Raw genomic sequence first — 71,873 nt, forward strand, 5'->3', positions numbered from 1 at the left:
ACATCGCACAGTGCACGGGCCTCTAGAATTTCTCCTCCTAAGAAATTCCAGCCACCGCGGCTGGGATCGAACCCGCGTCTTTTGGGTCAGCAGCCGAGCGCCATAACCACTGAGCCACCTCGGCGGCAATTATCCGAAATCGTGATGGTGGAAAGTGTGCATATGTGTAAGGTGTCGCGATGAGTTACCTTCTTTCCCCAATCATTCATTGGTTTTATTATCCTTTCCAAATTGCTGATTTGTGATGTTTTCCTTTCCCCAATAAGTTATTGGATGGATGGTTGTACAGTACCTGATTGGTTATTCTCCCCGCCGAGGGCGGGGACATAGGGTTTAAAACCAGCTGTTTCGGCAGGACCGAGGGCTGGTTTCGTCGCATCGAGTCAGTCAAGTGTAAAAACGTTTTCTCCTTGCTTGTTTCTTCCTTTGTGCTTTTAATTGTTATAAAAAGTTAACCTCTCCAGAAGTGTCCTCTTGCAATGTGATCGAGCAATTCGAATCTGCAAGACGTCAAGAATCCTACAACATTATCATCAACCCAATTTCCCTCTACGAGATCAAGAGGGAATCTTAACTAACACATTCATTGAATTTACAAATTACCGAAGGACATAAAGCAGCTACGCTGAAAAATGTCTTCGTGTAGAAGGCATTGCTTCTTGAAAAAGAGCAGGCCAAATCACGGCCGGACTCGAGGGGGGCGCGCGCTCTTTCCTACGGCCTTCGCATTCGCCGCGGAAGCAATGCGAGTTTTTCTCCGGGGGTTACGCCGTCCGCCGCCGCCAGGGGCGCGACGACCCCACCGCTCGCGACCGCTCTCTCCTCGCCTGCTTCTGCGGCGGCGGACGGTGATCGCCTGGTTTCGTGCTGTTTCCCGCTGCTTCTCGCTGAACGACTCACCGAAACGAAAGGAAACAGAAAGCAAATGCTCTGCATGTCAGCCAAGAAGTTCACACGTAGAGCTTTTATAGCAAAATTCTGACGTTAGTATCAAAACGCGTACTCCGCGGCCCGGAATAGAACCCGCGTCGTCTGGCTCAGAGCTGAGCACTTTAACCACTGAGCCGTCGCGGCGGATTCATACAGGCGGCATTAGGTCCAGACAACAGCATCAGCGACGTCCTGCCAGAAACCTACGCGCGTCTGGTGCGCCTGGAGCACAGCATCATCCATCATTCCTGGGCCCATAAACCTCGCGTTACGAAAGCAATTGCGGCCAGTTTTATCCGCACGCCCTCAATCATTTTCACGGAGGCGAACAGAGAGATCCGAACCAGTACATCGGCGCCTGGTCGGTCAGTTGGAGTCAACATGCGGTAGATGACGCGCCGCCGATAGGCGAGATTCAAAGTGTGAATGATGTCCATGTACGCTGCCGCTACATCTTCCACGCAAAGCCGATTGGGCAAGCGATGCCATGCCGCGTGACTGGCTGGACCAGCGAGGCCCACCACATGACTCTAATTGAAACTGCAGATCGCTGCCATTTGTTAATCACAGCCCTGTCACAACGCTGCCCCTGCCTCAGGCCCATCACGCTTTTGCTTCTACTTTAGATTACGCTGGCACGAACTATTGGCATTGTTGTCTTGGCCCGATTTTCCTGCGGTTGTCTGCAGTTTCAATGCCGCCATATCTATTGCTTTCTTTTTGCTGTCAGGTTGTCAGGAATACGGGGTAGCATGCGGCTGGCCGTTAAGCAGGCTCGACTATTTCTTTAAAACTCAACGAGCCACGCCGTCGCATGAAAGGTTTTACTCCCGAACATTGTGTGCATTCCGCGAAGCCGTTAACGCACTGCTAAAGCACGAACACATGCAAGAAAACAGCGCAAGGACAAACACGCAACCAGGACCGCTGTCCGTCTTCGGGACATATCTGATCCTCGTTATGCGGTTGTCCAGAAGGAATCGACAGCAGCCGTGCCATAAGGTCTGCTTCTTTAATATCTGAGAAATTTCTCAGAATACTTCTTGTTAACTACACCAAGACAGTCACCGACAGGAACGAGTAGCCAGCTAATCATATGTGCATAAACAGTCAAGGAAGTTTTTGAGACTGTGAACTTTCCTACCACCGGTCGTACTCATGTGGATATATTGCGGCTACAGTTTCAAAAGAATGTGCAGTGTTTGAGGAGAATAATTTTTCTTTTTTTTTTTGCCGCTCTTCTCACTTCTACAGCGTTATTCATGCCTGCTTCTTTGATGAGAAGTTGTTGATCAATCTACCAACTAAACCTATAATAGATGTGCGCAATTCGCGAGACTAGATATGTACAGTATTTCAGCCAACTGATATGTTTTGAATGTAAAACATATTCAATTTATGGATGAACGGTCTGCATTGGACAACTTGAATTTAGCTGTGAATAAAATTGTTTTGTTTTCTCTGAACCCGTGCAGCATCGTGATTTCTTGCTAAAGCCGCTTTCCTGCGAAACGAAAACAGCAACGCTTGAGATTTCATGACCTATTTCATGAACGCTTCGGAATCCTTAAGAACCGGTGACGCAAACGCTTCAGGTCACTTATTATAAACCTGCACACTGGTTAATACCTGTTAGTAGACGAACTGATGAGGCTGATAGATTTGTTTTTGTGCAAACTTTAGGGGTGAGAAGTGTTGATGTCAATTTAACCCAAAAGGTTCATCATGCGACCGTGCAGTCATGCTGAAGCAGACCGCGCGCTGCCGCGCGGTATTCAGTTGTTTTATAAATCTCAGATGTCAAATCGCAAAGGCTGATTGCACGGTCTCTGAGTAATGCATAGGGTGAAATATCAGGACCTGACGGTTACCGCCATGGTTACCGCTCACGCGGGACAGACTTGGAGCGGGCGCGCGTTCTCCTTTCGCGTGAACGGCGGAAACAGCGGTGGAGCGGTGGGGCAGTGGCGACCCCACCGCGGTGCGGTGGGAGGCGGAAACAGACCCCATTGCGAAGGCCGTAAGAAAAAGAGCGAGCGCGCCCCCCTCCGGCCGTGGCCAAATATCGCTCTAGCTATACGCTCCGAAGGATGGCGCTGCGATGGCGTTGACGGAGCCGCATCCTCGAATATAATGTGAAATGGCGAGATATGAATTCTCCGTTCTGTGAAAACTGTAGGTTTAAACTCGGGGCAATAACGTACTGCTTGGACAGTGCATCCACCGTACACATAATCGCCATGAATTAATTAGATATACCCAGCGTCTCATCCACAGCCAGAGCAGCCGTGACGATCATCCCTATGAAATGATTGGTTCATTTTGCAAAGTTATAAACATTTTAACCAATGAATTTGTGTTTTTTTTTGTTGCGAAAGCAACACTACGCCAGTCGCCGAGCCATTTCGCGGAGCGGACGAAAGGCCACACTGCGCATGCGTGAGGAGTGACGTCACACGGCGCACATCTGGTGCGCCGCCGCCATCGCTGCGCGGGTGACTCAGAGGTGGCGCCGCCGCGCTCATCAGTTACGCATGCGCAGTAGCGGCGCATAACTAGCGTGCCGGGGCTGCCGCCGCTGCCTTTACCCTAGCCCATGTAAAGGCCTCAAGAAGGCGGATGAGTGGCTCCTTCTCCGCCTCTTCACCAATACATTGCTGTGCCCGGCAGCCCTAAAACATTTCGACCCCTCCTTTAGCGGCAACTGCCCGCACTGTAGTGCGGTGTCTTCGGACACCTATCACATGGTGTGGGCTAAAGTCATTGGAACTCTGAAAGTACCGCAACCAGCGGGCGGCGCGCGGGCAACATTGGAGTGTGGTTGCCAGAGGTGGTCCAGCGCGGCGAGCGCGTCGTCTGCTAGGCGAAGAAGGTCTCCCTTGCGGCCGCCTTGCTCATCGGTTTTGCGCAAAAATTAATCAATGAAAGTATATATGATTGAGACCTTAGATGAGGTGAGGGTTTCGAAAACCTTGAAAGCGTCGCACGACAGCTGCGCAGCCTCTCGTATTCTTTAGCCCACGGGTGTGAGCTAACAACGTAAGAAGCAGGCTTGTCCTATTTTGCTTCCGTGAGAGGCTCGCAAATGCATGTTTTCGAGGCCCGGAAAACTTTATAGCCGGCAGGCTGCGTACATACGAGCGGGATATAGCAAAACGTTTAGTAAATCGGTTCACTTGGAAGTCTGATGCGTATAAAACGTTCCCTGTGCGCTTGCTGTTTCCTGCCTCCTGTTCTTCCCTCCGTGTGGTCAGTCGCTGGTCGGAGGCTTGTGGGAGGTAGTTGGGCGACCCCAAGGTCGACGACGGCTCCAACGCTCTAACTGTGCGGCCAGATAGCCAGATAGCATGCGGACGCGCTGTGGCTGTATTTCGATGGAGGCGAAATACAAAAACTCCCGTGCGCAGTGCGATGTAGTAGGCGTTAAATAACTCCAGGTGGCATAAATTCTCCCACTGCGCTCCACTTCGGCACCCTTCATAGCTATCGTGTCTCTTCGGGACGTTAAACTCTGCAATTTATTATTTTTATTTAATCCTCATTAGCCAATATCGATGACCAGCAGGGAAAAAAATCTCGTAAAGCAACGTCTTCGAAGACATTTATTGCTGTCACACTCACACAAACACACCACGCACACAGACACACGCGGTCCACAAAGACACACGCGCACACAGATACGCACGCAGACACGCACCGACAGAGACACGCATACATAGACACACGCGGTGCACAAAGCACGCGCGCACACAGATACGCACGGAGACACACGCAAACACAGACACACGCGGTGCACAGACACGCGCGCACACAGATACGCGCGCATACACACGCACTGACAGAGAGACGCGGTGCACAGACACGCGCGCACACAGATACGCACGCAGACACACGCATACACAGACACACGCGGTGCACAGACACGCGCGCACACAGATACGCACGCAGACACACGCATACACAGACACACGCGGTGCACAGACACGCGCGCACACAGATACGCACGCAGACACACGCATACACAGACACACGCGGTGCACAGACACGCGCGCACACAGATACGCACGCAGACACACGCATACACAGACACACGCGGTGCACAGACACGCGCGCACACAGATACGCACGCAGACACACGCATACACAGACACACGAGCGCACACAGATACGCACGCCCTGACAGACACGCATGCACAGACACACGTACGCACACAGACACGCGCGGGCGCGCAGCACACATGCGCGCACACAGAGACACGCACACAGACATACGCTCAGATAGAGGCACAGGCACGCGCGCACACGCACACAGACACACACACACGCACACAGACGCTATACTGAACGTGCTACTTCATAAAACACGCCGTCCAACCACCTCGGAAGCACTGCGCCCCGTCGGCTCCTAGAGCGAGTGGACCATCTATGGAAGTGCCTAATCACGTGGTCAAAACTGGCCAATAGGCGGCGCGGCGGCGAAGAGAAAACAGCTGCGGTACTTTCAGAGTTCCAGTGACTTTAGTGTGGGCCTGCCCCTTCAACCCGGCCATTCCCCCCATCCCCAACCCAACCCGGGAGGACTGGGAGACGACCCTGCTCGGCTGCCACGACCTACAGGCCCAACAAGCCTTAGTCGGACGCGCCCGGGCGGCGGCCACCACCTCTGGGGTCCCATACCAGGGACCTCCACCTAGTGTTTGTAAGGATCGGTCCCTTACGGGCTGATCCAAACACCTTCTGTCCCTTCTGAATAAACGTTTTCACCACCACCACCGCGCGCTTTCCATCGCCTCTCTCTGTCTCCTCGTTGCTTTCGCAATTCTTCAGGTTTAACCAGAGCTAAACCACTGCCAATTTTTATGCTGCTGACGCTCACTTGATAATCATATCAGTCTCTGACGCGATGCAGATTTCCGGGCTCATATGTCTCATTGGTCTCAAAGGTTGTTCGTTTTCTTTGTATGTGCTATCGGATGTCAAATGCAATGCGAACAGCGGAGGGTGTGGCCAAAGGTCCAGTTTACGCCGTATGCTTGTCGTCATCAGAGATAGACGCGCTCATCCGGTTTGCGATAGTTTAGCGTCTGTTTCTTTTTCTGACCTTCGCTGTGTTGATAGACAGCGCATGACTTCGGCAAAGCTCTTACAGATGATGCGCGACGTCAACAAGACCTTTATCGACAGACTGGCATATTGAACGCATGCTATTAGAACTACCGAAATAGAACAGGTGGTCTTGATGTATTCTGTTAACAGTGCTTAAGCCTTTAAGTCGCATTTTTTTTTATGTTGAAGGCTATACGTACTCACTCATGTTCATGGCGTCGTTGTAGTGTCGAGCTTCGCGTAGACGAGTGAGAACACAACGTTTGAAAACCGGACTGAAAATATCCGCAATAACATGTCATAAATCTGATAACGTCCTCGGCAAACGCTCTGCTTCACGCTCGGTTACGATGCAGGATCCTTCAAAATCGCCTTATTTAGTTCCTGTAATTTGTTGTCTATAGTTTAAGCATTGAATTCCGCCGTTGTTGCATATTCTGTAGCCTAATAACGTTCTGTTCCGTCCCTTCAGTCTGGAATCATTTTTATAGTTCTCACTTCAGTTTATGTGTCAATTCAAATGCCGTGCGCGTCACCAGAGACGCCGGTGTGGATATCACAAGTTTAATTTCGGCTACTTAAATAATTTTTGTTTCACTTTGAACATGTACGTAGTTGCTGCTAATGATGACAAGTTCGAACTGGTGGGCACAAGGATAACTTGACCAAAGAGCGCCATGGTTAACGTCTTTTCAGCGCGCACGAGGTGGGGTCAACCTTTACAAAAAAAAATATGCAAGCTATAGACTGTCTAGAAGAACTTCTGTTTGGGCTAGATGGTTCATTGTACTCCTGAAAGGAAAACAGTAGAGCCGAAAAAACACACAGCTGAAGAACGACATAGGACAAGCGCACTCCTACGCGCTTGCCCTACGTCGTTCTTCAGCTGTGTGTTTTTTCGGCGTTACTGTTTTCCTTTCACGAATACTATAGACTTTCTACAGACTTCTGCATATAAAGTCTAAACACTCTCTCTAGACAAATCCTAGAGAACAGTCTCAAGGCAATACAAATGCTTTAGACAGTCTAGAGACAATCTATAGATTAATGGCCATACACTTTTAGTAGACTTTTTGTCTTTAGACTGTCCATGATAAACAAAAAGAAATATCTATAGGAAGGCAATAAAGTCTATAAAAAGTCTATAGACTGTCTGTAGATTATTTTTATAAGGGAAAGACACAATTTCACAAGCGTTTCACCCTTTGTGTCCAACTTCCATGGTTAAAGTCACAAACAAAATAAAGCTGGGAGAAAGCCCGCGCCTAACACAGGGTTATAGCAGGCATGAGCCAACTGAAGGAAAGAAAGAATCAGGACTACCGTCCAAATAAAACTTCCAAGCAAAAGCCAATTAGAAAGAAAAAATGGAGCGGGGGGTGGGCGGGGGGGCGGGGAGGGTCCACTAAATCAAAATGTATCGAAGGGCGAGCAAAGCAGGGCAAAGCATTTCACCACTGAGAAGCCTAGCACCAAGTGAGGACAAACTTCACCCAATGCAAAACCGATGTGTACCCGGCAGCTTCAGCATACGGGGCGGAGACTTAAACCACGGCCACCGCGCTGCGCTGCAGTATGTATGGAAATCTGGCTCCCCATGCCACGTCCAACTTCCCTTCCACAAAAATTCGGCACCCCAAGACCTAGAAAAGTATCCATGACCAGTAGCAGAACACCTACACCTTTTGACTAAGGGGGCGGGTGCATGTAAGAAAAAAAACAATCTCATCGTTTCCATTCTTTAAGGCTTCATCGTATGATATTATGCACCAGTGACGTTGTTGTGCAAAGCAGACGGTAATGTTAACATTCATTAAACGCCCACCTATTGTTGTGAAATGACGTTCCTTCATTCATTGTTCTTCGCGGGCTTATCTCTGGGCGGGTCACGGATAAGGAAGGTCGCAACGAATCTTCGGTCGCGGTTGCATCTAGGCAAGTGATTATTACCGGAGCCTGCCACAACTACGATTGGGTATAAAAACTCAAGTGCTGCTGTCGAGTTGCTGTGAAGCACCGGCGGTGATGCGGAAACCGATGACACGCGAATAGCGGTTGTATATTCCTGCTTCGTGTCTTTAGTCGCGCGTTTATACACCGAGTGTCGCGGCTGCCTGTGTTACCGACCTCGCACCTGACACCATCTGAGGCATCCATTTGGAAGAGGTAATTTGCGTTTTCCTTCTTTAATTCCTTCTTTCTTTTTACTTATTTCGTAGTTTTTTTACTGCTTTATTCCCTCCCTTCGTTATTTCCTTCTCCTTTAATAATTCCCTAATTTCCGTTTTCATTGCTTCGTTCGTTCGTTCCTTTCATTCATTCTTTCTTATTGTTTTCTTTCTTCTCTGCTCAACTCAAGAACGTCTACTTTTCTATCCAAGACGTGCAGCTCATAACAAAACTTTGCTTCCTTCGTTATTTCCTTCTTGGATTATTCCATTATTTCCGTTTTCATTCATTCATTCATTCATGCATATTGTTTTCTTTGTTCTCTGCTCAACTTAAAAACGTCTACTTTTCTCTCCAAAACGTGCAGCTCATTACCATACAACTAGAGTTAAAACCTGCGACAGCCGCAGGCGAAAATGCGCTTACCACATTCCTCGGATGTACAGGCACTTACTGCTCATTCCCTCATTGAGTGGAAGGTTGACGTTCTTCAACAAAAAAACTAGCGCAGCGAGAACGATCGGGACATGAAGAAGACACAGGCGACACCGTGTGTGTCGTCTACATGTCTATCGTTTTCCGCTGCTCTGTACTTTTCTTTGTAGGATGTCTGACCAACTCCCTCAACTGTTTACGAATGACTTGTGTTGGTGAACCGCACCTGCCTTCCCTCTGCCTCTGTCCAGAAGCTGCAAGAACGCTTGTGGCGATGAAGTCTGTCAGCTTGACCTCTGTGGCGCTGCAGCTACTTGTCCTGTTCTGGATGCGCGGAGCGGCCGCGCAGTCCGTCACCCCTACGGCAGAGGGTACGCCTGCAGAGCTAAAATACTACGACCACGAGGAGATGACTGCCTTCGTGAAGAAGATCAGCACCAATTACCCCAACTTCACTCATCTCTACAGCATCGGGAAGTCCGTGGAAGGTGGGTTTGCAGGCCAGCATCGCTAGCACTGAGAGCTTATCATTTGGCACCTAAATAGAGCTTGACATTTTGACACTGAGAAGAAGAAGAATCACACGCCATACCAACAGGCCCACCATTCTGCCCTGCTCCAGTGCTTTGACACTGAGAGCCAGAAATAGGTTTGAAAACTTTATTTTTTGGCACCGTATATGCAAAATTAGGCGAAATGCAATCGATTTCGTATAAAAACTATAGCTTGAGCTATGTCTGCGGCGAAAAAACTAATGAAGAGGGTTGTTTTTAATGCAAGAAACATTCAACCCTTTAAGGCAGGGTCAAATCCTGCTCGGGACTGAATAATTTTTTATGCTGAATGTCATTCGAACGGAAACTTTCGGTATAATTTGGATAAGGTCGCTCTTAAGTTCGGTGTCAGGTTCGGACGATGTTCGGCATGGTTCGCCGAGAACTGGAGCTAAAAGCAATTCCTAGTTAAAACGTTGCTAGGCGTCTATTCACCCATAATGTTTACACATATGGGTCTACATCTAAACTCCACCACCTAAATTACGTCATTGATGATGCCTTCACCCCCCTTTTGCCCCTTTACGTTGAATCTTCGCTTTACCCAGTGTGGAATAGCCAACCAAAACCTTCTTCAGATTAACGTACCCGCCTTTCTTCTCCATCTCTCCCTGAAAAGGAAATGGACAGGGAGAGAAATATATAAGTTTTTGTGTCTCGAATGCGGCATAATTACCAGAAAGTGTTTGAGCACGCGGGATTATACAGAGTCTAAAAAAGATTAGCTTTTCATCGAGTATGATGGGAATGGCACACTTGAGGAGACAAACAGCGTGAATTCCTTTCATCGCCATTTAAACTGTTCACGCTATGTGCTGCAGGACGTGACCTGTGAGTACTACTCGTCACCAAGGACCCGCACGAGGAGCCGCTTCTTAAGCCCAACATTAAATACGTCGCCAACATACACGGCGACGAGGTAAGTCCACTAGCACATTCAAGTTCCGTTGCTGCGTTGTACGCAGGATCCAATTTGTGGCGTCTCTAATGCGGACCTATGAACCCGGGGAAAGTGCACACAGCTGTCGCTAAGCAATCAAACTGCTGAAGAGTTTCTTCCAGCTGTCGGCCTGCCCATCTAAGCACAAACACGCCTATATGGGAGTAAAAAGGGTTTAGGCTGTAATCTATCGCACGCTCTTTGTTTAGAGTGTTCGGTAGACACGACGCTCTTCAATTGACCGAAAAGCTTGGAGCAAACTCCAACTAAAAGGAGAAATAATCGTTCCTGGTGGCGATTTTGAACCGATGCGTTTCGTTTTTATTGCATTTAGTTCTTTGTCATTGGTCGCTTCTTCCGGTGGTGTTGGCCACGTGGGCTGACGTCACACTGCACGTGGAAGAAGCATGTCTATGATGTCAATGTCTTGAATAAACGCGGCCTATATGCCCGTGCAGCACTGTCTGACCGTGGCGCCGACACTGGTGAGGGACGGAGCGTGACATCGCTTCCGACACGCCTGACGAGCTCTATCGGCACTGTGCTGTCGTTTTGCAGTGAACTACCGGGGCGTGGTCCTTGCGATTCGGCCGGACTGCATGCTGCGGCAGTTTATAGGGTATATAGCTAGCGGCGGAGCAGCGCCCAGATCGGTCCTGACAGTGATGAGCCGTTCGCAATTTGCAGCACATTAAAATCAAATTGAAATGGCATCGAAACGAAGTGAACCGGCATAAAATACCTCCCTAGCTCCTCGAGGTTATTTTATGCGAAGCGTACTACTTTAGCTACCACTTCAGCCCTTCACCGTGGTTATGCGCCTCCAAATCACGTGATACATGACGTCACACCACGTGACACGATGACGTCACGACAGTAGAGAAACGGGGGCCCACCTCGCGCCGTCACTGTGGTTGTGCGCCTCCAAATCACGTGATACATGACGTCACACCACGTGACACGATGACGTCACGACAGTGGAAAAACGGGGCCCACCTCGCGCTTCGCTGTGGTTGTGCGCCTCCATATCACGTGATACATGACGTCACACCACGTGACACGATGACGTCACGACAGTGGAGAAACGGGGGCCCACCTCGCGCCGTCGCTGTGGTTGTGCGCCTCCAAATCACGTGATACATGACGTCACACCACGTGGCTTGATGACGTCACGACAGTGGAGAAACGGGGGCCCACCTCGCGCCGTCGCTGTGGTTGTGCGCCTCCAAATTACGCGACACGATGATGCTTCGCATTCTCCAGGCTTAACCAAGTTAAGCCTCAGCCATTTTTTTTATCACTCGGCTGCCAACTACCGAGAATTATGAGACAGGTTCGTTTATCCAGCTATAATAGGAGGAAACTTTTCTTCCATGTAGTAGCAGGTTGTTTCATCCTGTGTGCATTAAAAATACCTGTGCTTCAGCTATAATTTTTTAGCGTTCTGAAACAACGGGTACCTATCAATCTTATCACGAATAGATACAAAATGTAGCGCACTTATTTACGCAACCACGCATGTGTCTAGCACTTAAACAAAGAGACTATCAGTGCTTTGCTAGTTTTTCTTGCTTTCCTTTTCCTTCATCACAGCAGTTAAACTTTACCACGAATCTTACCTGAACGCTGTGACAATCTTGTGTATGTATGTGTGTGTGTGCTGGAGCTTTCTGTGGGTGTGTTTCGCTTCATTATCGCGTCTGCAGCAGCAGCATTCTGTACTGTTTATTAAAAAATTGCGCCTCTCCCGTAAGCGAGAGTAGAGTAAGCATGAAATGTTTACGGGCCTAACACAGGCTCCATTGCTCGGCTTAAGCAGCTGTGACGGTGGCGGCATTGAAATCCAGGACGATGCAGAAGCGTACGCGGACACGACAAGACGCGTGTATAGGCAACCTGCAGTGTAGTTTGCAGGTACATGTGGCGCCGACTCGTGGCCGAAGAGACAAGCACTGAGTAGGCAGCTCGGCGCGGCCCGACCGGCTCCGCTTCCCGAGGAAGGCGCAAACAGCGAGGTTGTGCAGCTTTGCGGATTTTCTGGAAGCTTTATCTCGGCCATCCTACGCCATGGCTGTCGGTCGCACTCGGAAAAAAAACCACCCGGAGATACTGTTGCGGGAAGGACTGTCATACCCGAGAAGGGAACGGAGACGTGAAGCTGTTTCGTTTTCCTGCAAGGCCGCACGGGTCAACCCGGCGACTGAAGTGGATGGTCGCAGTGTGTCATGTCAAGGAAGTTGCACTGGTGTTGTAATTCACGTGAAGCTAAGAGGAGAAAAAAAGTATAAATGCGGAGCGGCTGAATTAAGCTATAATATTGAGCGTTCATTAAATTCGCCGCTAGTAGTTCTCTTGCTTGGTATCGTCGAATTACGGTCGTGCTCCCGCGTTAAGAAGCCGTTTTTCTGGTTCTGTCAGAACAACGGTCTTCAAATCAGGATTCGTCGCGTTCGAAAGCAGGGCTCTTGGTCGCGGTTTTGTCCTATACTGGTACTCAAGTACGTGCGCTCAACGTTAGCGTGTACGTGTCGAGGTACCATGAATTAAAGGCAACACGCCTCGCGGGGTGAGTCGCAGGTGATTAATTCAGGTCCCACTCCCGTATGTCGTTCCCTTATGTGTTTGGCCGTCTCGCGCAGATTTGCATGCTTTGTCTAAGGGGTGAATTGATTTTGCAGTGCTGTGTGTCATACAAATTTTGTTGCATTATATTTGAGTGGTGAAGACTTCTCCAACTGCAGCCCAAATGACAACACAAAAATATGTTCAAAGCACTTTGTCCGTGGTGAAAAGAGTACCATTGAAACGCATCCCGGTTATCTCCCGACAAGCAAGGTCATGCATGAAACTGCCCTAACATTATTAACAACCTGAATTCAGCTGTAAACACCTGGATACCGCGGGAGTCATAAAGAGGCTCACTGTGTGGTTGCTTGGACGTTCAGTCTGGGCTCGATAGATGCAATTCTTTCTGTACACCCACCACTGTTTACTGTGCTTTCGATTACACGCTACGGAAAAAATTCACATATTCACGGGTCCCGTGCATCTAAACTTTGTCCCTTTATGTTTTTCAAAATCTCTTTTCCAGATCAGTTACTAATGCAAAGCGGCGAGACGGTTGCTTACACATGCACTGTACATGCACAAATTGAACGTCGTACACGTGTTTGCCCTGCTGAGGCTGACACTACGCCGAAATTTCAGCGCCGTCCGTTTCCTTCACTGAGTGCACATGGTTGCTTTCGGAAAGGCGACATCCTTTTTAGAGCTCCGGTCGCCGAAAATACACACCGATGGCATCAATAGGCTTGAATCCGCAATATAAAACAACCGACATTTTCAAATTCGTACTGGGAATGCACGCCGCAAAGAACGACCACCTACCCAGTACCAAAAAAACATATGGTGGCGGCGCTGTAAGCAGCGCGACAGCGGCGCCGCCTGGCTATTGCAGGTTGCAGCTTCGCAGGGGGGCGCTGCGGACGCCACTGAAAAGCGCCCTCTCCGGCCGACTCTGCACTTTTGTCCGGGCAAACCAGCGCGCTTTCTCCTGAAAAAAAAGCCAGTTCTGCACGTACTTTGCACGTGTTGGCCAGCCTGCAAATCTCTTTGTGCAGCCGCGAGCTTTCTCGCTCGTGTTTGAACGCTGACGAGCTTCAGAGGATTAGCAAAATGTACAGGGGCGCTAGAAAAAAATGCGGACAGCACGGCGCCCACACGCTGCGCAGTCGGAATTTATCTTCAATGCGTTTTTATCTCGGTAGTAACAAAAAGACGCTAGAGTGGTACATTATTGTATCACGGATGTCTCTAGCGTATTTGTGTTGCGAGCCAAGTATAAGCGTGACGAAAATAAATTCCAACAGCGGAGCGCCTAGGCACTGCGCTGTTCGCATTTCTTTCTGTCGCGGCAGTACGCTCTGAGACGTAGGTTAACAGAAATAGTGGACAGTGAATTTTTTTTTTCGCTGCGCAAACTTGAAAAATGAACTGCTAGTGGATCAGGCCCACTACGTGAAGCAGATTGTTGACGAAAAAGCCGGTACCGTAACGGCGAAATGTGTATCGCAAGTAAATGACGAGGTCATTTAAGACGTGGAATTCGAGGTAAATACCATTTTTTTTGGCGCGGCCATCTTCGCAAGATGCTTAATTTCGTTGAGTGGCTGAGCAGTTAGGTGCATGCAGGTTTGTTGGCCAAATAATAAGGATTTTGTTACGTGTTTCGCTGAAAAATAATGGAAATAATTTTTATTTTAACTTAAAATAAAGTGGCCTTAAGGTGACACGCGAGGCTGAGGAGAAAAACGAAAACACTCACGAAATGCGCCTACCAGCTTCTTGCTATATACGGCAAAGAGAAAAAATGCTCTAGTTTGGTCAATCGCTACAATGGAGATAAGCGGTTGGTATATTTATTTTAATGCCGATTACAGCGCACGCGCATCCCCAAAACAATTTATTTGCAGAGCCATCGCTCATATGCAAACGCTCATTCATGTGCAAGCAAACATTTTGATTATTTTTCTTTTAGAAATTTTTTACATGTAAAGCAACTTCGAAAATTGAGCCAGGCGTCACAAGTCGGAACATTGAGGCGATCACTGACCTTGCCTCACACGCGTCTGCATAATGCCGCTAGCTGTTGTCAGTCTCCAAAATAAAAAAATGGCTCCTCGTGTTTACAGACGGCTCAGTGGTTCGTGAAAGCTGCTCGCTCGCAGCGGCCGCCACCATCCCTGCCCTGCGACTGCACAGCCAACAGCACACAAACTATCTGGGCTCCTCCACCACGGCGGAGCTGGTGGGACTCCAGCTCGGGTTGGAACTAGTGCTCACCGTCGTCCCTCCGCCGCCCAAGTGTGCTGTTTTGTGTGACTCCCGCGCCGCCCTCAGCCGGCTGCAGAACATCGGCCGTGGTACACCATTAGTGCGCGCAATTCGAGCGTGCCTTGCGCAACTGGCGCAGCTCGGATGTGTTTTGCGCGTACAGTGGGTGCCCGGCCACTGTGGAATCGCCGGCAACGAGGAAGCTGACGACCTCGCGACCGCCGCACACCAGCTACCTTCCAGCAACCCACCTCTTGCGCTGGAGGACGTGCGTGCGGTCATTCAGACTCATCTCCGACGGCAGCACCCCGATCCCCGCATCGCAGAAGGTGAGCGCATTCATCACATCACCGGCTGTCGCTCGCTCACGCGGGCGCAGCGCGCAATGATCCTTCGACTGCGAATTGGATGCGTGTGGCACGGGGAACGACGTGCGGGCCATGGGTTCGCGACGAGTGCAGTGTGTGTCGGGTGCGGTGCTGACGAAACACTCGAACACTTGTTACTTCGCTGCACCGCGCTCATAGATGCCCGTCGCGATATGCTTGCGGCCTATCGGGCGCTGGGCATTCTCCCAGACTCCCTCGCAATGTTATTGTGGCCGCAAGGCAGTGCGCGCACCCGTGAGCGAACAATGGTGAGCCTCTGTGAATTCCTCGAACAGGCGGGCTTGACGTCCCGTCTGTTCTCCGCCAGGTAGTTACGCGCAGTGACGTGAACGCTCCGCGTGTGCTACCTCGGACGATGATCAGCTGGACGCCCCCACTCCAGCTGTTTTGTGCTATGTGTCGTGCGCGTGTGATGGAACAGCGATCGTCCAGATCTCCACGCGCGTGCGACCTGTATATATGTATATTTTAACCTTGTAGTCGTGCGCGTATGATGGAGCAGCGCTCGCCCAGATCTCCACGCGCGTGCGCATTGTATATATGTATATTTTATCCTTTGTAGATATGTAAATAGATTCATTGAAAGTGTTACCCTCCCCCTGTCCTTTCTACTGTCCCCTCACCACTTTTCTTTCACTTCTACTCTCTGCCTGCTATCCTTTATTTCGCTGCCCCAGCTCAGGCGCTTCCCGTCGCGATAGCAGATGCCGGGGCAGCAAATATTCTTTTACCTTCCGTATCAAATGCACAATAAATAACCACTTACTACTACAAAAGAAATGAGTTTCGTTAGCGCGAGCTTTACTAAACACTGCATGCTTAGTGAATTACAGCAAAAACTGCTCAGAAATAATATTACGCGTGCAACATGCCAAACGTGTTTAGCAACAGGAAAAAGCTTACTTCACCCTGCCCATAGCAGTTATCGAGGCCTGCCGTTTCTCGTTCTCATCCATTTCGTACCCAACAATTCCGGACAAAAACATTTTTTAATAGAAAAAAGTGTATGAACGCATTCTTTTTTTTCATATACTGGAAGATTTCACTATAGCAATCTCCCATCGATAGGCTTGCATTTTTTTTTTCGTATTAACGTTTTTCCTATCGTCAACTGCTCGATACGAGCGATGAAAAATATTGAAGATTTTGCTGCCTATAGAAAGGGTGGACCATTACCTTCAATATTTCCGTTACTGTACGTTACAATTTTCCAATATTAAATTTTTTCCCCCCAAGAATGTAGGACATGTCCAGGAAATCTGTAGAATTCCACGGGCAGTCCTTGGCCGTCGATGTTCAGAGAACTATTGTGACAGCCCCAGACACAACAAGTTTCTCCACTCTTAGAACGTCGCGGAATTCACAGCGAGCGGCAACAACACTTTTGTGCGCCCGCGAGCAGGACGGCACGTGCTCACAATGAAAGAGAGAGTGCCAGCTGCGCGAGCAGCACGCGCATACCAGTCGACAGGCTACTGGCTCAATGCGCTCCGCCCGCGACGTGCCCGGACGGAGACGCCAAAATGACCGGCAGGGGAGAAGTGGCGCTGGTGCAGTGGGAGCAAACTTCAGGTGTGCTTACCTATGCAAGTACATCTGCCTGCCAGAGGGGGAAAGGGCTTGAAGGCCAAGCGGCCGGTCTTTTACATGCGTGAGTGTGGGACCGCAGCGCCATCCTTGGGGAGGGAGCGAAAGTTTTCCGCCGAAAGCCATTCGCGCCCTGGAGCTCCCCTCTTTCTCTAAGCGGCCTTCTCTCAAAGCCCCTAACAGATCACGTATGACAACGAAGTGTATTGGGGCATGTATGTGCTTTTTCCATGCGTTATTAGAAATCGGACATTATAATTCTGTGCATTATCAAATGCACAGCTCGACTGACATCTTGATAAACATTGAGGAGACACTGACAGCAGTTATTTTTTGTGACTCGTTTGGAGAACAACCGGCGCTTGTATGCCGGTCCCGTAGGAGGGCTTAGAGAGTCTCGTTGAATCTCGGTAAGTCTCGTACGGTGCCCGGATGAGTGGAATTCAGTGCCCGGATGATGGCTCTCGGTCTCGGCGTGACGTCACCACAATGCCGACAACGGGAGCTAAAAGCATTTCATGCTTAAAAGTACCTCAGCTTCCTCCTCAACCACCGATTGATTGATTTAACGCGTGTTCAAACGCTCACACAACCTATCGCTGTCTCGTCCCTGCGGTGAGCAACTTTCCTTGGTATGCATTTCGGGCTTTTCGCGATGTATGCCCGACGTGCACCCAATAAGGGCATTGTGAGAGCCTGTACACCAGAGTGCATTTTTCTTACTCGCCGCATATACATGAACTGGGCAGGTGCTGGGGCGTCAGTTCATGGTGTACCTGATCTCTCACCTGCTGACTCGCTACGAAGTGGATCCGTACGTGCGACACCTGCTAGACGACACACGCATCCACATCATGTCCAGCATGAACCCCGACGGATTCTCGATGTCCAAGGAGGGCGTCTGCATGGGCGTTGAAGGACGGTACATTGCTGTGCACAGCTCGCCTTTTCCTTAAGAGGGAAATACCGACGGGAGTGGTCGACCAGGTATTATAAGTCTAACTCCGGTGGCAGCTCCTCCATGACCGATCCGCCACACGTCACCGGGTAATAATGGAACGGAAATATTGTGCCGCTGGTCAAGTTGGGAATGAGACCTTCTGACTTCCCATTGTAAGTTTAGTTTGGTTTATGGTTTATGGGGGTTTAACACCCCAAAGCAACTGAGGCTGTGAGGGACGCCGTAGTGAAGGGCTCCGGAATTTTCCGCCACCTGAGGTTCTGACATCGCACAGTACACGGGCCTGTAGAATTTAGCCTCCATCGAAATTCGACCACTGCGGGTGGGATCGAACCCGCGTCTTTCGGTCTGGTAAGGAGGAGTGCGGCGATTGTAGAAAAAGTGGTGAAGCAGTTGAAACGACTGTGTGACGATGTGGATGGTGCAGAGTGGAGTTTTTCCTCTGTTTGTGATGTGAGGAGTATTTAGACAGAAAAACCGAATTTCAAAATAGGAATTATAGATAGGATAATCTTACATTTTTCTCCATAATTGACTGCAAGTAAAATGGGCATTTTCTGCATTCTCGCTCTGTGTCGATAGCGTAATTTATCCATAACAGGGATATTCAAAGGCTGCGTCTGCCATTTAACCCGCCATTATGCTAATTCTTGCTTATACCGCAGCACAGACCTCTAAACTCACACGCCTGACACCTTCCTTCCCCGATGCAGGCAGAACGCCCGCCGCGTGGACCTGAACCGCAACTTCCCGACCCTCTTCAACACACAGATGGAAGAGGAGCAGCCGGAAACCGAGGCAGTGAGGCGATGGAGTAAACAGATTCCCTTCGTGCTTGGGCGCTATGCTGGAAGGCCCGAGTTTTCTGAAACTCGGAATCTTCCCGAGCTCTGGCGACGCCCTTAGATGAGTGAACTAATGGTAGCAAGACAAAATCCCACCCTCGTCACGCCTCCAACTTCATTGGGTTATCTGGATATATTCCGTGCTTTATCATCACACCGGCGCCACCTCATGGGCTTCTTGGGCGGTCTACAAAGAACGGGTGACGTGAGCCAACTGCCTGTGCACTTTTAATTTGTGTGTAGCTCCACCAAGTGCATTGCGTGGGCAGTTAGACAAACGAGGTTTGTTGAATTTTATAATGCACTTAGTACGCCTTTATAAGCATTTTATAGTGTGCAAGAGTTGGATTTAAAGCGCTTTGGAGTGATTCATGCATTATTAAATTTTGCTTTGTACCGCGAGGGAACGCTACCAACGCTACGGTCACGTCATCAGCTGACTGCCAATGGCGACGAGGTACATGTGCAACGCTGTGAAGGCTACGGAAGTAGTCCGGAAAAAAAAATAAAGAGAGCTGTATCGCTCCGCGCTGTTCTGTGGCCGTGTCTCAAGTTACCGGGCTGCTTAATAGGAGCCCGCCATAGCCCTAACTCAACACTGCATCCCCATCAAAACATCAAAATTCAGGGAGGCACACAAATGCATCTAGGCACGGCAGCCAGCTTGGAGGTTCTTCGCGTGCAGCATATACACTCCTCACCAAAGCACACTGTTCACGAAACACAGATTTGGATGATCTTGGTGGCTCGGCATGTCTGTCCATCATACGGCTTTTCCAAAGACTGAGTAGTCCCATCAACATAAACAGATCATGAGGCACAACAGAGTTTTTGTCAACAGGCAGAAATCTAATAGCGTATGGTGTAATTTCAATGTCCTTCTTAAGAGTTCGTTGTAGTATGTCCCAAAAGAACAAGGAATCACGGCACAGTATGAAGCAATGATCAATTGTCTCAGGCACATTACACAGACGGCAATTCACATTCCAGGGTACAAACATCCCCTTGTCATTAAGAAATGTCTTGACAGGCAGCGTAGCTGTGTGTAGTTGGAAAAAGACGCGAACCAGTCTGATTGAAGTTTTCCTCCTTTCTACGGAAGTTCTTCCATGCAATAAAGAAAAAAAAAACGGTTCTGTGGCCGTGTGGTCTAATGCGTCGCTCCGGAGAGTCGACAGGCAATGGGAGTGCGTGGGTTCAAATCCCCCATGGTGAAACTTTTTTTTTCGCACATTTTTTTTTTTCAACGCAACTTGAATTTCGCGTGACTTGAATGAGAAAACTCGGTTTGTTCAGAATCGCTTGAATATTATGCCGTGTTCTGAAATGAACTCCATGCATCTGTTCATTTGATGCATACCGCATTAATGTGAGCTGTCCGAAATTCGTTGTCAATGAGCTCGCACCGGCGTTTGGTCAGCAGTGGCTGTTTTCTTCCCGATTCTGCAGCATTGTGACTATACTTTTTAGATGCAAGCGAGAGGTTTGTGCGAAAGATGACATTCATTCGTCGGGTTTAATTAATTAGCACAGTGGTGAGTGCTCTGCAGTGGCCCGATTAACAACTGGCCGTCTGCAACTTTCGATTTCGCCGTTGCCGAAGAGCCCACTTTTTGTGGGCCTCTCTTAAGGTACCTGATATGTTATGAATTGTTCTGTGCAACCGGTTAGCTGCTGATCCAGTCTTCGCCAAAAGAGTCTGGGACCGACTTTGGCACTGTGCTGTAGAGTAGCCCAAAGGACTTGGCGAGAACAATTATTTTTTACTGATCTCAAAGTTCAGAAGCAAGATGTCTGTTAATTTAGAATGCTGGTTTATCATGTAGGAGCGCAGAAATCATGTTCTAGACTTATTAATCGCCTATTTTCTGACTGTATATGTGTCACATTCTTGTGCATATCTGCAATTCTTTTGTTTTTGATAAGATATCTTTCGTTCTTAAGCAAAGCACATTTTCCTTTGTCATTGAAGAGAGCTCTATAACTTGGCTATTATATGCGGCAAAAGAGCAGTATATTTAAACTGATTGGTCAAATTATTTGTACACACACCACCTCGATATGGCCTGTTATCCCATGTTAAGTGTTAAATTTTGAACATAGTGTTGATTCACACAGTGACAGAAAATAGTACTGCCTCAAGAGTCAGCTTGACTCGATTTCCCTGCTCTCCTAGAAGAGCAGAAGCTGCTCAGACAGGATTTTCATGCAGCCAGGTAAAAAGAGTTCCAAGCTGTGGGAGCGTCAAGTGAGAATGCAGAAAAAGTTGTACAACGCTCGGAAAAAATATTTCGAAAGAGCAAACAATAAATGAGACAGGACAATAAAGAATTCTGACCCCGCAGTGTTTGCGAGAAATGGTTTATTCTGGAAACAGCCAGTGGCATGGATCACAGTGCATACAAATTAAAGGACACGTGCAGTGGATGTACACCAACACACAATCAGTCAAGTTCTCCAAAATTTTTAAAAAAAATGTGGAGCCATCGAACAACTCTATTTCACAAAACGAAAACCTGACCAATGTACTAACAAAGACATGACTCGAAACAAATTCACACTCAACTGAGCAAGAGCCAGCTTGAAATCATTCACACCTCCGAAAAATTAAGGACAAAACGTACAGTGCTGGCTACCTCACCACTGGCACTGCATAACATGTCAAAACGGCCAGAGATTGACAGTAATGCAAGACAACACCAAACCAGGAATACCTTTTCAGGACATGAAGATCAGACACCCATACATACCATTCCCAACCCTCCCACACAAAATCAGGACAATGCCTAGGGGTTTGTGAATGTTCGAACTTTTTGGACAGCAAAATTGAAAAAATTTCTGTTCAGTTAGTTGAACGAATCAAACAGTATATGTTCAAAATTATTTTAAATGAATCAAATTTGCTCTCAAATTTTCACATACTTTTCGAATAATTGACACAACGCTTGATTAAGCTCCACCGTATTTTTCTGCAATTAATCTTCAAAAAATTGCACTCATTGACGACGTGTACCAGTATACATATTCTAATTGGAAAAAGTACTATTTGCACTCCCTTACAAATTCTACTTCTATACAGACACTATTAACACGACCACCTCCCCACTTACACTACAAGTTACTGCCCGATACCATTTGATGCAATGAATTGCAATGATGCAATGATTTGATGGAAATGTTACAATTTTTGATGGAAATGTTACAATTTCCTCGGTAGGCTGATCAACACACACACCCACATGCACACATATTTCACATTTCCGCCCACACACGTACAAAGGTGTTCACAGCAAGCCGATGAGTCCTCTCTCTTTCCTCGGTAGTATATGATTACACATCAATTCGAAGTCAGACAAGTTCCTCGATGCCACTCAATCTTTCATCACTGGAATCAGTGCTCGACTCATCTGAGGAGGAGTTGCACGAGTAAGAAATGCTGAAGACAACCGGTTCAATTTCAGCGTCAACAATCATATCGCGTTGCCATACTTCAGCCTCAACTTGCTCCACATGAACACAACAGTTTTGCCAGTTTTCCTGGCTTACAGACGCCAGTGCTTCCGGCAGGAGCTTTTTCACTGCAGCCAAAGTGAAACATTTTTTGCGACTATGAATATTGCATAAGAATGCAATCTTCCAAGCGATATAAATGCTACCGTTTAAAAACCCATTACAATGCATGCATGATATAGCTGGAAAAGTTTAGTTTATGTTTAGTTTATGGGGTTTAACGTCCCAAAGCGACTAAGGCTATGAGAGACGCCGTAGTGGAGGGCTCCGGAAATTTCGACCACCTGGAGTTCTTTAACGTGCACTGACATCGCACAGTACACGGGCCTCTTGAATTTCTCCTCCAAAGAAATTCTAGCCGCCGCGGCCGGGATCGAACCCGCGTCTTTTGGGTCAGCAGCCGAGCACCATAACCGCTGAGCCACCGCGGCGGCAATATATAGCTGGAAAAATCCATGCACTCATAACATGCGCAAACATGAGGTAAAACAAAAAATTATCTACACTGTGTGTAAAACTGCTCAGTTACTGAAAAACGGAAGCGGTTTTTGAGATTTAATGCCCCAAGGTGACTCAAGCGATGAGGCATGCCATGGTGAAGGGCTGCCAATAACTTCGACCATATGGGGTTCCTTATCATCCACTGACACTGCACAGTACACGGACCACTATCACTAATAAATGGGAGAACATTCTATTAACCATGACATGCATGAAAGCAAGAACAGAGCATTCTTACAACCATTGTGTTCAATGCATAATGTGCCTTTCTCGTGAAATAGTTGGCCTTCACCATGTCAGCGCTGGACTTCGAAGGGGCCTTTACGCCAATGTAGGTCCCGTCGACGCATCCCACGACGTCTGTGATGCCGCCGCGCAGAAGGAAACGCTCCTTAACATACGCACGCTCAGCCGCAGTCGTGGGGAAAGCGAGCCACCGCTTCTGCACAGCCGCGTCGATAAGCGCGTCGGAGACATCCCTCACACAGCGGCCCACATTGCTTTGGTGGCGTCCAATAAAGCGGTCTGCGCCGACGCTCCCCTGGAAGCTCCCGGTCGCGAAGAACCGGAGGGCGCAGAGGACTTGCGCTTCGACCAAAAGCGAATGAAGCCCGGTACGCACTCTCCGCAGGCGTGGGTCGTGGCCTAACTCTTTACACAACCATCGTACCGATGTTTTGGAGAGGCGATAATGTCGCTGGAATTCGTCGTCGGCCATGGCAGTAAACGGGTCCAGCCGGCCGTACTGACATTTGCCGTCAGAGGAAGCGATGACCCAGGCTGCTGCTGCTGTCGCCATGACAGTCCCGAGATGAATTCGGGGCACTTCACCGTTCACGAGTTTAGCTCCGAGTTCACCTGTCAATCAAAACCATTGGTCACGCCCCCGGCGTGCCGTACATAAATTATAGGCGTACGCGCTATGGGTGGGCCACTCCCAACAACCCTGCCGGCTACAGGTGTGCTGCGCGGCTGTGCTGATTGCTGACAGACATCGACGATGTTGACCATCAAAATACAACAGGCAAAACGGACGTCATCGCTGATTAATCTAAGCACCTCTGCGAAGGACACGCAACGTGGCGACAGCCGCCGATTTCTTCGCTCGCATACCAAGATTGCGCAACACTATAGCCTGTTGCAACCACGTAAGACACAGCACAACGCTGACGGCGCGTCACACCTGCTTGCAAGTCGTCAAACACGGAGCACGACGACGAAACGGTGCTTGGAGCACGTCCTACTCCAACAACATCACATCACAGGTGTTTGGCTTGGCCGTCCTTTCATCGGTGATAAAGCTCAGCATCAATGTGTCAAACACATCCGGGATCGACAAAACGGTCGCTGCTCCAGACCCAGTGCAATAAAGTTTGTAATTTCCAGTACGCAAGAACTGCGTACTTCACAACCGTAACACCTTTCTCTGTTATAAGTCCGATTCCATTATTACAAACAGGACCCCTCATCTGCCGGAACGATATTATTGCGATGTCACTGCGGTATACAACGGCGATCGACGTTAGTGAAAAAACCAGTCCGCAAAACCTTGAAGTGCGCGACGTAAACAAATACTACGCAGATACGTGCGCCACCACCTTCACAGCTTTTAGTCGGCGTCTGATGGCATAGGATGAGTTGTGTCGCTGGGTAGCACGCTCTTCGCATCCGCAGTGCACTAAATAGGCGTCACACACAACAGGCATACGTAATGAATCATTGAATACAGCCAAACAGCAATTTTTTTCTCACATCGCATCACAGACGCTCGCACGGCCAATTTCTACCGGTGAGATTCGCCAAGAGCGTACTAAAACCAATGGTTCGCCATAGCGGGGTGCGGCAGCGGCCGTAGCAGCGGAGAACTCCACCTGAGGTCACTGCAGAGAGCAGCAGTAACGCGGCGGTGCAGTGCAGTTCAGTTTTTTGCTCTTGTGTATTATTCAAGCCGGAAGATGCATGACTTTTATATTTTGATACACGACAAAATAAAATATATTATCGCAATGGCCGAAAAATAAGACCGATTCAGCGTGTAGTAGTTGCCCAGTCTTTCCAGTCGAAGGCAGCGCTAACGGCGGCGTGTCAGCGCAGGAGCTCTCTCGTTTTAGGCACGGTGGGCTGCCGCTCTAGTTCGTATGCAAGGCACGCGGCAAGCAATGGCCTCACTATCGCCACTAGCGGCCATGGAGGTTATTCTTCCTCCATGCTAGCGGCAGAAAGTGTCAAATCTTTGTTAATGTCCTAAAGCTATGCTTTTCAACAACACTTCATTGGATTCAGATTTTAAAATACATTTGGAAATGAACAAAATGTTCATCTGCTGCCTTTTAACGTATTCAAGAGAAGAGAAAGGGTTGATGGGTTGATACAAGAGTGCACCTAGTGCGCACTGTTCGTCTTCGGAAATGGAGAGACAGATAGAGCCTGAAAGAGAAGACACGCCTTATGCACGCCTTTGACGCGCCCGAAAAGGCGTGTCAGACGGCTAGCGGCGAGTGTGCAGATAGATAGCAGAGAAGTCGCGATTTCGCGATGGCTGATATGGCGCTGATAACTTCAGGTAGCGCTGCGGCCTGGTATTGCGCAGTGTATTGTGTTTGAAGTGTGAAACAGGCGCGCAGGGTGCACTTGCAACGCCTTCACGTGGCTTTATCTCTAGATTTTATTGTCCGCTGCCTGCGCACGTTCCGCGCTATCTTCGTTCACTGTCTGCCGTCATCGCAAACTCGGATGAAACTCGGGCGAGCGCCAAACTCGGGCTTTCCGGCATAGCGCCCCTGGCCTCTAATTTCCACGCGGGAGCTCTGGTCGTCAACTACCCGTACGACTATCCGCGTGTATTCTGTATGTCCTCGCCGATGTCTACTCCAACTAAACACGGTTTCCTGCACCGGGCTTCCGAAGAATGCCTCCCATACGTGGGCGAACCATTTCGCGGATTGTTTGGTGCATGAGATTTAATGTCATGAATTTACACATGGGCTATGAGGAACGCCATAATGGAGGACTCCGGATTAATTTCAATCACCTAGAGTGCTTTAAGGTGTACTTACATCGCACATTACACGTGCGTCTTGCGTTTCGCATCCATCGAGATGCAGCAGCCGCGACTGAAATCAAACCCGCGTCCTTAGGCTCACGAGCCGAGCTATACCCACTCAGCCAACGCGGCGCGTTCATCTCGCTGATAGTGCTGGTATGGGACAGTGTGCGATCATTATCCTTGCAAAGCACCGCGTGACCTACAAGAAACATGATAGTGGTGTTCTGTAGATTAATTTCAATCACATGGAGTTGTTTAATGAGCACGCTGCATCGCATCTGCGCGCTTCTTTGTGTGCAAATACCTGGAGCCTGTACGTCACTTTTCCCGTTGTTTCCATCAGGCGATGAGAGTCGGCGCAACGAGCCCTCGCTGACGCCGGACGATGACGTCTTCAAACACCTCGCCAGCGTGTACTCGTTCAACCATGCCAACATGCACCTGGGACTGGGCTGCTCCAAAGACGGGACGGTGGCCTACCCCAACGGCACCGTCAACGGAGCCACCTGGTACGCTTTCTCAGGTAACGTATACTACACTCTGGCCGCTTATATCCCAATTTACCATTCGCCTCCTGCTAGGACTCTCCGCTCCCAATGGCGTCCAGGATTTTTTTTTATCTACCATGCGACGCCTAATCAATGAGCGTTCAAATGGCATGCTCCTACCATCACGTTGACTTTTAAACAAGTACATGAAAACGTTTGAGGGTAAGAGGCTGTGACAGCAGGACGTCCACCGTCGTCTTTTATGCGAAGCATACTACTTTAGCTACCACTTCAGCCCTTCACCGTGGTTATGCGCCTCCAAATCACGTGATACATGACGTCACACCACGTGACACGATGACGTCACGACAGTAGAGAAACGGGGGCCCACCTCGCGCCGTCGCTGTGGTTGTGCGCCTCCAAATCACGTGATACATGACGTCACACCACGTGACACGATGACGTCACGACAGTGGAAAAACGGGGCCCACCTCGCGCTTCGCTGTGGTTGTGCGCCTCCATATCACGTGATACATGACGTCACACCACGTGACACGATGACGTCACGACAGTGGAGAAACGGGGGCCCACCTCGCGCGTCGCTGTGGTTGTGCGCCTCCAAATCACGTGATGCATGACGTCACACCACGTGACACGATGACGTCACGACAGTGGAGAAACGGGGGCCCACCTCGCGCCGTCGCTGTGGTTGTGCGCCTCCAAATTACGCGACACGATGATGCTTCGCATTCTCCAGGCTTAACCAAGTTAAGCCTCAGCCATTTTTTTATTCGCGTTATTCTTTATTCTCAAGCATCCTGCAAGGCTCCTGGGGGCATTACTGAAGGTGTAGTGGAAGGGGGGCAGATTGCATCGAACATCTGTTAAGATTTCCAGTTCACGGAATCATCCGATGAACACTTCCTATCTTTGATGGGCTTCGAAAAAAAAAAGAATATTTCGAAAGGTCACCCTTTAAGGGTACTCCTGTACTTTTTACGCGTAGTCTTTGTAGGAGGATAAGTAATGCGATGGATGCAAGCGTGATGATGCATTTATCCCTATTTGATCCTTACAGATGCTATAGAATAGCTTTAAACCGGATTCCTTGCACCATTCACTTTTTTTCTCTCATTCCAGACCCTCCTTCCATAATAGTCAAGTTACGCTGAAAGCATCCAGAACTAATCTCACAGCGACAGACTCTATGCTTTAAGCTATAGGCGCCAACTTTGGACTCTCTGCTCTATACTATGGGTGGCCCACCACCACACCGCCCGACAACATGACTCATAGCATTTTTTTTTTGCTTCTGTATTTTGCTTCAGTATCCCTTTAAATCAACAGCCAAAGTTTACTTAAGACACTGGATCCAGCCTAACTATCACGTGTAAAGATCGCTTTTCAAGTTGTTCCGAAACTCCGTAAAGATAGCTCTCTCAAGAAGGCAAACCTTTCTTGAATAAGCAGTTTTGGCTGTGAGAGCAGTTTCAGCCAGTCTGGCGAGGACAGCGTCGTATTCGCGGACACAGGGATATGATGCGATCGTCGGCAACAAATTAAGTATTCTTTTTCCGCCACTTTTGGGCACAGGTGGCATGGCGGACTACAACTACATGTGGGACGGCTGCATGGACGTGACCGTTGAGATGGCCTGCTGCAAGTACCCTCCCCGCAGAGAACTCGCTCACTACTGGGAGGAGAACAAGCCTGCGCTCCTCGACTTATTGGACGAAGTTCACCGAGGCGAGTGCTTCTTTCCATTCCCCGTGCAGACCCCTCAGGCAGCCTGTGTTCCGCTTCCCTTAGGCGAATGGGTCGGAGGCGGGGATAGATTTGCCGCACAATATTCCCATTTTAATCTCTGCCATTACTAAGCAACCACACCCAACGAAGGTGCGGCGCTGCTTCAACTTCAGCGAAATATATACTACAGCTTCCCAATGTTATACAGCGTAAACAAATAGTCAAGATGAACGGAAGGTGTCACGACCATTATCTAATGCTCAAGACATATACAGGGTGTTTCACCTAAGACTTTCTGCAATCTTTAAAAATAAGCTATTTGAATTAGATGCCCGCTTTTTCTGCCATTGCATTGTCAGTGGTGTAGTACATCATAATGCAGCTAAGACGTGCTAACTAGCAGGCTTGTTAACCAATATTTAATAGTTAACTTTTAAACTATTACCCTTGGGCTCCTTAATTATTGAGAGGCATGTAGCCCACCGTAAGTAATGTCCATATCCATTTTTAGAATTTCGAGAACGCGATTATCCTCGGGGCTGTGGCCCAACAAATTTTGGCTATTTCGACGAGTTAGGTTCACTGGAGAGGTTGCTTTGCCTGCAAGCTTCTGAAACCGCATGTATTTTGGCGCGATGTAGGCGAAATTTGTTGGGCCACAGCGCCGAGGATAATCGTGTTCTCGAAATTCTAAAAACGGATATGGACATTACTTACGGTGGGCTACATGCCTCTCAATAATTAAGGAGCCCAACAGTAATAGTTTAAAAGTTAACTATTAAATATTGGTTAACAAGCCTGCTAGTTAGCACGTCTTAGCTGCATTATGATGTACTACACCACTGACAATGCTATGCCAGAAAAAGCGCGCATCTAATTCAAATAGCTTATTTTTAAAAATTGCAGAAAGTCTTAGGTGAAACACCCTGTATAAGCAGCACTGCTTAATTGACAGAATGTATTCTGTGGAAAGACAAACGTGAGACGGAATATGGCTGGGTAGTAAAAAAAAAAAAAAGGCGACAAAGTCTATTAGGAGACGGAGGCCACGTCTGGAGTGGGGCATGTATTACACCGGCCGTTTTTTATCGTTATAATAGTTTAAAAAGCCAGATGGAAGAAAACTGTTCACTTATATAGCATGAAGGTAACAAACTTTTTTTTACTCTCTCTTTTCCGGCAGGCGTACGCGGCATCGTCAAAGACGAAAATGGCAATCCAGCGGCCAACGCATCTCTGAAGATCTCCAACCTAAGAGTCGGCTTTAAGACATCCTCCAGAGGGGAGTACTGGAGGGTCCTCAGGCCAGGTCAATACACGTTGGAGGTGAGATCACTTTCCAGGAAACGTCGTTGTGCTTGGGCTAGGATAAGAACAATTAAAGGCACTAGACAATATTCATCCTGCTGAGTTCGTCAGATTGGGGCGAGAACACGATAGTGTATAACGTATCTACTTCTAATAAACCTATAAACCAGGAGTTCTGCAAAACTATTGAAATTCCATCTGCTCTCACTGGACAGGCACTTGTATGGCGAAAATCTTCCTGCTTGCTTTTCCTTCAGGTTTCGGCAAGCGGGTTCCACAAGGCTGATGTGGGCTTCAGCGTTCCAGAAGAACGATTCACAGTCTTCAACGTGACGCTGAAGTCAGAGGGACAGGAGACGTCTGAGCAACTTTCGGCTTAAGCAGGACTCGGACAGCACAGCGTGTGCGACCATGTGCTGGGCGCGACGGCACAGTGCCGGACACTCAGACAACCTGTACAGCGGTGCTTGATGTACCCCAGCGGCTTTCACATTGAAACGGAATACAATGGTTCACACTGTGTCTGATGTGTCTGTCGATTAATAAGAGTGAAATTTTTGGCCATTTGATAACAAGTCGAAGATTTAAACGTCAATATTTTAAGCGGCACTCCTGAACGGAAACGAAGCCAATGGGTCTGGTACTCCACCCTGTCTTCACTGGTTTCCGTGTGGGCAACCTGTCCTACTTATAATTTGGCGCGCTTTAAAAACCTGCCATCAACAACTGCGACTCCTGGTAGAAGTCCATACCAGCCATATGAATTAGCCTGTGCACGCTATTGAATTTTCGTTCTCCAGCCTTTCCCAGCGACGTAACGCTGAATCTGATTTTAGAACAGGCACATACCATCTGCCCACACGCTCTTTCGCATCGGCTCACGTTTCCTTCAGCACACTAAGCGATCACCCCCGCTCTTACTCTCTGCAATAGAAGGCAGGCATTTACTATTACAGTCACCACTAAACATCCTCTCGTCGCCACTTGTTCCCTCGAATTCATTCTTATGGCTGGTTCCTCGCTGCCACTACCACTCATTGTACATTCTGACACCAAGCGGCTAATTTCGCCGGCTTTGCTGTCGATACCGAGGCAGCGATTGTGCGATAAGAGTACCGAATCCATTCTCTCGTCTCTCCGCGGATGTAGAGGTGCGAACATAAGCAAACGGAGCTAGCTATTTCCTTCGAATTTTTTTCGTTCATTTCAATTGAAAATGCCAGCCAAGTTATGTGCATTACAGTAGTGGACGCAAGTGCGCTTTCTCACGAGCAAACAATGTTTCTTCATTTCCGATAGAAAAAGCGTAATTGCATTTAGAATAGAATATCATGCTCTGTTTTTTTATGTCCACACCTGCACTTAGCGCGCCCGCTCTACAACCACGAACGCAGAGGCAGATTGCTATGCACAGACATCCTCGCCTCCGCGGCTTCTCCTAACGCGCTTATGGAGGAGATCGAGGTTACAGAGAGAGTAAAGGTGTGCAAACCGTCTTGCTCTAAGGCCTCGATGCACGCAAGCCAAGTGCCCGCTTCGGGAGTGAAAACAGGTGTCAGTATAGCAAGACGCCAAGTTTGGTCCCCGCATTCTTTCTAGCGCTTCAGTGTTCGCTAGAGGTTTCCCTGAAAAAGCGGGCTGTATTAGACCGCGTAGCCCCGTAATGCTGCTACCTGGAGCGATATCGAAGAACGGGCACGAACTGGCACCGGCGCGAAATGGCTTCAGCGGACGACAATGGCTGTCAACACCTTAAGAGGACGGCGCGCATGCATCGAGACACCTTATGGGACACGCTAAACTAACACCCGCTATATTGTTTTAAATGCGCCAGGGTGGAAATGACGAAAGTGGTCGGGGTTACTACTGATTACCAATCACAAATCACAAATGTGGATTATCAGTCGTTATCTAGATTACACTACATGACATACTACGCAACTACATACTACTACATGTACACACCATTTGTTTCATAACAGTGAAACATCAGAGCACTACCTTCTCATTCCGCGCAATTTCTGGTGCCTAATTAGCATATTTATAACTATAACATCTCTACGTATCCCAAACACACGTTACTAAGACAACGCCTGCCGAGTACGGCCGATCCGACCGACTGAGGCCTTCTCCTATCCTCCTTTCCTACTCTCCCTCGTCGGCTAGCCTTCGCGCCTGCTCTACGTCTGTGGGGGAGAGTGTCACCTGAGTGGCGCCTGACAACGGAAGCGGACGAAGACAATTTTCGATGCGTTCTCTCTTTCTTAGTGAGGCAGCGCCCTGCATCTCTCTTGATCATCAGGCTGCCTGTCAGCACGCGTCACAGAGCGCGCCGTTCGTGGCGCTGCTCATCGTGGAGCCGCTGCAGGCGCTGGTTTTGAAAGGAGCTACGCATAGTGCGGTGCAGCGGCGTTGGCACTGCAACAAAAGGCTCTTACTGTCTGTGAAACTAACGGTGTTATCTATCAATTGGCCATTTTCTTTAAGTGCAGTTTTTAGTCCAGAACTTGGCAGTTCACAGCTCACCCGATCCCAGCAGTACCACGCTGCAAACGCGTGAAGTGCACGCCGCATGTGCAGGTGACTTTTAATCATCCAGAGAAGGAGGACGAGGGACAGGTTATCCGAGTAATATTCCGCGGCCTGCGAGCGCCACAAGTCATCGCGGTAGCCTGGTCACTTTTGGCGATGCTATACCGGGTGTTTTTTTTTTTTTTAGAAGGTCCAAAATTTTTAAAGAAAGGTAAATTCCTTTAGGTTTATTTTAACCCTGGGGCTATACTGAGGGCTACGGCGGACGCCAGGTAAGAGGCAAACAACTTTAATTAGTTCGCTGATTAACTGAATACGTTAATTAACTTTTATAATTTTTATTTTAGGGGATATGTTGTATTAGCAGAATTGAAGATCGTCTTCCAAGCAGTCCAGCCAAGAAAAAAAAATTCATGAAAAAAAATTTTGCGCGCGTTACGAAGCGAGAAAAAGTCACCCTGGTAGGCAGCTTCACACTGTAACACTGCGTCTGTGAGTGCCTGTGACGTAGCTCGCTCCGCCCTGCGCTTTGTGTCAGTGCGTTTTTGTTTCAAGGCGACATTCCGTGAGGCCGCGGAGCGAAGCGAAACAAGCAGCGATAGCGCAGGCCGCCCGTCCGGGCTTCAGGTGATATCAGCCGCCGTGTGACGCAAAGCGCAGGGCGGAGCGAACTACGTCAGAGGCGCTCCCCGCCGCTGAGTTGCTGTGTGAAGATGCCCACCAGGGTGACTTTTTCGCGCCTCGTACCGTGCGTGAAAAATTTTTAATTGAAATTGTTTTTTCTCGGTTGGACTGTTTGGAGGACGATCTCCAATTTTGTGAACACAACATAACCCCTAAAATAAAAATTAGAAAAGTTCATTAACATATTTAGTTAATGAGCGAACTAATTAAAGCAGTTTTCCTCTTGCCTGGCGCCCGCCGTAGCCTCTAGTATAGCCCCAGTGCTAAAATAAATCTATAGCAATTTACCTTTTTTAAAAATTCTGGACCTTCTAGAAAAAAACAACCTGTATAGTACCGTTCAAGGCGCGTCAGGATCGCTATCTTTCCCATGCAGCTGGCCACACTGATTGACCTATAGAATGCTAAATCGAGCGGAGATTTTGCTGGTTTTCGGAGTGGGATCAGGCAACTGGACTTCCATAGTAGGGTAACGACAAGATAGAACAGCGATTGGTTACAAAGGCTGAAAAATTTTTTTGCTCGCTTCAAGGCCTAGGTGGAAAGTAGCAGCGAACGTAATGAACGTAAGCAGTGAGTGTAAGAGACCCCTATTTCGGCGGAGGGTCTCTAGGCGGGTTGAAAAATGGGTTGAGAGGGGGTAGAGAGTAGAGTCAGAATGCTCCACCCGGTAGTATGATCTCTAGATAGGGCATCGGCCCTAATGTTGAAATCAAGACCTGCATATTCTGGGACACAGGGGACACACCCGTGAAGTTGGGTGTCGCTCATTTTGATGGCGACAGGCTATAGCGATGGCTTCTGCGGCCGCCAGGTTCGATGCCGAGAAGGACGCTCCAAGATAGAGTGCGTTGGCACGGCTGGCCGGAGTGCAGGCATATCTATGGGGCTTTGCATACGAAGCAAAATAATGCCAACTTCGCCCCCTGGCATTTGACAGGAATGCACGCGTACGCTGGTTATCATAAGCATGAATTCTGTGTAGAAATGTAGATGTAATTTGTGCAGATGTAGACAAGAACTTTGCTGCATTACCCTCTCGAAGGGGAGAAAAGGTATTCGTATTCGTAAGCCTGATTGCTAGTGATAAGTTGATAGGCAGAATACCCCACCACAGATAAGCTGCACTCCCATTATTCACAAAGCAAACTACATCCCTAGAGGCAAACAATGCCAGATTCGCCCCCTGGCCTTTGTCCAGAAGCTTTCCCAAGGTGACCGATGAATGCTGAAGTCGTCACAAAGAATCCATAGTGCATGGGTCGCCTCGATTGTGACTTTCAGCCTCTCACTTTCAAACTGATTTCAAGGGGAAGCTCATGCTCCAGTATGTGTGAACGACACATTACTCTTCTTGAAAAGAATACACGCGTACGATAGTCGTCATAAACATGAATTGTGGGGCAAATATACGCAAGATTTGCGCGGATGTAGACAAGAACTGTTGTATTCCCCGCACGTGGGGTAGATGAGGAATTCGTATCCATAGGGCCTGATTGCTTGTGGTGAGTTGATAGGCAGATCCCTGCAAGAAATCAGTTTGTGAAAACATATTGCCGAGACTAAAAAAATCGAGACTTCAGGCCTCTTTCATTCCAGCGAAGAATTTCAGTGCCTTCCTCATGACCCGAGCGAACACTCTGAAAACCGGTACTATGTCAAGAAGAGCAAACCAGCTGTTGCAGTCTCTTCGGCAGCTGGTCACTCCACCCGCTTCCATCTGCCTCCCCTGTTCACTCACCTGCATATAAATGCCTCCCCCTGAATAGTGCTGCAGAGAGTAGAACTACTTTCGCACTTATTATACGAGGAAAAGCCTTTGAAGGATCTGTCGTAGATTCTTGACACCTCCATTTTTTATGTGACCCGCATTTCTGCCAAAATACTTCGGTATCTGGTTCCGCTGAGTAAAAAACAGAGGTCTCCTCCTGAGTAGCTGGGTAAGAGCGCATGATACATCTAAGTGAAGGCTCTCAATAGCTACTACTCAGCATACGTCAGAGATGAGACGATCTCCTGACTACCGCAGTTTGTGCGAAGCAATTAACGCTCTATCGCTAAACGATGAGATTACGTTCACTGTGGTTAGCAACAGCAAGAAGGAGAGCGCAAGCAACTTTATTACTATCTACTCATTCATCAGAAAAACTTTACACGAGGGTTCGAGGGTTTTGCCCCAGCCGGAAAACGAACTTACTGGGTGAAAAAAATGCTGTCGTTATCTAGAAAGCATGCCATGATTAACAATGCGGGTTTTTTTTTACACTATTTCCAGTATTTCTGCTATGGAAGGTATAACTGAAATCGAACTATAATTTTCAATGTTATTACATGCGCCAATTTTATGGAGGAGTATAACTGTTGCTGTTTTGATTTTACAGGAATATCCCCACTTAAAAATTATACGATTAATCAGTGCTAGTAAAAAAATCTCGGGTGTTCATAAGTTCTGCGCAAGTCATTAATGGGAACACCGTCAATTTCAGGAACTGTATTGCATTTTAAATAAAAAATAAACCTTAGTTCCTTCTGAGAAACTGAAGGCAGATATGCTCATTTACTAATGATGTGTCGCATAGTGCACAAAATTGCCTGTAATTTTGTATTGCTAATTGCACGAGAGAGGAAACTTAAACTGATCATTAATATTATATGCGGCGCTGGATGAACTCGCCAGAAAGTAACTCTCTATATTAGTTAGGGTAATAACGTATCTCACGCTGTTAATTAAAGATCATATTTTCTTACTACTGTAAACAGTGGCTTTAAGTTTGTCTTGAAAATACTTCCATTGCGCGGAGCGGTTTATGGCATTAACTCTCTCAACTGGTTAAATTTGCATTAATGGTCTGAAAAATTCGGGCCTACCTTTGATTGAACCCAAAGTATTTTTTTACCAATGGCAGTATGTCTGATGACGTCCACTCCTTATCTAAGTTACGTTTCTCGACAGGCATTTAGTTTATTGATTTGTTCATATTATCGGTTCTGACTCAGACCGAGATAAGGGTGAGCACTGAAACAAATAACGTCAAGGCTAAGCATAGAGATTGTATTGTGTTGTTCGGGCAGCGCTTTTTAAAGCTCTCGAACACTTCTATCACCTTACCACATCTGAGCCCAAAGTATTTTTTATTGCTGCCAGACGTCTGATGACGTCCCCTCCTTATCAAAGTTACGTTTTTTGACATGCGCGTTTAACTTATTTATTTGTTCATATTATCGGTTCCGGCTCAGACCGAGATAAGGGTGAGCACTGAAACAAACAACAAGGTAAAAGATACAAATTGTATCGTTTTGTTCAGGCAGCGCTTTTTTAAACCTCTCTAGCTCTTCTATCGGCTTATCGCATAGGTCAACAGGAGATACCGTTGCTAAAAAAGACTTCCAGTTGAAGTGCACCAAGTTAACAAATATTTTCATTTAGCCTTGAAATTAGTTTTTCAGGCTACACAGGTTCCGTCACTAGGTCTGCACAACTTACTGAGCCACAAACAAAGTAATGGTTGGCAGGTTAAGCTTCTACGGCAGCCGATTTTACGGTTAAATTCTGAGCGCGAACAATAACGCGGAATACCAGGTGTCCCAGCTAAATGTAACCAAGCTTTTAAAAAACTCGAGGTGTCCTAGCCGTCCTAAACCAAATGAGGGTTGTTTATAGTCGCGTGACCTAGTCTGCAGTATTTTTTTCGTTCCTCAAGGTTGACTAATTAGGCAAGCTTAACTAACCAACTTTATAATTATTGACTTGAGGAACAAAGTGTCAATGGAAAAGTTGTAGATCGCTTTGAGAAACAGCTTACTGAGACATTTGCAGCAAAGTAATATTTACGTAAAGTAGTTTTTTTACCGGCTTTATCCATAACCCGCACAATAAGAAAAAGCTTCCAGATGACAACTGTGCCACTTCAACGTCCCAAGACGCGCCTTAAAGAATAAAATCCGTTTTTTTCTGAAGTCCTCTCCTCGATGAGACTTTGGGTGCACATTGGGGCAGAGAAGTGAGCGAGCAGCTGGTCACGTGACAACTTTTTTTAAGGCCAATAAATGAAGCTACGTAAATCGTAACGTGGCGGAAACAGCACTACTAGTGGTTTTTCGAGGCGATCTAAAAATTTTCAACTGACACTTTCTTCCTGACGTAAATAATCAAAAAGTTAGCTAATTAAACTTAACTAATCACTTAACTTTGAAGAGCGAAAAAATTACTCAAGACTAGGAGGCCACGCGACTATGAACAACCCTCAGTTGGTTTTATTGAACTAGGACACTTCGCCTTTCTTAAAAGTTGCTTAACTAATTAATTAGCTTTGAACAGCGAAAAAAATTACTCAAGACTAGGCCACGCGATTATGAACAACACTCAGTTGGTTTCACTGGACTAGGACACTTCGCCTTTTTTAAAAGTTTGGTTACATTTAGCTCAGACACCCGCTATACAAGAGCTATTGAACACTATATACGTTACTAGCTACAATGGACGCTAAAGAAACTTTTTTTTTAATTCCCATTTGTGCGTTACTTTCTGGAAACTCAACATAATTACGAACTCTATGACACGATTTTTCTGATTGGACTGCTCAGCCTGTGGAAAACACTCATTTTTCTACCCTAACGCTCGATGTGTCGTTTCCCCCAGAACACATTTTAGTGAAATGATACTCCAGCTGCAGGACTGTTATAAGGAAACAGACTTTCCACTTTCACCCTTGATGTGTTGTCTTTCCTTGCCAACCGTTAGTTGTACAACGGCTGTGCAGTAGTGCTCTATGATTACCTTCTGCTCCGCAGCCGTTAGCTGCTTGCCTCCAAATAGTTTTCGCACATAGGCCTTTCCTGTCCATAAACGCATGCAACAAGAAACGTTAGAGACCCGCATTGATTGAATGCGAAAGCATTGTTGCCTCCTCCACATCCGTCGCCTTTCTTTGCTTCACTTTCGACTGTTTGCCTCCCTTTTTGCCTCTTTTTCTCTCTTTTGACTGTTTGTCTTTCATTATACTTCTTCTAACTTTGACGTATACCGCTATATTCACGTCCGCGCACTATATGCACGTCCGGGGCGATTTTGACGTCTAAATAACCTTTTGGCCTCTAATTAATAAAGTAATCAGTCCAGCCACAACCTGAACCTGGATCATCCAGCTAGCCCGCAGTACAGCTTCCGCCAGCGGAGTCCTTGAGTATGGGCACCAAACTCCCAGCTCCTGCAAATTCTTCTTTTGATTAAATAAATGTTTTCTCTTCCTATCTTTCTCTTTCTTTCTCTCTCTCTCTCTCTGTGGTTCGATTACCCCTCACCTGAAGTTTTTAAGGAGAGAGCAGCTCACGCGGTAATTGGCTCGTTGAGCTAAAACCACGCCGTGGTCAGAAACCCGTGGCAGAAACGCGGCACGCGAATGACGTCATCACCCCTCCTGTAAGTGTAACCGCCGCCGCCGCCCAGGCAAGACAGGGAAACGCGCCTCTTCACTCTGCGGAATGCTACTGTCCCCGTGCGAGAAGGGCAAATCGACTTCCGTAATGAATGGGAACAATTTTGGGAAACCCCTCCACCTCATTGGGGTGGCTATACAATACTCCCTCAGTCGGGCGACAAAGCAGACCACACTCAAGATGGGAGCGGCTGGCCCCCTGATTAGGTGCCCCCATAATGCTTATACGTGTCGTCAAATCTGTCTCAGATGTACTCGGCAGCGTTCATGTACAGGAGTCTGCACTCGGTTCTACACTTTGCGGCACGTCCATGCTCTTCGTAGGAGATTTCAATCAGGACGCGCGTTCAGCGCCAACGTTGATCGGCGCAATGCGGGGCGATCTATATAAGTTGAAGACTCGCCTCTCCAATAGGTGCAGTCACCACTTCGCGAGACACCGGAATCGAATTGGTGTTCGAGAACATGCCACGCGCATTGCACGAAGTAAGGCACGCATCGACATACTGCTCCAAACACACGGTCATGCTTCGGTCCGTCAACCTGGACCCGAGGGCGCCGTCGGCGGAGGATGATATCGAGAAACAACACTCAACGTAGTGTGAGTGAAACACTCCTTTAATGAGAACTCCGCAAATAAAACTAAGCACAGATATCGCAATACGGCAAGTTTGTAGTCTTGAGTTGTCGCGACCTAATAACCAGCAACATTACACTCGTAAGCATAAGGCAGGAGCACTATACTCAGCAAGATTTCGCCGCAACACTAAACTCGGCGGCATAACTCTGCGACGCACTCAGCAACAAGTAATGTCCTCGCATTTACGCATCATAAGAATTGCTGAGGTGCCTCCGCACTTTTTTCTTTCCTAAACATTTTTAATAGAAGGAGCCAATCCATTCTTGCAAAAAATGTGCACTGCCACTGGTCTGGAGGAGTGCGGCGATTTTAGAAAGGATGGTGAAATATGGGAAATCGATTATTTCGTCCGCAAGTGTTCCTAACACTCTTATACTTCTTGCAGTGAAGTTGGAAAGTTTTTTTGTTTTTTTTTCAACACTCCGACAGCCAAAGCGAGACCTCAGGTGGCCGGCGTAGCTACGCTGGCCTTGTTTCAATTGGTCGAAATGGTCGTGACGTCGCAGTGCGAGAATTTCAAATGGGGCCAATTGTACTTTGGCTAGTAACCATGCAATCAATTAAATGGATTGTATAGTGATGCTCGAAGTAAGTGGGATTGAGTTTAGTTAATTCATTAATTACTCAATTAGCCTAATTAACCTCATTATCTAATCAGACCAGAATAATAAGAATGGGGGTGGAGCGCATATGGCAGGTTCTTTCAGATCATGAACGGCAGTTTACCGATATCCCTCAAGAGAAAAGTATACAACAGCGCTATCTTACCGGTACTCACCTATGGGGCAGAAACATGGAGGCTAACGAAGAGGGTCTATGGAAAAAAAACTAATAGATGTTACGTTAATAGACCGGAAGCCGGCAGAGTGGATGAGGGAACAAACGCGGGTTAATGACATCCTACTCGAAATCAAGCGAAAGAAATGGGCTTGGCCGGGATATGTAACGCAAAGGTAATATAACCGCCGGTCCTTGAGGGTAACGCAGTGGATTCAAAGAGAAGGCAAGCGTAGCAAGGGGCGGCAGAAAGTTAGGTGGGCGGATGAGATTAAGAAGTCTGCTGGGATGCAGTGGGCGCAAATGGCAAAGGACAGGCTTGATTGGAGAGACATAGGAGAGGCCTTTGCCCTGCACTGGGAGTAGTCAGGCTGATGATGATGACGATGGTGTAATGTCATATAATCCTTGCACAGCGATCTTCAACTGGTTGCTGGTTGGAGATAGATGCGATTATCTCGGAAAAATCACTACAGAAGGCCGCCGCGGTGGCTTAGTGGTCAAGGCGCTCGTCTACCAAGCCGGAATACCCGGGTTCGAACCCGACCGCGGCGGCCGCGTTTCGATGGAGGCGGAACGCAAAAGGCGCCCGTGTGCTGTGCGATGTCAGTGCAGCACGTTAAAGATCCCCGGGTGGTGGTGGTGGTGGAACTTTATTTCCAGCGGATATAGAGGAGCGACCCGAAGTCGATCCACGCTTAAACGGCGGCCGCTATCCCTTGGGCAGCGGCGGCGTCTTCAGCCAGCTGGAGGAGCTTGATCTGTGTCCCCGGGTCGGGGCTGAGCAATAGAGCCTCCCAATGATCAGAGTCGGTAATGAATCGACTCGCGGGTAGGGACTGCGGGCAGTTCCAGAGCATATGATTTAGATCGGCTTTCGCATCACAATTTTTGCATTTGTCTGAGTAGAGTCCATCCGAATAGAAGCTACACAATTCGGGATTTGGATAGGTGTTAGTTTGAAGTTTACGCCATGCTTTGGCGTGTTGCTTCGAGAGCGTTTTATCTGCTGGGGGGAATCTGAGTCTTGCAAGCCTATAGTGCTGCAGGATTTCTCTGTAAGAAAACAACCTGTCCTTGTCGGAGTATAGGGCGGGTGGACTACACGACCCAGCTCGGCGGGACAGTTCTCGAGCTAGGTTATGAGCCGCATCATTACCAGCAAGGGAAGCATGAGCAGGCGTCCAGATTAGGCGAATGCGCCGCGTGGGCTGATAATTTAGCAGAATCCGTGCTGCTTGTGGAGAGATTCTTCCAAACGTGTAGTTACGAATCGCCAATTTTGAGTCGCTGACAATGGTTTCTGCCGAGGATCCCGCAATGGCTAGAGCAATGGCTGTTTCTTCTCCAACATGTGTGTGCTGAGTGCGTATAGTGCACCCAGTTATGTGTGGAGCACATTCCGTGGTGACCACAGCTACCATCTTGTCAGCCGAAGAATCTGCTGCATCAACATATACCACAGAGGTATCATTAAGGAAGCGTTTGTCTAATGATTTGGCTCTCTCTGCACGACGTTCAGCGTGGAAATCTGGGTGCATGTTCCGAGGTAGTGGAGGAACGACTAGAAGCTCGCGTATATGTTTGGGAAGGTCAGTTGTTGGTCCGCCTTGTCGCTCGTATGTTATGCCTAGTGTGGATAGAATGTGCCTGCCAGTTGGTGTGACCGTTAGTCGTTCGTACTGCGAGACGGTTACCGCTTCAATAATCTCACTTAGGGTGTTATGAAGACCGAGACCTAACACTTTCTCAGTCGCTGTGTGCATGGGTAGCCTAACTGCCTGTTTGACGCATTTTCTGATTATGGCATCCACTTTCTCTTTTTCAGCTGACTTGAGATGTAGGTAAGAGCATACGTAAGCGGTGCGGCTGATCACAAAGGCTTGTACTAAACGGAGAGTATTGCTTTCCCTCAAGCCCGAGTGGCGGTTACTAATTCGGCGAATGAGTCGCATAATTTGCGGCGAGGTTCCCTGAAGTTTCTGAATTACGTCACCATTGAAGCCGTGTTCTTGTAGAACTAGGCCCAAGATTTCAATTTTGGGTACTCGAGGAATGGGGACTCCGCGAATACTGAGTTCGATGGCCGGTGGGGGTTGCGCAGGGGATCTGATTTTGCGGAATGTGAGAAATTCAGATTTGGCAGGAGAGCACCGCAGCCCCCTGGGGTCTACATAGTTCCCCACGATATCGATGGCACGCTGGAGTCTCTCCTCGATTTCGGCATCACTGCCCTCGGCGGTCCACAAGGTGATATCGTCAGCATAGAGGCTGTGGTGGAGTTGCGGGATCTGCGCTAATTGGTGTGGAAGTTTCAACATTGCAAAGATGAAGAGAAACGGTTACGGGACCGATCCCTGCGGGGTGCCCGTGTTGCCGAGGGGTAAGTCATGCGAGTGGAGACCTCCTACTTGAAAATGCGCCTTTCTACCTGAGAGAAAGTCGCGGATATAGTTGAAGGTGCGGGCTCCTACCCCGAGTTCATGAAGATTCTCCAAGATCGCATCATGTCTGACATTGTCAAAGGCCTTTTCCAGGTCGAGTCCAAGAATTATTCTGGTGTCCCGCGTTTTTGCCTCAATAATCTGGTGTTTGAGCTGAAGCATTACATCCTGCATAGAAAATTTTGGTCGAAATCCAATCATGGTTGGGGGGTACAGCTCGTTCTCCTCCATAAACCGGTTGAGGCGGGTATGAACTACGTGCTCCATGAGCTTACCTACACAAGACGTGAGCGAAATTGGCCTGAGGTTCTCAAGGCTGAGTGCCTTCCCTGGTTTTGGAATGAGAATGATCTCTGCCGTTTTCCATATTTGTGAGATTGAGCCCTCCGACCAGCATTTCTGCATATACTCAGTTAGTGATTGTAGCGACTCTTCATCTAGGTTGCGGAGGATCTTGTTGGATACTGCATCTGGGCCAGAGGCGGATTTACAGTTTAGCCTGGCAATCTCTGCCCTAACCTCATCCGCAGCAATTGGGAAGTCGAGCTGCGTGTTTTCCGGATCTTCCCGGGTGGTCAAAATTTATCCGGAGACCTCCACTACGGCACCTCTTCCTCTCTTCATTCTTTCACTCCTACCTTCCTCCCTTCCCTTACGGCGCGATTCAGGTGTCCACCGAGATATGTGAGACAGATACTGCGCCATTTCCTTTCCTCAAAAACCAATTTAATTTACCAACAATGGTATGCGGAGTGCGTGGATGAATTGAAAGCTTAGATACTTGCGTGGATGCTCTTGATGTACTGATTAGCAAGCGGCGTGAAATGCATGAAGGCACTTCAGGTGCCTTGGCACTGAGAAAATATTTAATAAAATAGGAACAAGAAAAGCGATGGAACAACGAATATCTAATGTCTCGAGAGAGATGTCCTGTTTATCCTTCGTTATGGTCGAATAGGGACCGTAGTTAGATGAAACTCGCGCCTTTATTGTGAACGGATCCTAGCATGCTGATTAAGTATTTTCGATTTGGGGACCATGTAGATTATGCTAATTCTAGCCGTGAGCTCGCAACTTTTACATAAGCCAGTTTCTTTCTTCACATTATCAGGGGATTTTCGCAAGTTCAAGCGCAGGTGCCCAGTTACGCGGATGCTTTGGCACAAACGGCGTTAATACATGCATGACCTGTGAAAGATTTTGTTGTGTAATATGGCGCTCAGCAAGATGGGACACTGAGAAGAAAATAAGCGACCAACACTAGCACCAGTAGCAAATGAAATTGATGGAAACCTCCACTTTTGATGTACACTGCGTTTGAATTTAAATTAAAAGCGAAGGTTTCCAATTTATTTTAGCTGTTAGTCGCGCTCTTGTTTGTATAGCTATTCTTAAAGTGTCCCGTCTTGTTGGGCGCTGTATAACATGATGACCTAGCAACCAGCCCAAGGCTAGTAAATTCTATTAAAGATTATGCATGATGCGAATGGCTAAATATCTGCATGACAATGCCCGCGGCACTATTGTGCTATTAGGTACGAAAGGCAAGAACTGGCAAGCTTTACACTGGGATAACCTTATGTTTAGTCCAGTTAAGCGTCATTTTCTGTTTATTTGTGTGCGGTTTCTCGCTACGGACGCACTATTTAGGATGATGCGGATATCGATCTTCTCATAGCCATCTGACCGAGAACAGACTCAAAGTCATTGCCGCTATTGTCCTCGTTGAAGTGCAGCACGATGTCGTCGTTATCTGGGTCACTCGAGAGGCTGTTCCGCTTCCTCGGTCACGGATGCCGCAATGCTGGGAGGACAATAGAAATGCCGTTCAAGGGCATTTCCACTGCCGTTGAACGGTAATCCGCGTCCCCTTTATGCGCACTAAAAATTATCAGAAAAGAATATGAAACGGCGAGCACGCGTTCGAAACGGAGACAATCCTTTCTACGAGAAAAGGGGTAAATTTTGCCTATCAGTTCATGCAATTACGCTAAGATAGCTGTCGTTCTTTTCGTAGTTGTAATTCCCAATTGCTTCAGATGCCCGATTTTTTCAGCGAGGAAGAGCGTGTACGCTATTCAGTTTTCTCCTATTCCCTGATAGCTTGATTTCCATTGAACTGTTATTGCGCTGTTAAGAAAGACTGTTGTCACGTCTGCCAAGCTTGAAGCGCAGAGCGTGACAACGCCTAGAAAACGTGGCCATTTATCACGCTGGAACATCACGATTAGAATAAACATATCAAGATCAATGGACACACGCTTGCTAGAGTGCAATTCTTCTTTTTAATGCATGGTGGCGGCAGGTAATCTGGGAAAGGGATTACCTTCATATGCCGGCTTTGATGCTGATGGCGATGGTAATCTCGACGACCGTGCAAAAGCCTGGGAACGGGCAAATTACTCTATACATTCTTGAAGCGCCCAAGCAACTCTGTCTACAGTGGTGCTGAATCAAGCACGTTGAGCAGGAACGAGGTTAGAATTGCTCAGGCTATCTACTATCTGGAATGTCCACTCTGAGCCTTACAGTGCAATTTGATAGCGTTTCTTTCACCCATAGATGTAAAGGAAAAAAGAATCCCTCGGTGACGCATTATCAGCGCGTAATGAAAGCTTGTCTTATCACAGGCGCACCACGATGCACTGCCCTCCAGTCTCAGGGGTATGTCAAAGAGTGGGGTAGGCTTCTAGACTTAACGATGCACTTGAAAAAAAAAAGTGAAGAGGGGGGGGGGGGGCTCAGATTAGGAAACCGCCATCCGAATGAGACTCCCGAAACAGAGAAGGACGTCGCTCGGAGACAACCTGATGTCGCCATACCGTAAAAGCAGTGCCCGCAAGATAACAGATTTCAAAAACATGCATTCTGATTTCACATGCTCAGCAAATGCCAGGGCCCTTCATTTCTCGGCATTATTTTTCGTAACTGATAAGGGTCGTTATTAGCGTTAAAGCGATAGCGTAGTCGAAAATCCGGTTGCGTCATCAGTGTCAGCATTGCGAGCAAAAAAGCTGGTGGCCCACCTACCACCTAGGTCACGTGACCTTGCCACAACCTGCCCACCGTGGCAGATGGCAGTTAAATTAATGATTGCTCGCGAGAGGTTGGTCGAGACCTCCGTCCCTAATCTAATAGTAGGAGCTAATCGCAGATTACTTAGGTATTCTCTATTAACTCTTATCCCCAACTGTTCCCCGTCCAGGCCTCGGATGGATGGATGGAAACAACTTTATTACAAACAAACAAAAAATCTTCCAGGGTGGTCCCCTACTGGTCTAGGAGTCCACGGGCTTGTGCTTCACGTAAAGCCCGATCCACCAGCCATTTCTGGCCGTTGGGCTGAGCGGTCCGTAAAGCAGCCTCCCGGGAAGAATGAGCGGGATTGGGGATGGGTGATGGGGGTACTGCCTTTGGGGAAGGACATTCCTGTTTACAGGAGTCATTCCGAGGCCTGGGGTTCAAAATTTGCTCCCCAGGCCTCGGAATGACTACTGTAAACAGGCGGTGAATAGCATTGGCGAGACCGTGTCTCCCTGCCTGACACCCTTCCTTATTACAATTTTATTGCTGGCTTTATGGAGGACTATGGTAGCTGTGCAATCGTTATAAATATCTTACAATATTTTCACATAACACATTTCTACACCCTGATTCCGCAATGCCTGCATGACTGCCGAGGTTTCCACTCAGTCAAATGCTTTCTCGTAATCAATGAAGGCTATATATAGGGGTGTGTTATATTATGCGCATTTCTCTATCAACTGAATGAGAGCATGAATATGGCCTATTGTCGAGTATCCTTTACGAAAGCCTGCCTGATCATTTGGTTGATTGAAGTCTAAGGTTGTCCTGATCCTGGTCGGTCATGGTTGGTGGTCAAATCCTGATCCTATTAGCGATTACCTTAGTGAATAACTTGTAGACAACGGACAGTAAGTTGATCGGTCTGCAATTCTTCAAGTCATTGACGTCTCCTTTCTTACGTATTAAGATAATGTTAGCGTTCTTCCAAGCTTACGGTACGCTTGAGGTCATAAGGCATTGCGTATACAGGGCAGTTAGTTTTTATAGCACAATCTCCCCTCCGTCCTTCAACATATCTGCGGTTGCCTCATCCTCAACTGCTGCTTGCCGTCTTTGCATTGCTCCTAAGGCATTCCTTATTTCCTCTGTCGTTATTGGCGGGATGTCCCATTGATGTGCGCTACTGCCTTTCTCATTAATGATCTTACTAGATTGGCTACTGTATAGATTTGCGTAGTACTTTTCGCCTACTTTAACTATCTTATTCGCATTGCTAATGACATTGCCCTCTTTGTCTCTTAACGCATACATCTGGTTTTGTAGCGAGAGCTACACTATGCCAGCCGCTTCGCGAGATCAGCGTGGCTGCGCGCTGAGCCGTGGCACCATGGGCAAGGCGTCGCGTCGAGTGGTCGATGGCGTTCCTTCGTATAATTGAAAATTTCTTTTTGAGTAAAGGGAATACGCAGTAACTGTCTCACGTATCTCTGGAAGCCCGAACCGCGCCATAGAGGAAGGGATAAATAGTGGGATCAAAGAATTGGGTTAGGGTTCATGAGGGTTTAACGTTCCAAAGCGCCTCAGGTTATGTGGCACGCCATTGGGAAGGGCTCCGGAAAATTCAAGCACCTAGAGTTCTTTAACGTACACTCACATCGCACAGTGCACGGGCCTCTAGAATTTCGCCACCATCGAAATTAAAGCCGCCCGCTTCGTCAGTTGTGCGCATGCGTAGAGTGTCGACAGAGATGCGGCGGGTATAGGTATATGTCACAACGATACGGAGCCTGTGGTAGAAATGGACAGCTCGGAGGAAGCTAGGGCTCGTCGTAGGAACGAAGGCAAGAGGAGGCGGCGAGCCGAGGAGACCGAGGAAGAGCGCGCTAAGCGTCTCGATAAGCGAAGTAAGAACACGCAGAGGGAAACAGTCTAGACTTCAGCAAAACTCTGCTGATTCAAACCATGCTATCGAGAAAGTGGAAACAAAGTCTCATTACTTTATTGACCACCGGAGCGTCTTCATTGGTATAAACAAAAAAGTTCGAGCCGTTACGTAAACCGTGTGTCTTGCTTTCAAGCGAAACCTAAGCGTAGCCAGGGGTATTTACTGTCTGTTGCAAAAGTTTACAGCCCACCGCGCCATTGAAGTAAACGGCGCGGTGGGCTGTAAACTTTTGCAACAGACGGTACCGCTCGTCACTCTATCAGGTTTAACCATAGCGAAACCACAGCCAATTTTTTTTTTACCTATGCCTATAGTTTCCTCTTCCTAGTTTCCGCTTTTAAACTACCTCCAGTCTTTACAGCCTGCTCGATTCTCTCCATGGTAAACTTCCTTACATCGGCTACCTTGCGCTTGTGTATTAACTTTTCATGGGGCGCTATGCCGGAAGGCCCGAGTTTGACGCTCGCCCGAGTTTCATCCTAGTTTGCGATGACGGCAGTCAGTGAACGAAGATAGCGCGGAACGTGCGCAGGCAGCGGACAATAAAATGTAGAGATAAAGCTACGTAAAGGCGATACAAGCGCACCGTGCGCGCCTGTTTCACACTTCAAACACAATACACTGCGCAATACCAGGCCCCAGCGCTACCTGAAGTTATCAGCGCCATATCAGCAATCGCAAAATCGTGACTTCTCTGCTATCTATCTGCACACTCGCCGCTAGCTGTTTGACACGCCTTTTCGGGCGCGTCAAAGGCGTGTCTTCTCTTTCAGCTCAATCTGCCTCTCCATTTCTGAAGACGAACAGTGCGCACTGGGTGCACTCTTGTATCAACCCTTTCTCTTCTCTCGAATACGTTAAAAGGCAACAGATAATATTATGAACATTTTGTTCATTTCCAAATGTATTTTAAAATTTGAATCCAATGAAGCGTTGTTGAAAAGCATAGCTTTAGGAAATTAACAAAGATTTCACACTTTCTGCCGCTAGAGGCGATAGTGAGGCAATTGCTTGCAGCGTGGCTTGCATACATACTAGAGCGGCAGCCCACCGTGTCGAAAACGAGAGAGCTCCTGCGCTGACACGCCGCCGGTAGCGCTGCCTTCGACTGGAAAGACTGGGCAACTACTACACGCTGAATCTGTCTTATTTTTCGGCCATTGCGATAATATATTTTATTGTATCGTTTATCAAAATTTAACAGTCATGCATCTTCTGGCTTGCATAATAAACAAAAGCAAAAAACTGAACTTCACTTCACCCCCGCCTCACTGCTGCTCTCTGCAGACCTCAGGTGGAGCTCTCCGCTGCTACGGCCGCTGCCGCACCCCGCTATGGCCAACCATTGCTTTTAGTACGCTCTTGGTGAATATCAGCGGTAGAAATTGGCCGTGCGAGCGCCTGTGATGCGGTGTGAGAAAAAAAAATTGCTGTTTGGCTGTATTCAATGATTCATTACGTATGCCTGTTGTGTGTGACGCCTCTTTAGTGCACTGCGAATGCGAAGAGCGTGCTACCCAGCGACACAACTCATCCTATGTAATCAGACGCTGACTAAAAGCTGTGAAGGGGGTAGCGCGCGTATCTGCGTAGTATTTGTTAACGTCGCGCACTTCAAGGTTTTGCGGACTGGTTTGGTCACTAACGTCAATCGCCGTTGTATACTGTAGGGGCATCGCATTAATATCATTCGGGCAGGTGAGGGATCCTGTTTGTAATAATGGAATCGGACTTACAACAGAGAAAGGTTTGGTTTGGTTTATGGGGTTTAACGTCCCAAAGCGACTAAGGCTATGAGAGACGCCGTAGTGGAGGGCTCCGGAAATTTCGACCACCTGGGGTTCTTTAACGTGCACTGACATCGCACAGTACACGGGCCTCTAGAATTTCTCCTCCAAAGAAATTCTAGCCGCCGCGGCCGGGATCGAACCCGCGTCTTTTGGGTCAGCAGCCGAGCACCATAACCGCTGAGCCACCGCGGCGGCAACAGAGAAAGGTGTTACGGTTGTGAAATACGCAGTGCTTGCGTGCTAGAAATTACAAACACTTTATTGCACTGGGTCTGGAGCAGCGATCGTTTGTCGATCCCAGAAGTGTTTGACACATTGATGCTGAGCTTTATCACCGATGAAAGGACGGCCAAGCCAAACACCTGTGATGCGATGTTGTTGGAGTAGGACGTGCTCCAAGCACCGGTTCGTCGTCGTGCTCCGTGTTTGACGCCTTGCAAGCAGGTGTGACGCGCCTTCAGCGTTGTGCTGTGTCTTACGTGGTTGCAACAAGCTATAGTGTTGTGCAATCTTGGTATGCGAGCGAAGAAATCGGCGGCTTTCGCCACGTTGCGTGTCCTTTGCAGAGGTGCTTAGATTTATCAGCGATGACGTCCGTTTTGCCTGTTATATTTCGATGCTCAACATCGTCGATGTCTGTCAGCAATCAGCACAGCAGCGCAGCATACCTGTAGCCGGCAGGGATGTTGGGAGTGGCCCACCCATAGCGCGTACGCCTATAATTTATGTACGGCACGCCGGGAGCGTGACCAATGGTTTTGATTGACAGGTGAACTCGGAGCTAAACTCGTGAACGGTGAAGTGCCCCGAATTCATCTCGGGACTGTCATGACGGCAGCAGCAGCAGCCTGGGTAATCGCTTCCTCTGACGGCAAATGTCAGTAAGGCCGGCTGGACCCGTTTACTGCCTTGGCCGACGACGAATTCTAGCGACATTTTCGCCTCTCCAAAAAATCGCTACGATGGTTGTGTAAATAGTTAGGCGACGACCCACGCCTGCGGAGAGTGCGTACCGAGCCTCATTCGCTTTCGGTCGAAGATAAAGTCCTCTGCGCCCTCCGGTTCTTCACGACCGGGAGCTTCCAGGGTAGCGTCGGCGCAGACCGCTTTATTGGACGCCAATAAAGCACTGTGAGCCGCTGTGTGAGGGACATCTCCAACGCGCTTATCGACGCGGCTGTGCAGAAGCGGTGGCTCGCATTGCCCACGACTGCGGCCGAGCGTGCGTATGTTGAGGAGTGTTTCCTTCTGCGCGGCGGCATCACAGACGTCGTGGGATGCGTCCACGGGACCTACATTGGCGTAAAGGCCCCTTCGAAGTCCAGCCCTGACATGGTGAAGACCAACTATTTCACGAGGAAGGCACATTATGCATTGAACATTGCAATCAGTAAAAAAAATAATTGTTCTCGCCAAGTCCTTTGGGCTACTCTACAGCACAGTGCCAAAGTCGGTCCCAGACTCTTTTGGCGAAGACTGGATCAGCCGCTAACCGGTTCCACAGAACAATTCATTACATGCCAGGTACCTTAAGAGAGGCCCACAAAAAAAAAAGTGGGCTCCTCGGCAACGGCGAAATCGAAAGTTGCAGATGCCCACTTGTTAATCGGGCCACTGCAGAGCATTCACCACTGTGCTAATTAATTAAATCCGACGAATGAATGTCATCTTTCGCACACACCTCTCACTTGCATCTAAAAAGTATAGTCACAATGCTGCAGAATCGGGAAGATAACCGCCACTGCTGACCAAAAGCCGGTGCGAGCTCATTGACAACGAATTTCGGACAGCTCACATTAACGCGGTATGCATGAAATGAACAGATGCATGCAGTTCATTTCAGAACACGGCATAATATTCAAGCGATTCTGAACAAACCGAGTTTTCTCATTCAAGTCACGCGAAATTCAACTCGCGATGAAAAAACAATGTGTGATAAAAAAGTTTCACCATGCGGGATTTGAACCCAAGCGCTCCCATTGCCTGTCGACTCTCCGGAGCGACGCGTCAGACCACACGGCCACAGAACAGCGCGGAGTGATACACCTCTCTTTATTTTTTTTTTTGCGGACTACTTCCGTAGCGTTGCACATGTACCTCGTCGCCATTGGCGGTCAGCTGATGACGGGCGTTGGTAGCGTTCCCTCGCGGTACAAAGCAAAATTTAATAATGCATAAATCACTCCAAAGCGCTTTAAATCCAAATGTTGCACACTATAAAATGCTTATAAAGGTGTATTAAGTGCATTATAAAATTCAACAAACCTCGTCTGTCTAATTGCACACGCAGTGCACTTGGTGGAGTGACACATAAATGAAAAGTGCACCGGCGGTTGGCTCACGTGACCCGTTCTTTGTAGACCGCCCAAGAAGCCGATGAGGTGGCGCCGATGTGATGATAAAGCACGGAATATATCCAGATAACCCAATGAAGTTGGAGGCGTGACGAGGGTGGGATTTTGTCTTGCTACCATTAGTTCACTCATATGAGGGCGTCGCCAGAGCTCGGGAAGATTCCGAGTTTCAGCAAACTCGGGCCTTCCAGCATAGCGCCCATGGTTTCATGCTTTGGCGTTCCCTAATCAGATCTTGCGTCTCCTGAGGTAGCTTGCCGGTATCCTGAAGAAATATCCTAACCCCTACTTCTACTGCGCACTCCGTATATAAAGATGGCGGTGAGAATATCGATCATTGTTTGAACATTAGGATCGTCTTCCTCAGTTGAAGCCGCATGTCTGTTCTGCAGCGATATCCCGAATTCCACTACTTTCCCTCTTACCGTTAACTCGTTAATGGGCTTCCGTTTCACTAGGCTCTTCCGTTCCCTCTTCAAGACTACTAAGCTAATTCGGGACCTTACATTTCTGTGATCGCTACAGTGCACCTTTCCGAGAACCTCCGCATCCTGCACGATGAAAGGCTGGGAGAATAATATGAAGTCTATTTCATTTTTAGTCTCGCCATGGGGCTATTCAACGTCCACTTCCAGTTCTCTCGTTTGCGGAAGAAAGTATTCATGCTCCGCAAATTATTGTTCTGTGAGCTCTACTAATAACTTCCCCCTGCTATTCATACGGCCTATGACATAGTCGCCTACCGCCTGGTCTCCGGCCTGCTCCTTGCCTGTCTTCACATTGAAGTCGCCCATCAGCACAGTTCACTGTGATTTTACTTCGTTCATTGCCCATTGCACGTTTTCATAGAAGCTTTCAACGATCTGATCATCATGGCTGGATGTAGGCTCATAGGCCTGTTCCACTTTCAGCTTGTACCTCTTATTAAGCCTAATTACGAAAGTTGCCACCCTCTCGTTAATATTATAGAACTCATCTATGTTGTCAGCTATATCCTGATTGATGAGGAATCCCACAACTAATTCTCGTCTGGAGCCGCCGCGGTGGCTCAGTGGTTATGGTGCTCGGCTGCTGACCCGAAAGACGCGGGTTCGATCCCGGCCGCGGCGGTTGAATTTCTTTGGAGGAGAAATTCTAGAGGCCCGTGTACTGTGCGATGTCAGTGCACGTAAAAGAACCCCAGGTGGTCGAAATTTCCGGAGCCCTCCACTACGGCGTTTCTCATAGCCTTAGCCGCTTTGGGACGTTAAACCCCATAAACCAAACCAAACCTAATTCTCGTCTGTCCGCTAATCCACGATAGCACAGTACGTGCCCGTCCTTGAGTACTGTATGCGCCTCATCTGTCCTCCTTACCTGACTGAGCCCTATGAGATCTCATTTAATACCGGACAATTCCTCCAACAGCACTGCTAAGCTAGCCTAACTGGAGAACGTTCTTGAGTTAATCGTTGCCAGGTTCAGTTTCCAATGGCGGCTTTTCCGGAGCCAGTGATTCTCAGCTCCCTCTGCTAAGTCGCAGGTCTGACCGCAGCCTTGGTCAGGTGCCCACGAGCCGCTGGGGACAGGGGGCCGAGGGTTAATTGGATTGTTCATAGAAGGTTGTAGCCAAATACTACACCAGGGTGGCCAAATCCTGCTATCGTGTGGGAGTGTGTTGTCGGTTCCGGTCACCGAGATCAGGCCGGACCCCAGGCCTGGCTATGCAATGCCATCGACACGCGGAATTTTTTATTTCTAAAGCTGAGAATGATCTATTCCTCTTATAAGGGCATGTAGGCAGAACACAGGCGAGAGTGATACGCCGACCAGGGTCGTAGCCAGGGGAAGTGTTTCGGTGTCAGAACACCTCCCGAAATTTTGTAAGCGCTGCCCCCCTCCCCCTCCCCGCTGCCGATTTTACGGTCATGGAGGTGAACGTACCATTTTAAGTAATGTTGAGCGTGTAGATGAACTCACAAAATTTTCATGCATTGCCGCGACCATATTTTAACAGTGTTCTTTTTCCTCGCCGAAAGTTCTGAGTTGAATTTCAAGCAGTGGCCCTTATTTTTGTGTTTCAGTAATTATTCATGAATATTGTGATGCATTTGCGTTCTCTGTTGTTTATTCTCTAAAAGACTGATGTACAGGTGCCGTCAAAAGTAAATGGAAGGAAATATTAACGAAAAAATTTAATCATTGCCCGCTCATTTCATGCATCCTTGAATACATAGGTGCAGACTAATTGTGATTGTGCGAATTACACTGTGCGCCAACAAACATGGACCATTATGCTTCAGACTTAAAGAAATTAAATTTTTTTGACAAAGTCGGCTTCCATTTGCTTTTGACGGCGACTGTACGTAGTAGGGGCTCTCTAATAGGAAGCGGAATTCATTGCAAAAAAGTAACTCTTCTTCGCCATCGCACGATGTATGGCACTCCTTTTAATTGTAGGCACAGTTCACAAAATCAAACATAGCTTTTCACGTCAGCCTACTTTTTCATCCTTTGCATTGTCCTCAAATCATCAAAAACTATCGCGAAAATAATAAATGCTTTTTTCTTTAAAGCGACTCTGTGGCCGTGCGCAAGTTCGCATGCATGGGGTAGAAGTTTTGACAAATGACATTCGTTCACAACTACTGACTTTGCTGTATAGCAGAAGCTTTTGTGTTGCTTTATGTTGTGTGAAAAATCTTGCAAATAGCTGTGATTTTTCGGATGAGTGGTTTTTTTTGTGACAGAATAAATGTTATTTACGCTACATGACCTTAGAGTCCTGTATGCACTCATATTTTTGTGTAAATATTGCAGTTAAGGAAACAACTTACCCTTCGGCTTTATTAAAGCAGAGAAGTGACGAAGATATTGTTTGCGCGCAGGCTCTCTTTATTTTTATTCTTTTACCGGCGCCGCGTAACACCCTCCGAAAAATATTTTTGGCTATGCCATTGACGCCGACGTAGATGCTTTGTCCCGCTCTCCTAACCCGCCCACGACCAGCTCCTCGAACCCTTCAACGTCGGAAGTCATCTTTTTCTGTCAGCCTGATGATCTCCGAACAGACCAAAGATCCCTGGACCACTTCTCTTCTCGTTTTTCTGTATCAGCTTACACCGCAATCTGCACCACGAGCTCTGCGTTGACAAGACCCGCATTCTGCCATTCGGGATCACCTTTCATACCTCCGCAACAACTTGACTGAAGGGGGAAATGGTTACCAGTGGTTCCCCGTTCGGCCTATTTAAGAGGTACGAAAGGCTTTGCCTTCGGTTACACTGGCGCGGCATGTACTACTCTTTCGTTCAGAAATACGTCTGCTCCTGTACCGATTGTGGCGGTGGTCGCCCTCTCGAAAAGCCTTCGCAGATTCTCCAGAACGCCCGTTTTCGGGCTCTCATAGAGCGAGACTTAATTTTTGACGTAAAAGTGCTTTTTCGCCTGTCATGTGTCAAGTAGTGCCCTAATTTGTACGTTCACCGTGTTAGCGGCTGCCTTATTTCAGACAATTCCACGTTCTATACGTTGGTAGTTATACCAAGCACAATTAGTAGTGATTGTCGAGCTATCGTGTTCTTGCCGTGCCCCCACCGTTGTCTTGCCATGCCTCCGGCGCTGCGACCACGGCGACAGCGGTGCCATTCACCTGCTGATGCGGTGGCCAGCAACGTCGTCGAGGCGGAAAGTAGCCACCCATTCATGTCTTCATCCCACCGTGGGACACAGCGACGCCAGCGAGGGGGTCATCCCTTTTTGGCTTGACAAGGAGCGCCTACCAGCCGCCTTGAAGAACAGGACTGAGGGCGCTACAAAGCCACTTCCCAGAACTGAGTAATGACGGCCGCTAATCCCACAGGTGAAATGTCGGGGCAGGTGCTTTGACCTTCGCGGACATGCCGTGGCGGGATATCTCAGCCGTCGACTTGTTTCTCCTGGTATCTAAATGAATATTGCTCGCGTAAACGTCAACATTCAAAGAATGAGTAATGGTATAACATATATATCGTTCGCCATTTATTGTTCAACAACAAAGCGCACAAAATTTTTTGTGTAAATAAAATAAATACAAATTAATTTTTCTATTTTTTCTCTTTTTTGGTATACAGAATTCTGTCCGCCCCCCCTAGAACCACTCTCTGCGACCGCCACTGAGCTAAGCCCCCGCCAATTTTTTTCTCCGCGCCATTCTTCTCCTCCGGTGCAGTCTGTCCTGCCCGACCCATTGACCGTCTGAGCATCGACATGGAAAAAGAGCCACTACTGGGGCTAGTTGGACATATATTCTTGAAGGTATTGGTGAGTGCTATCACAATACGGTAAGGGACGAACATTCAGGACGAAGCGCTTCTTCTAACAACTGCTTCTTCTCTGTAGAAACATGACTATATACACATAATGACGTCATATCATACACAGAAGAGGGAAGGACGCACGGCGCTGACAGGAATGATATGAAAGAAAAAAAGTAAGGAAAGGAAATGTAGCGAACCACGACGGACGCGCCTGATACCGCCTAGGCAGATCACTGACGAAGCGCCGACGAAGACGAAGCGCCGATGAAAGACGAAGTGCCGCCGCGCTGCACGAGATCGGTTCGAGTGGACTGGCTGTCTTCTGCGCTGTTCTGGCTTCTCTGCTCACCGTTTTGTGTCGGCCGCCATGAACTCCGTCCCTGTTCTACTTGTGCAGAAACCCCGTTTCAGAAAAAAAAGATAAAAGGAAAAAAAACACAGTCAACACGTCCGCTTACAACAGCCGAAGGTTATTATTCTTGAGGTAGGTTAATTCAGTTCTCTCTAACACCACCTGCCGCCGCGGTGGCTCAGTGGCTATGGTGCTCGGCTGCTGGCCCAAAAGACGCGGGTTCGATCCCGGCCGCGGCGGCTAGAATTTCTTTGGAGGAGAAATTCTAGAGGCCCGTGTGCTGTTCGATGTCAGTGCACCTTAAAGAACCCCAGGTGGTCGAAATTTCCGGAGCCCTTCACTACGGCGTCTCTCATAGCCTTAGTCGCTTTGGGACCTTAAAACCCCACAAAAACAAAAAACAAAAATCTCTAACACCACCGAAGGCGAGCTGACGCATTGCTGTAAGCGCGCGTGTTGATTGTTTTTTTTTTCCTTTTTATCCTTCATATCATTCCTGTCAGCCACGTGCGCCCTTCCATCTTCTGTGTATGATATGACGTCAATATGTGTATATAGTGATGATTCAGCGCTTCGTCGTGTTTGTTCGTCCCTTTCCGTATTGTGATAGCGCTCGCCAATACCTTCATGAATCGAATTGTACAACCCCTTCCCAACACCGCCGCCAGTAACCGTTGGATAATTGTGGCTGTTGATCACCTGACCCGCTATGCCGAGACTGCAGCGCTGTAGTTAGCCGCGTCTGGCGCCTTTAGTTCTGTCCCACCTCATGCGCCTTTCTGTCCAAAGTTGTATAAGCACTGCTCAAACATTGTAAGACTGTCCATCGCGCCACCACTGCCGAACCTAGCGGTTGAACCGCGCGCTGGGAGACATGATATGTACGTATATTGCGTCTGATCACTGTTGCGAGGTACGGGCTGTGGACTCGGTGAAGGCTGGGAAATGGGTCTTTATTAAAAGCCTTTGACCCAAAAGAAAATAGGGCCCCAGGCCCTTGGAAGGTACAGGCTGGCTCCCCGATCAGCTGCTCTCTTCCGCTGCTGGAGGACGATTTTCCTCGTTGATTCCCGTGCGTTCACTGCCGCTCCCTCGAACGCCGTGCCCACGTGACCAAGCTGCGCGTTCTCGGGAGGAAGCGTCCCTGGGCGCTGACGGTCGCGTTCTCGAATGCCGCGTCCACTCGATCGCGTCCCTGGACATTTGCGTTCGCGTTTTCGAACGCCGAACATGAGCCCCGCGTCCGTGACGAGGCCGGCACCCTGCGATGACGATTAAAGGTCGGAACGCTCGCGGCACAAACAGTTTCCGGATCTTTGGCCCAAAGGCCAGCACTGTCTTGCAACGCAACATCACACAAACTGGGACGATGTCCTTCCTTACGTTACTTTCCCTTAGAACACGGCCACGCAGACCACTACGGGATTTTCGCCGTTCTTCCTTCTGCGTGGATGTGAGCCCTCGTCTACGTCGGATACGATCCTCCCTTATTGCCGTGATAGCTTCCAGTTTTGCAGGCCGCGAAACACGCTGAAGAATGCCGCTGCCTTGCCCGGTCGCTCACAAAGGAACGTAAAAAGATTCTCAGAGTGTGGCCGCTGCGATCGTCGGCGATGAAGGCCTGTCAGACACTGCTCCATTTTTTGACAGCGTTGGGCCGGCATGACAGGCTGTGATTTAACTGCACGCCTTTCGCTTTCTAACCTAATTTTCCTGTTACTCCCTTTTCTCCTTTCCCTTTGTATCCCCTCAATCATTTCCTCCGGTACTGGGTCGCAAACCGGTTTCCTCTCCCTGTCAACCTTCCTGAAATTCCTCCTCCTCCTTATAAACAACAGTTGCATCGACAGAACATCTATGTGTATTCACGCATATGTGAACCATGCTGTTTGCTAACACACGGGCCGTTTTCGAAACAACCGAACTCGGGCCGCGCTATCTCTAAGGTGAGAATTTCTTAGATGTTTTGTGTTTCTTAAGATGAAGTTTGAACGTAGCACGTGTTGCCGACGTTCTGGCCTCCTGAAGCTAGTCGATCATCTTCAACAAGTCAACAAATTCACCCCCTTTTAAACCCGGCTCTATTGTTTGGTTGTGGGTTCCAGCTGCCGCAAATCCGCACATGTTCCAGAAGCTGCTCGCCAAATACCAAGGCCCGTATCGTGTGACTGAGCAAACATCTCCTGTTAACTACGTCATGAAGCCCGTCTCACCTTCTACTGATCTTCGCCGCCACAGGCACGACACTTCTTCACGCTCACCTCCTGAAGCCGTATTAGGCCCGACCACCATCTTGCCCTCCCATTGAGTTGTTGGGATGTCTCCCTCTTTGCTCAAGGGGAGGGGGGGGGGGGGGGGGGGATTGTAGTGACTGAAATATGACCCAGCAGCAGCCTTGTGAGACTAGCGGACGGCGAGGATGAAGTGGGAGAGAGCTCGTTTCCTCGTTCAGAACACAGCGCACTGGGTGCCTATTTTTGATCCCCTGCCATCCAGCCCTGTGAGTAACCTGCTATTGCAAGGCGGCGGGAATCCACACAGAAGCGCATGGAGCCATCTTTCTTCTTCACAAGCGCAACAGGCGATGCCCAAGGGCTGCATAAGGGCTAAATGACGCTGTTTTGAAGCATTTGTTTCACTTGCTTTTCAATAGTCCGGTGCTCGATCGCCGGCACATGATAGGGGCGCTGCGACAGCGGTGCTTGGGCACCAGTGTCGATGCAATGAATGACAGTGGAAGTTCGGCGCAAGGAACTTTGGTAAGAGTCGAAGGAAGAGCGGAAGTGAGCCACATGCAAGAAGGACCGGAATGGCAGCGGCGAAATACGTGAAAGCCGTGCTGAGCTCTACCGCACTCAAAAGTCACAACGTTTCAAGTGCAACATTCGCCTGTTCTGCTACCGACGTTCACGAGTGTGGACGCCTTCGGCGGCAGTCTAATGAAACTGGTCTTTTCATTACTGAGCCTGCCCCCTGCGAAAAGTACTGAGCATAAGCTTCAGTTTGTGGCTGTATGCTGGACTGGCAAAAAAAACGAGGCTTCGTGACTTTGATGTCCTGGAAACTTCTGTGCGGACCTGTTCATGCTCATGCGTACTTGTTTGCGTGCGTCCTTGAGAGAGAGAGAGAGAGATAATGCAAGAGTGTGTGTATGACCGACATTTATGTTTACGACGCCTGACGACAAACCGGCCCAGGAGGAGCCATCCCATCTGTCCAGCAATCGCCGATAACAATGTTTTTGAGGTATGAAAAGCCTAGACAAATATTAAAGCTAATTTTAAAGTGTTGCGGACATGCCACATTTGCACGGCTTCCGCCGAACAATGCTTTGTACCCGAAGGTCATGAGTGCGCAAAAGATTGTTCAGCGGCAACTGGGAGGTGGACCTCGATGCAATAAGACAAGAGTAAGCATTGTGTTCGGTGTCTGCACTTCTGTCGCGTTAAAGCTCAAGTGTTGTGGACTTGCAATAGCATGAATCAGGCCTTATCATGGGGAGTGCAGAGGGCGTGTTAAAGTCGCGCTGGCACGCAGGTTCCGTATCTTTTTTGTAGGAGGCGAACGAATATCAGGTAAACCAAACGGGTTCAGTGTACACCCTTTTCAGCAACCCATTACTCCGCGTCCGCGAGGATGGAATTGATTGCTGGTAATCTGGTTATCTATTTGTAATACAGGTATGCGCCAGATTACTTGCTTGTTACTGCGTCGAGAAGACACTCAAAGGCACGGGGTGGATGGGTCGCCACCTCAGATACCGGTGCAAGGCAAGGCTTTCAACTTACGCGTTGCACGCCGTGTAAGATGACTAAGAGGCCAAGCTCCAAACTGGTTTCATATGTGAGGACAATGTGCGGTTAATCAGCGTCACTGCTATTGAATCAATGTCTATGTCGAGTGACCTCTCGGAATGCCTTTTGTCTAGCTCTCAAGAAGACAACGGACGAACAAACAAGCAGAAGCAATGGAAACTGGATGTCAGCTGTAGTCATCCTTCTCAGAAGGCGGATATTTATACACTGCAATTTTTTTCTCCCCACGCACACAAGTCCAGTAAAAAAAATGCGGGAACAAACTAATAAGCTAACGGATAAAGGTCCAGTAACACCTGCTGACCCAACAAGCGATGATGGTGAACAAATTTCGTAACCTATCACATCGCACGTGTTTGTGCAAAAAGGCTATCTCACTACTGGTAACGGAAACTGACAGCTTGCTAATAGAACTGCCTCCTTCCTCGTTTTTTTATTTGCTTGTTTATGAAATACTGTTGTCCAGACAGGAGAAGTAAATACATTGGTAATAAAGCAACATTTACCACGTGTAGATGCTGCAGAACACTCATACATCCATTTGCTACTTTCACTTGACATTAAGAACATTACAAAGGAAGACGATTCGGAATATACACTCATAACATCCATAACGTAGCTTATGCTTACCTCACACTCGCTCCCTACCGCTTCACCTCTTCAAACTTAGTTACTACAATTACTGCTTGCACAGTGAACTGATCAGGCCTGCTTTTCTGAGATGAACGGGTTATCCTTGCTGTTATACCACCTCCCCTATAGCTCGCTGCCCGAGTTACGTCGAGCGTGTTACGTGCACTGAGAAGATGCTTTGCTTGCAAGCTTCCCGAAAGCGCATGTATTTTGGCGCGATGTAGCCAAAATTTGTTGTGTTACAGCTCCGAGGATAACCTTTCGAAAGGATAAAAAAGGATAACCTTTATGCGTTTTCTAAACTCCAAAATATAATATGGATATTAATTACGGCGGACTACAAGCCGCTCAAAATTAAGGAGCCTAATGGTTATAGTTAAAAAGTTAACTATTCAATGTTAATTAGCCAGCCTACTAGTTAGCACATCTTAGCTGTATTCTGGTACACTACACCGCTGACAATGCTATGGCGAAAAAAGCGCTCTTGTTACTTAAACAGACTATTTTTTTTTAAATTGTGTGAAGTCTTAGATGAAACACCCTGCGTATACGTCGGCAGGTTGACTATTTTAAGGCGGAACCCTTTAATGCATCATCGTTGTAAGCAGGAGTTGCCGACGGAAATGTCACACTTTTCAATTGGTCGAAATGGTCGTGACGTCACAGTGCGCGAATTTCAAACGGGGCCAATTGTACTTTGGCTAGTAACCATGCAACCAATTAAAGGGTGATGCTACAAGTAAAGTGAAGAAAGAAAGAAAACCAAGTAGGAAATTGGTCAAGTTGGATAAAGAACCAGGGTCTCTAGAGTGCCAGACGAGCACGCTAACCACTCCGCCATGCCAGCTCGACGGTTTGGAATGAACAAAGGCGCGTCTACTGAATACGGTGTCTTCGTTCAATGCAGAAATCAATGCAAACCAGTGCGCAAGGAAAGGCTTTCGCCTTGCAGCACTTTAGAGAGCCAAAGTGCACCCTTGATTTTTTTTTTTGATTGTGTAAAGTCTTAGATTGGGTAGGTGAGCAGCCTGCCCACCGTGTCAGGCGGCAGCTCAGTTAACCCTGAGAGGCCGATCGGGAAAAGCAACCTGAGTCGTAACCCAACCCAAGCAACCCAAGTCCCACGATGGCAGTACCTACCATTAGAAAGGCAGTGGCGCATCGCTTGGCCGCTAAACCACTGCGCCAGGAGTGGTAGGAAGACTCCCAGGGGTCTACGAATATAGATAATGACTGATTCTGCATATATACGGGCATTAACCCATCATCGCTCTTCGAACAACTGCTATCCGTGAACAATGAATCCGAACGCCAGTACCTCAGAAAAAACCTAAGTGCTAGCCCCGTGTGTTGTTATCAGTGCAAACAGCGACGGAGACATGGGGCAGGTGGTCGGGTATCTTACTCAGTAATGCGCTTCTTGCGAACAGACGACGAAACCGGATTTGATGGACTCCGAATATCCCGATGCCTTCCGGAGAATCGTTACTGAAGGCGTCAACGCGATTCCATTGTGCTATTGTCGAATGCTAGAAACGGGCTTAGTATACGAGCCTCGGGTGCACAACAGCCCACACTAAATAACGTCCGGCAAGTTAGCGGACGCCGCCAACACTGGGACTCGGGAACAACACGCCGGTTTAGACACAATGTTTGGTGGTGGTGGTGTGACATTTTTATTCGAACATCCTTTCTGTTAGGCGTTCAGTACATCCTGGGCCAAGGCGATGAGGGCACGTTGCAGTCTCAGTTCCAGGGAGGCGAGCCAGATGGGCCACGGTGGGGGTGGGGGGAAAGGATAGGCGGGGGACTGGAAGGCTGCGTGACACTGTGTAAGGCAGTGTTCTATGTCTGCATATGTGTGTGGGCAGTTTGGGCACTGAGGTGTGGAAGTGTACCGGTATAGGTAAAGTTTGGCTGGTGTATGTAGGAGATTAAACTGTATTCGGCGAAGAATGCGAGCTTCACGGATCGATAAGGATGGGTGCGGTGGTGGTAAATCAGCTAAATCCAATTTTTGCTGCGCGTAGTATTCGTCGACAGTACGTTTGTAAGCCCTGACCGCCTGCTCCGTCGGTGGGCTCGTCCATGGGATCCCCGGCGCCCGGTGTATAGTTTCGCAGGCAAGCTGGTGAGCCATCTCATTGCCGGGTATGCCCATGTGACCAGGGATCCACCGAAGGGTCACCGGTCGTGGGCTTAATGCTAAGAGGGCGGCATCTAAGGCCGATCGAGTAGGGAAAGGGAGGGCTCTTTCATGGAAGGCACGCAGAGCTGCCTGCGAGTCTGTATAGAAAACGTATTGGGGGGCGGGGGGTAGGGTGGCAAAGTGTGTGATGGCATCGGCGATCCCGTGTATTTCTAGGGCGAGCGTGGAGGGTGGGGAGGTGTATGGACCGGTTGTGTGAGTGCTAGTTGTAGAGAGGGAAGGGTGGAGGAAGAAGGCTGCTGTGGAGCCCGCGGTTTCCGTCAGACAGGCGTCTGTGTAGGCCACCGCCGCAGCGTCCAAAGGTGGCTTGTGGTTGTATGCGTATGCCTGGCGACGGCCTGCGTGTGTGTGTGCGGACATGTTGCGTGGAATGGGTGCGAGGCGGAGGTTAGGGGGATAGATCGGAGACTGCGGTGGGTCTGGGAAAGAGATGGGTGCGTAGGGAGTCTGGGAAAGTATCCACCGTCCAGCTGGTGTACTGGACAGGCGGATGATTTGTCTCTCCCGGTGCAAGTTAAGGAGGGCTTGAAGAGGGTGGAAGAGGCCTGTTCTGTACAGGGTGTCTGTAGAAGCCTGAGGGGGGAGTCCTAGTGTTGCTTTATATAGTGTATTGAGGGCCCGGGTTAGTTTGTCTTGTTGTGTACTTGTAAGTGGGCAGTAAGGTATGTAGTACATGAATTTGTTCAGAGCCAGCGCTTGAGCAAGGCGGCTGGCGTGTGTCTCGGAGAGGCCGGCATGTTTTAAAACTACGCGGCGCAGTAAGTGTTTAACTGAGTGGCATGTGCGTATGGACTGATTGATGGCAGAGGTGAAAGTGTTGGAGTTTAGTGGCATACCCAGGATGCGACAAGATTCGACGCGGGGGATGCGCTGTCCGGCAAGTGTGAGGGAGATGGAGGGGTTCATCGTCCGTTGATATTTACTGCGTGTTATGAGTAAAAGTTCTGATTTCTCCGGAGCGGGTTGCAGGCCCGCTTGGGAGAGGTGTGAGGAAATGGTGTTAAGTGCATGTTGTAGTGTGGTTTGGACCTCTCCCGGTGAGCCAGTGGTGACCCACAAGGTGAGATCGTCTGCATAGAAGACGAAATGAAGGTTGGGAATATCGGCTAAGGCCCGGGCGAGTGGGACCATGCCTAGGTTAAAGAGGATGGGAGAGAGGACGGCACCTTGTGGAGTGCCACGAGTGAGTGGGATTGGGTTAGACAGTTTGTCGAGGTAGCGGATACGGGCAGAGCGGTGGGAGAGGAAAGCTCTTATGTAATTGTGCATGCTGTGTCCGCACTGCGTATCAGCTAGTATGGTGAGGATGTGGTCGTGTGATATGTAGTCGAAAGCCTTGCGTATGTCAACGGTTACTAAGGCTTTGACCTGCGCAGCGTCTGAGGCATTTGAGTTAAAGAAAGTGTGTTGAAGGAGAAGGAAAAGGTCTTGGGTGGATAGTGCTCGGCGAAATCCAATAAGGGTGTGGGGGAGATAGTCGGTGGCTTGAAGATGGGAAGTGAGGCGGGCAAGCACCATGTTTTTCATGAGCTTGCCCGCGCAGGAGGTAAGGGGAATAGGACGGAGGTTACTGATGCTGGAGGGTTTATTCGGTTTCGGTATGAATGAGACCAGGGACGATGTCCAGTCCACTGGCAGGGTGCCAGAGGTCCAGGCGTCGTTGATGACATTAAGAAGAAATGTGTTGGCTTCGGGGGGAAGGTTCTTGAGAGTTTTGTATGTGATTTTGTCTGCACCGGGGGCAGAGTGTGTGTTAGAACGCGCGAGTGCTGTGTCAAGTTCTGTGTGCGTGAAGGGGATGTCTAGTGCGGGAAGGGCTGGACCATGATATGGTGAGTTTAAAGAGGATTGTGAGGGTGGGAAATAAAGTTGTTGGAGGTCAGTGAAAACCTCTGTTGGAGTATGGGAGGCGAAGAGGCGTTCAAGAGTGGGTGTGGGATGAGGTTGAGGTCCGAGAAGGGAGCGGAGAAGGTACCAGGATTATTTTTTATGTAAAGTTCCGTCTAAGCAGTCGCATGTTCGTGTCCAGTGTTCGGTGTCGAGTGTCTTGCAGTGGGAGATAATGTTGTTGCGGATTGCTTGTATTCTGTCGCGGAGCTGTGTGTTGTGTGGTTGTGTAGCTAATATTTGAGTCACCTGTTTTTTTTAACCCGACCAATTGGTGGATCGCCAACCTCAGATATTTAAATATCAACGAAGGCGCTATTGCGTCCTCGTGGAAAGGCCTTTGCACGTGCGCAAAATATGCATACCCCTCTTGGAGCTGTAGGGCAGAGGTTAAGCGATGCGCCACTGCCCTGCGATGGCAGGTGATCCTAGCGGTGGGCCCTGTGCGACCCAGGTTGCTTTTCCCGAGTGACCAATCATTAAGTTAACTGCCACCTGTCACGGTGGGCAGTTTCCTCACCCTCAGGTGGGTAGGTTGTGATGACGCTGCAAAGTCACGTGACCTAGGTAACCCGCCTGCCACCTAGATTGCTCTCTGGGAACCACCTCCCAGAGCCATGTCCGTGATTTTTCGCTCACAGCTATTAACACAAAATTAAGTACTCTCACAACCACACAGAATAACAAGGACACCTGGTCACGAAGGTCTAGAGTACATGATTATTTATTCGCATGACCGAAAATGTTTTCTCAGTTTTATTGTACTTCTACTCACAACAGTACATAAAGACAAAGTATATAAATTATTAAAATGGAATCTGTCTTCTGTTTTGAAACGTTTTTCCAACCCTGATTTGATTTCAAATTAGTTTGTTGCGAATAATGTTGGTCGCTTTTCAATATAGTGAAATTGTTGACTAGCTGCAACAGATTCCACCATGCAATCAGGCAAGATATCGTCACGATTATGCGAACAACAAAGTTTTAATCACCTCAAACACCATGCAGTTTGTTCGATCGTTTCTTTCGATGTGTCAAACTGCACCCAGATTTTCTAGTAACTTTCTATTGACAGGAGTATATACAAAAAAGTAACAGTCTACCAGTTTTGTATTAACAAAGGTTCATGGAATGCAAAAATTATTTTCTAGTAACTTTCTACTGACAGGAGTAGGCACAAAGAAGTAACTTTCTACCAATTTTGTATAGAATGTAAAAGTTACTTCAATGTTACTAGAGTAAATAGAATGTTAATACAAATTGTAAAGAAAGTTGATAGCCATTTTTGTAAGGGCTAGCTGTAAACGAGGGAGCGAAAGATCTAGCCCGAGCTCTCACAAACCGGGCGGTCCCATCCCTACCCCACCACCCTCCTAGAACCGTATGGTGACAGGCTAGGACACCTTACGCTAGAAAGAAGACATTTCTCACCGCCACACAAGCAACTGTCCTCCTCGGATGCCATTGACTGGAGGATAATGCAAAGAAACGCATATCCAAGTGCTCAAATTTTACACAAGATCAGATCCCCACAATGCCCAAGTTGCTCTCCTTGGTGCGGAGCAAGCCCCACCCTCCACCATACATCTTGGGAATGCCAGGACATACTATACAGAAAGTTAATAGTGCTCAGCCCGACACACGAGCAGTGGGGGGAGGTCGTGACCAACGACGACCTGGAATAGCAAGTCTTGATCATTCAGCTAGTCCGCAAGTCAGCTGACGCCAGCGGAGCCCTGGACTAGGGGCCCCGACCACCCGGCGTCTGCGAATCCATCTCTTCTAAATAAAAGTTCTCTCTCTCTCTCTCGCTCACAACGCCGGCCCTGGATTTCCTGGACAACGGAGCCTTTAACGTTATCGCGTTAATAACAGCGCCCGTAATCCAGCTCCGGACAAATGTGTCATGTAATAAGCTAGCAGGCAAAACACTTATTATTATTATCTCACCACAAGGAACGCACTACTTTTTTATCGCGGATGTAGACAGCGCAAACAGCGGTAACTTTGACAACTAATGTATGAAATGAAATATACCAGTTTACCGCCAGTAACATCATGAAAAAGCTAAGCTAGGGCGATAGAGTTGATGTAGAATGGTATTAATATTCACCATTCTTCCTGAACAATAACGAATAAGATTGCCAAGGTCCGGTGGCTTCTCTGGTTTCGAAACGGGAATCATAGAAGCCGCTTTTCAGCTTCATGGGACGCTACCGCGAACCCATATTGGTTGATGAACTTCAGAAGTTGAGGGATTACGGAGCTCTTCAGGTCTTGAAAACTTTATATGGAATGGCATCCGGGCTGGGCGCTGCGTTCCATTTGTCACCGTCTATTGCTGCAACTCTGGCACGATAAAAAGAATCGCGATGCTTTCGGTGTCATTTGCAGGCAAAAGTTTATCGACTTTTTACATGAAGGCCTGCCAAGCAAGACACAGTCGCTGGAGGGGTTAACTCGAAGTCTTTTAGCGAAAAAGAAGATTGCGTGCTGCTTCCCTGCCGATATCATCCGGTGACAAAGCATGCGGCGGCAGCGGCATCGGGAGGACGACGACCACATTTTATTGCACGGAACTTTCGCCAGAGAGACCGTTCCAAAATTTTATTTAAAAAAAACTGCGCGTAGCATGCATGCCACTGGGCTCGAGACAGATCGTGCTCACATCTGTGAGCCTTAGCAGAGAAAAAAATTCAGGGGGACACTTTGTTCACCTAAAGTGCGGTGAGGCGGAAGCCTTAAGCGCGGTGTTGCTGCTTGAGTCACTGATGGTTTGGTTTTATGGGGTTTAACGTCCCAAAGCGACTAAGGCTATGAGAGACGCCGTAGTGGAGGGCTCCGGAAATTTCGACCACCTGGGGTTCTTTAACGTGCACTGACATCGCACAGTACACGGGCCTCGAATCTCTCCTCCAAAGAAATTCAGCCGCCGCGGCCGGGATCGAACCCGCGTCTTTCGGGCCAGCAGCCGAGCACCATAGCCACTGAGCCACCGCGGCGGCTTGAGTCACTGATGTGTGGTTAAGATGTTAAGCTTCGCCTCTAAGAGTGGAACGCCACAGCGTCTTGCAACGCTGCCAGGGAGTCCACAGAACGCCATCGCCCGTTAGGCTGTACGCCTTCCTCAACAACGTAGCCCGAGGACAAACTATCCGGGCAGGGCCAGACGCGTTCCCAAACCACGTGGCCAGCTCAGCGAGAGACCATCTAGTCACTTTTGGTGAAATCACGACTTTCTATCAAAGAAGAAGATTGGAATATCCCTCTCCCAACCCCACGCTTACGCAAGAGCAAGCAGCCACTCCCAGGCAGCTCCAAAAGCACACATTCCCATGCCCCGCAATACTAGCCGAAATTCATCCCGATATATGCTCTGCAGAATGCAAAAGCTGCGGAGAGTATGCTAACCTTAACCACATCATGTGGGCCTGCAGTAAAAACTCTTTCAGCGGAATAACCACCCAGGAGCAGTGGGAGACCGCGCTGCGCAGCTCGGACCTGTGGCAGCAAAAGTTGCTCACAGAGAGAGCTGCAGGTCGCCGAGATCCAAGAGATCAAGGCTACCAAGCGACAGTAGCCCGCCTGCGCCAGAAGAGAGCCTTCCTCTTCAAAGACTCTATACATAAAGTTTATTCTCTCTCTCTCTTGCTCGTCGATAAATCGGTTTTTGAGGAAAGGGAATGTATGTGTCTCGCATATCTCGGTCGACACCTGAACCTCGCTGTAAGAGAAGGGAGGAAGATGGGAGTGAACGAAAACACCGTATTCACTAGACGCGCCTATGTTCATTCCAAACCGTCGACCTGGCATGGCGGAGTGGTTAGCTTCTCGTCTCGCACTCCGGAGACCGGGGTTCGATTCCCCAACTCGACCAATTTCCTACCCAATTTCATTTATTTATCTGCTCTAACTAGAAAGGTTAATTAGGCTAATTGATTATTTACTGATTAACTGAACTCAGTCCCACTTACTTGGAGCATCACTGTACCATCCCTTTAGTTGGATGCATGGTTACTAGCCAAAGTAAAATTGGCCCCCTTTGAAATTCGCGCACTGTGACGTCATGCCCATTTCGACCAATAGAAAAACGTGACATTTCTGTCGACAACCCCTGCTTACAATGATGAGGCATTAAAGGCTTCCGCCTTAATATTTAGTCTTGTACTTGACTGTGGATAAGTGGGATCCCATGAAGCTTCCATCTGTGCCGTTATCCGAAGCCGGTCGATCGAAAAAAAGGCTTTGTTCGGAACAGGGATTGAATTCACGTCATTGATTGAAACACTTTGATTGATTATATTTATGCTCGCGCATTTTTCTGTTTCTTTCTTTCTTCCTTTCTTTCTTTCCTTCTTTCTTTCTTTCTCTCTTTCTTTCTTTCTTTCTTTCTTTCAGCAGTAACCAAAATGTCACAGTTGCGTTAACACCTCCAGAGTAACCTGAACAGCAAGACTTCCTGTCTTTCATCGACTCCACTTAAGGCTGTTTAACTAAATGTGAGGTCTATAAAGAACAAAATATCTCTTGAAGAATTTTTTTGTGAATTTTCATTATCATTTTATGCGATTGTGCTGAGTGAAACTTGCAGCACAAATAATTATCATGTGTTTAAAACCACCGGCTACTGAGCAACTTGAACCGGCCCTGCCTTACGGTGCGGTTGCGCAGCTTTGCTGGTGTGTGATCATCTCGAATGCAAAATACCCTGACGTGTATCATGTAATCAGCGATAATTTTGAAATTTTATGTCTGAACGTGAAAGTGTATGCTTTCTATTAGCGGTCGCCCTTCCACTCGAATTATGTTTTAGTTTTTAGAATTCTGTATTGCCATTTCTCTCATTCGTCGCCCACACTCCACTGTAAACAAGAATCAGCTCAAATGGGAGTTCGAATGGCCATGTCGCCCTTTAACCTCCATGTACGGAAACATTTACTCCGTCAATATGGAACACAGATTAAGTAAAGGGTTGTTTTACTCCCTGCACTGAATAATGGAACAAATATGAGGATTCACTATTTTAACTCCCATTTTGACATGGAGTTTCTTGGTCTCAATGCTCCCCAAGTCTCCAATAGAGTAAAAAAAAATTGGCTGAAGGCTTAGCTTGGTTAAGCCTGGCTGATTGCGAAAGCAGTAACACCTGGCTGCACTTAGTTCTGCCGGTAGTTTCGTTTCTCGAATTCACGCCTAGCAGACTCGTAATCGCCAACTCTTATCTCTTCTTCTTCACGTCGCTGAGCCGCGATGTCACCGTCTCGAATCACCACAATGCTCTGCTCTTTCTTCTTGGCTGTATACTGCAATCTTCTTTTAGCAGGCCGCTCTTCTTTCAGTTCCGGCGTTTCTTCCGCACGGCGTTTTCTTCTCTTGTGATTATATCGTTTCCGCACTACTCATATATTCTTCTTCGGCATTAAGTAAAATTAATTAAATGAATTAATTGTTTTAAGTAATTGAATCGATGAAAACAGTTATTTAAATTAATTATTTGAGTTCATTAATTAAATTAATTGCGGCGGGCCGAGGAGGCCGTCACGTGGTAGCCGCCGCGCCGAGCGAAGGAACGACTACGGCCGAAGAGACGAGTTCGGATCCCCTGCTCTTCTCTGGTCGTGACGTCACGCTGTCACGTGGTCGTGCGCCGCAGCTGCGCCAGAGCGAAGAAACGACCTCCACCGACGGCAGAAAAGTGCTAGCAATATTGCTTTCACAATAAAAAATATTTTGCGCCCCCCGCACTAGCGTGTCGTCTGCTTCTGGCCGGTCGTGTGAGAATAGCGATGAGTCACGTCTTCTTTTGTTACCATCGTCGCTGAAACGCTGCTCGCTTCTGCTGATTCAGGGGCGCCGGCCGCGGTACAAGATGTTACATTGTCGCCGTTACATTGTTTACTCTGTTACATTGTTTATTACATTGTTTATTACATTGTTTATTACATTGTTTATTAGTGTTACATTGTTTACTCTGCAGTAAACATTTCACTGCTCTTACGAAGCCTCCAGCGCATTCCCACCTTACCTTATCTCCCTTTGTTAGCGTCGTCACCCCGTGAGAGCCCCGCTTAGGCGTCATCCTCGCAGATTTTAAGGCGGAAGCCTTTAATGCCTCATCGTTGTAAGCAGGAGTTGTCGACAGAAATGTCACGCCTTTCAGTTGGTCGAAATGGTCGTGACGTCACAGTGGGCGAATTTCAAACGGGGCCAATTGTACTTTGGCTAGTAACCATGCAACCAATTAAAGGGATGGTATAGTGATGCTCCAAGTGCGACTAAGTCGTGCTAATTAGTTAATTAGCCAATTAGCCAAATTAACCTTTCTAGTCAGACCAGAAATAGAAATAAAACCGAGTAGGAAATTGGTCGAGTTCGGGAATCGAACCAGGGTCCACGGAGTGCAAGACGAGCACGCTAACCACTCCACCATGCCAGCTCGATGGTTTGGAATGAACAAAGGCGCGTCTAGTGAATAAGGTGTCTTCTTTCACTCACATCTTCCTCCCTTCCCGTTACGGCGAGGTTCAGGTGTCCACCGAGATATGCGAGACACATTTCCTTTCCTCAAAAACCAATCTACCAACGAGCAAGGCGTAGAGCCGGACGGGCGATGGCGTTCTGTGGACTCCCTGGCAGCGTTGTAAGACGCTGCCGCGTTTCACTCTAAGAGGCGAAGCTTAACATCTTAACCACACATCAGTGACACAAGCAGCAACAGCGCGTTTAAGACTTTCGCCTCACCGCACTTTAGGTCAACAAAATACCCCCCCCCCCCCTGAATTTTTTTCGGTGTGGTCAGCGAAGCGCGTTGCAGCAGACTGCAATGCGCAGCAACAACATGGAACGTCGATAGAGCAGAGTTTCAACGCCGAGATCTTGATATAGCTGATGAGGCTACATTGTTCTTCAATCATATTAAAATAAAAAGAAAGAACAAAGAAAAAGAAGAAGAAGAATAAACCAAGCTTTAAAGACGTGAATATGATAGCAAACGTGGCCACGCCAGACTACTTTCGGTGGTGTTCCCAGTTTCAACTTATACTTCTCTGGTTTTGGACAACAAAATCGTGGTGAATGCCCATGAAAATTCCTCGGAGACCACTTTCAAGCTCGTAATTATTCATTCTAAGGTTATATCGCTTTATCTACGATAACAGGCAACCAAAAGAGCTCGCGAAGCGCAAGAAAACCACAAGCAGACGACTCCTGCCGCCTCCGCCGTACGCCACGGCTGGGTTCGCAGACGGCGAAAAGAACACGTTACGTAAGGTCACATTAGAGCAGCGCAGTTGCCCAAGCTTAGTTGTCGGCTGCCCCCGCAGCTCCCTGTCCGTTTCTGCCCCTCTCACTGCTGCTAGAATGAGCCGTAATTATGATCAATAAATATGGAGCCATTTTGTGTTCCATTTGTGTGGGCAGTAAAAATTTTAAGGCGAAAGCCTTTAATGGCTCACACTGTCGTCCGTTAACAAAGCGTGTCACACGCGTTTAAGTAGGGAACTAAAGAAGATAGGAGAAAACAAATGCTTGCTTGAGATAGAAGAGGAAAAAATGAACCTAGAAGCCAAGCTTGATGACTGTAGATTAATTAGTCAATTAATTATAGGCAAGGACGTCGGAATTGCGTCGAAATAGCGAGGACGTCGATATAGCCACGGGTACGGTGTGACGTCAGATCCACCGGAAGTCGTCACGGCATAGTGAAAATTGTCATAGAAGGGTCG

General features: G+C 48.2%; 3 protein-coding genes across 3 annotated transcripts; all 3 read left to right on the forward strand.

Moving 5' to 3' along the window:
• The first annotated feature begins 8,064 nt into the window (after window positions 1-8,064).
• On the forward strand, window positions 8,065-10,114 carry LOC149354314 (carboxypeptidase M-like). Its single transcript, XM_089577489.1, has 3 exons — window positions 8,065-8,202; window positions 8,892-9,128; window positions 10,016-10,114. The coding sequence occupies exons 2-3, from the start codon at window positions 8,915-8,917 to the stop codon at window positions 10,027-10,029; spliced, it is 228 nt and encodes a 75-aa protein (XP_089433615.1). The 5' UTR covers window positions 8,065-8,202; window positions 8,892-8,914; the 3' UTR covers window positions 10,030-10,114.
• A 1,871-nt stretch (window positions 10,115-11,985) lies between these two features.
• LOC149354315 (uncharacterized) lies at window positions 11,986-15,797 on the forward strand. The gene is made up of 2 exons (XM_089575959.1): window positions 11,986-11,995; window positions 14,826-15,797. Exons 1-2 carry the CDS (start codon window positions 11,986-11,988, stop codon window positions 15,665-15,667), a joined length of 852 nt encoding a protein of 283 aa, XP_089432085.1. The 3' UTR covers window positions 15,668-15,797.
• Window positions 15,798-17,782: 1,985 nt separating this feature from the next.
• On the forward strand, window positions 17,783-29,728 carry LOC149354316 (carboxypeptidase M-like). Its single transcript, XM_089575960.1, has 7 exons — window positions 17,783-17,865; window positions 18,618-18,745; window positions 25,536-25,607; window positions 26,150-26,329; window positions 27,888-28,040; window positions 29,224-29,366; window positions 29,606-29,728. The coding sequence occupies exons 1-7, from the start codon at window positions 17,798-17,800 to the stop codon at window positions 29,726-29,728; spliced, it is 867 nt and encodes a 288-aa protein (XP_089432086.1). The 5' UTR covers window positions 17,783-17,797.
• Window positions 29,729-71,873: the final 42,145 nt, after the last annotated feature.

This window comes from Amblyomma mixtum, chromosome 3, assembly GCF_055824585.1.
Source record: "Amblyomma mixtum isolate Tamu chromosome 3, ASM5582458v1, whole genome shotgun sequence".
In the NCBI taxonomy this organism is placed as follows: Eukaryota; Metazoa; Arthropoda; class Arachnida; order Ixodida; family Ixodidae; genus Amblyomma; species Amblyomma mixtum.

What these genes read in the sequence shown, in the direction of transcription:
- LOC149354316 (XM_089575960.1), top strand. Translation starts at nt 17,798, where the DNA reads ATGTCCAGCATGAACCCCGACGGATTCTCGATGTCCAAGGAGGGCGTC. An exon ending in CACCTGGTACGCTTTCTCAG is followed by an intron (nt 26,330 to 27,887) that starts GTAACGTATACT and finishes TTTTGGGCACAG; the next exon opens with GTGGCATGGCGGACTACAAC. An exon ending in ATTGGACGAAGTTCACCGAG is followed by an intron (nt 28,041 to 29,223) that starts GCGAGTGCTTCT and finishes CTTTTCCGGCAG; the next exon opens with GCGTACGCGGCATCGTCAAA.
- LOC149354314 (XM_089577489.1), top strand. Translation starts at nt 8,915, where the DNA reads ATGAAGTCTGTCAGCTTGACCTCTGTGGCGCTGCAGCTACTTGTCCTG.